Here is a 72,089-nt window from a genome sequence, read left to right as displayed (position 1 = left end):
GAGATTACATACTAATGTACTTTGCAAAGAGAAAAAGCAAATCAGCAAATCAGAAAACCCCCTAAGAGAAACATCTTGCTGAGTAAGGAATAGCTTGGGGATATCAAAAGCCATCCTCTATCAGAGGAATATGTTATCCATCCACAAGGCTTCTTTCATGTGAACCCTAATACGCAAACCCTGTGCTTTCTCACTCTTTTTATTGATAGCATGTATGTTTTGGAAGTGTGTCCTAAGTTTACTGGCGAGGGTGGATGTTAGATAATCTGTTGTAAGTGTTCTTCTTACTTTATTTTCTAAGTTTTTTTTTCTTGAATTATATGTGTTCTCTTCACAAGTTTTGTAAAGTAAATATATTGGTGGGAACTAGGGAATTATAGTTTAGGAATATAGAGTCATAGCATATTTTAAACCTTGTATAGTCTGCCTCAAGGAAACTTGCCTGGTTACTTGCAGGAAGTAGAGTAACCTAAAATACAGTTATATTTATAAAATACATGACTGGTTCATGATGCAATATTAATTTTAGGAAAATCTGTCTGATGTGGATTCATCAACTGGGTCGAAGCAAAATTAACTCAAGATTCAAATACAAGGTAAAAATGAGAAGCTATAAGATAAAATTACAATAGTTCTAACTTGACCAATAAGTCTGAATAAAAACAGAAGTGTTGTGAGGGCTATTCATGTACCCAAGTTTTAATGTTATACAGGCTATAATAAGTGAAAGGGAGTTGGTGAGCCTTTGCAATGTGGACCTCTTGATCCAAGTTATTTTAGACTCCTACTTTTCCTTCCAATAGTCAGGACATAGTAGGATGTTTGAAAATAATAAGGGCCACTTTTGTTTATGGATGAATTTCAGGATTATTATAAGGTAGTGTATACTCTAAAATAGAAGTGTCTCATAGATTTTTTTACTACTATTTCACATTTAGGAAGGCAGCAGTTAGATTAGAATTTCCCATATGTTTGTTTTTAGATATAGAGGATTTTAAAATGAGAAACTTGTGCAAAAGGAAGAACTATATCTGGAACAGAAACAATCCACTGAGAGAAATCTAGGCCCAAGAAATTAGAATTTTCTTGGGATACGATAAACATTATTTCATAATAATTGCAAATGCCAGTGAATCACATTACAATTGAATTATATCTGGTGAGTATAAGTAGATAATAGTGGTATATTGGCCATTGATCACCTGTAGGCCAAAAATGTTTAAAGATATTACAATATCCAGTATAACTAGCAATGGATACGCACTGATTCACAGAGGGAGCATCAAAGCAAATGGATGACCTGAAACAATAAATTCTATTCTGATAATCATAAAAACCCTAAAAGAAACAAAAAGTTTTGTGACACTATCATCTAAATTTTCTATATAAAGTATGAATGCATTTTAATTGTGCTGAAGAGAATATCAACATTGAGGGATTATATACCCATTTTTGAACAGTAGTAAATGTGTGTGTGCATGTATGTTTGTGTGATTGGGGGTGCCCTGAAAATGTAATTTTGTCATTAATTTTTTCAAGTGTTAAATCTCTTCATCAATGCAGTATCACCGGTAGCTTCTATTCTTAATGATTTGACTGAGACATTGAAAAAATTGCAACTTGTAATATAAAATAGATTTAGGACCTGAACCCAGGTTTTTTTTTTTTACTTTAAACCATGCCCTCTACTGCATAAACTACAGGCTTTCACTATATTTTAAAGTAATAAATACAATGGAGTTCAAAGACCAAAAAATATTTTTTATCCCTACAAGGCATTATATCTATATGACAGGTGTTGCATGGAGGACTACAAGTCTCTACAATTATAGAGTAGGTTTACAGATTTAGTTGTTACCTAGGGAAGTCATGGAAAATCTAATCTTGAAGGCAAGTGGGAGGGCAGGAGGAAGAGCATGAGACAAAGGATTTAGCAATGAGTAAAGGTTATATACAGAACAAATAATGGCAACAAGTAGAAAGAAATTCAAGTGGGATTCCCCCAAAAGGAGGGGAAGGCTGGAGAATGTTTATGTGTTGTTATAGAAAACTCCAAGGCCTAAAAAATCTGTAATGACAATATGAGGCAAATGATCTAGTAAGAAAGAGAACACATTGCTATATGCGTTCTATATATTCCATGAAAAGAAGTACACAAATATGTATAAAGAATCCATCAGCTGCCATATCTTACATAATTTGATATGATCCTTAGAATGGCCCTAAGGAGTTGGGAGGGCAGAGTATGAGTTTTCCCAATTTTACAAATGAGGAAACTGAAATTCAGAGGAGTTAAGAAAACTTGCCCGAAATCAGATAGCTAATTAGAAGCAAAATAAAACTTGAATCCAGGTCGTATAACCATAAATTTAAAAAAACTAAACTAAACAAAACAAAACAACAACAACATTCCCCCCCCCCCAACTTTCTTCTTCCATTTTCTTCCTTTTTACATTAAATCATAATTAGGACATTGAGATAGGTTGAAACTAAAACCTAAATCACATAAAAATAACAACTTGTTAAAGAACCTAAGGACCTTCAATGTAACCTATGAGTCTAATTATATTTTGTACCATTTTCTACTCTCCATCATAGGATTCAAGGTATCAAGTTAGAGTGAGTCATTAGCACTGACCTACATCAGTAGTCTTGCAATTGGATCAATTGGGAATGTTTTCTTAATAGAGTCCAACAAAATATTTAGGAGATAAGTATATAAATTGTTTAAAAATCAATATCTTTCCTTAGAGTTTATCCTTTTCATTATGAAAATGCCCCAAATATAATGGCTTCATTTAATTGCACTAACACATTTACCTATTGATAGCCTGCTGGGTGCCTAAATCAAGAACCTGGTCTCAGAAGCAAATCAAAATAACAGTCACTGAATTTTTTTAATTTTATAGTCCCAAATCCTTAAAGAGGCAATAAGCAGGCAATCAATTTTAATTTGAATTGAAACCCAGTGCTATATTTACTGTAGAGAGTCTTTGAGGAAGCTGAATCTAATATGATTTCTTTAATTATCTACTCCTGTTACAGATAGATTACATGTTTTGGCCAGCCTGTTACAAGCTGTAAAAATGGAAAGTTATGTGCATTATGGACAAACCATATAAGTTTCTTTTTGTTTTTCTTTTTTTAATTGTAAAAGTATTTTATTATTTTCCAGTACATGGAGAGATATTTAAATTATTTGTTTTCATAAGATTTCTAGTTTCAATTTTTCTCCTTCCCTCCCTCCCTCCACTTCTGCCCAGACAGCAAGTAATATGATATAGGTTATAAATGTACAATATATTACACATATTTCTGCATTAGTCATGTTATAGAAGAGAAGAATCAGAGAAGAAAAAAAAGGAAAAGCTCAAAAAAGAAAAATAACCACACCCAAAACAAAAGAAATAGTGTAAAGAACTGTTATTTGAGGTTTTTATGCCTCAGTGCACACTGGCCAGGGCTCCACAAACTACACAGTGCTCCACCCACAGGTTGTAGCCGTTGACATGGCACTGCCACCTCATGTCATCACCACTCACCAATGCCTACATGGGCCTGGCAAAATTATAATGATTGGAAGCCTAGTGAGGGCAGTCATGTGACTGTCAGAGCAGACATCCAATTGGCTGTGGGGTTTCTGGGATTGGGGGAGGAGAACTGACCATTCTAGCTGGACACTGGAAGGCAACAGGAGCTCTGCTATGTATTCTCAGCTGATTTCTGGGCAGTGGTATTTCTTCAGGTTGTATAATTTCCCTTTCCCCATTTTAATTCCTTTCCCTTGATCCTACTGATGCTGTTTGTGTGTTGTTGTTTGTGGTTTTTTTTTTAAGTTTGTTCTTGTTAAAATAAATCCTATTCTGTTTTAAGGGAAGCTTCTGGTCTCCTTCCTTGCCCAAATATTGCAGCAAGCCGCTTAGCTCACACTCCCCAATTAAAAATTGGTCCCAACAGTAGTATGGTTCAATATGCATCCATATTCCACAGTTCTTTTTTCTGGATTTGGAGAGCTTTTCCATTATGAGCCCTTGGAACTAACTTCTATCATTGTATTGCATGAGGAGAATCAAATCTATCACAGTTGATCAACACATAATGTTGATTATATTTTGTATAGAGTTCTCCAGGTTCTGTTCATCTCACTTATCATCAGTTCATGCAAGTTCAGGTTTCTCTGAAATCTTCCTGCTCATCATTTCTTATAGAACAATAGAATTCCATTACATTCATATAGAAAACTAGTTCAGACATTCCCAAATTGATGGGCAGGCCCCTCAATTTCCAATTCTTTGCACCACAAAAAAGAGCAGCTATAAATATTTTGTACATGTGGGTCCTTTCCCCTCTTTTATTATTTCTTTGGGAAAAAAAAGACCCAACAGTGATATTGCTGGGTCAAAGGTTATGCACAGCTTTATAGCCTTTTGGGTAAAATTCCAAATTGTTCTCCAGAATGGTTGGATCAGTTCACAGCTCCATCAACAATGCATTAATGTTGAAATTTTTCCACAACTTTTCCAACATTTATTATTTTCCTTTTTTGTCATATAAGCCAATCTGATAGGTTTCATGTGGTAGATCAGAGTTTTTTATTTAATTAGCATTTCTCTAATCAATAGTGATTTAGAGTATTTTTTCATATTGAAATAGATAGCTTTGATTTCTTCATCAGAACTGCCTGTTCATGTCATTTGACGATTTCTCAATTAGGAATGACTTGGATTCTTATAAATTTGACTTGGTTCCTGATATAATTTAGGATACGAGGCCTTTATCAGAAGTACAGACTATAAAATTTGTTTCCCAGCTTTCTGCCTCCCTTCTAATTGTGTATGCATTGGTAATGTTTGTACAAAACCTTTTTAATTTAATGTAATCAAAATCATCAATTTTGCATTTCATAATATTCTCTATCTCTTTTTTGGTCATAAACTGCTCTTCTTTCCATTGATCTGAAAGGTAACACATTCCTTCCTCTCCTAATTTACCTATGGTATCACCTCTTATGTCTAAATCATGTACCCTTTTTGACCTTATTTTAGTATAAGGTGTAAGATATTGATCTATACCAAATTTCTGCCATACTATCCTCCAGTTTTCCCAGCAGTTTTTGCCAAAGACTGGTTCTATCCTAGCAGCTAGAGTCCTTTGGGTTTATCAGACAGTATGTGACTAAAGTCATTTGCTGCTGTGACTACTCTCTGCCTAGCCTATTCCATTGATCCTCCACTCTATTTCTTAGCCAGTATCAAATAGTTTTCATAACTGCCACTTTATAGTACAGCTTCATATTGGGTACAGCTAACCTACCTTCCTATGCATTTTTTTTAATACTTCCCTTGATATTTTTGACATTTTGTTGTTTCAGATGAATTTTGTTATTATTTTATCTAGCTCAATAAAATAATTTTCAGGTGATCTGATTGATATGGCACTGAATAAGTAAATGAATGAAGGTAGAATTGTCATTTTTATTATATTAGCTTGGCCTATCCATGGACAATATATATTTTCTTCCACTTATTTAGATCTGATTTGATTTGTGTGAAAAGTGTTTGGTAATTGTGTTCATAGAGTTCCTGGGTTTGTCTTGGAAAGTAGACTCCCAAGTATTTTTATATTATCTGCCGTTACTTTAAATGGAATTTCTCTTTCTCTCTCTTGCTGCCTGGACTTGTTGGTCACGTATAGAAATGCTGATGATTTATGTGAATTTATTTTATATCCTGCTACTTTGCTAAAGTTGTTAATTGTTTCAAGTAATTTTGAGTTGATTCTCTAGGATTCTCTAAGTACACCATTATATCATCTGCAAAGAGTGATAGTTTTGATTCTTCTATTGCCTATTCTAATTCTTTAATTACTTTTTCTTTCTGATTGCTAAAGCTAACATTTCTAGTACAATATTAATAATAGAGGTGATAATGGACATACCTGTTTCAACCCCTGATCTTATTGGGAAGGCCTTTAACTTCTCTCCATTATATATAATGCTTGCTGATGGTTTTAGGTAGATAGTGCTTACTCTTTTAAGGAAAGCTCCACCTATTCTTAAGCTCTCTAGTGTTTTTATTAGGAATGGGTGCTGTGTTTTGTCAAAAGCTTTCTCTGCATCTATGGAGATAATCATATGATTTGGGTGAGTTTTCTTATTGATGTGGTTGATTATGTTAATAGTTTTCCTAATGTTGAACCATGCTTGCATTCCTGGTATAAATTCCACCTGGTCATAGTGTATCGATCACTTGCTGTAATCTCCTTGCTAATATCTTATTTAAGTTTTTTGAATAAATATACATCAGGGAAATTGGTCTATAATTTTCTTTCTCTGTTTTTGCTCTGCCTGGTTTTGTTAACAAGAAGATATTTGTTTCATAAAAAGAATTTGGTAGAACTCCTTCTTCACCTATTTTTTCCAAATAATTTGTATACTATTGGAATTAATTGTTCTTTAAATGTGTGGTAGAATTCACTTGTAAACACATTTGATCTTGGAGATTTTTTCTAAGGGAGTTTATTAATGGCTTGTTAAATTTCTTTTTCTAATTTGGGCTTATTTAAGGATTTTATTTCCTCTTCAGTTAACCTTGACACGTTGTATTTTTGTAAATATTTGTCCATTATTATTTAGATTGTTGAATTTATTGGCATAAAGTTGGGTAAAATAGCTCCTAATTATTGCTTTAATTTTCACTTCAGTGGTGGTAAAATCACTCCTTTTATTTTTTATACTGGTAATTTGGTTTTCTTCCTTTTTTTTTTAAATCAAATTAACCAATGGTTTATTTATTTTATTGTTTTTTTTCATAAAAGCAGCTCTTTAGAATTATTTATTAATTCCTATAGATTTCCTAGCTTTCAATTTTTAAATTTCTCCTTTAATTTTCAGGATCTCTAATTTAGTATCTAATTGGGGATTTCCATTTTGTTCTTTTTCATAGCTTTTTTAAGTTGCATGCCCCCATTCGTTGAACTCCTCTTTCTCTTTTTGAATGATGTAAGCATTCAGAGATATAAAATTTTCCCCTAAGCACTGCTTTGGCTGCATCCCATTGGTTTTGTTGTATTGTTTCAGTATTGTCATTCTCTTTCATGAAGTTATTGATTGTTTCTATGATTTGTTGTTTGACCCATACTTTCTTTAGAATGAAATTATTTAGTTTCCAATTAATTTTTTCTAACTTTTCCATGGCTTTTTATTACATGCCATTTTTATTGCATCATGGACTGAGAAGGATGCATTTACTATTTCTGCCTTTCTAACATTTGACTATGAGGATTTCTGCCCTAATATGTGGTCATTTTTGAAAATATGCCATGTACTGCTGAGAAAATGGTATATTCCTTTCTATCCCCATTCAATTTTCTCCAGACATCTATCATGTCTAACTTTTCTAACATTCTATTCACCTCTTTAACTTCTTCTTATTTACTTTGTGGCTAGATTTTGTTGATGATGGAGATTATTAGAGACCAGAATATAGGAAGATTTGCAAGAATAATTTGAGGTATATGTCTTGAACAAGGCTGAAAGAGAGAAAAAGAAACATGATAAATGTCTTTAAAATATTCACATGTAGAACAAACTGACAACTTATTCTTTTTGGCCCACAAAGAAAGAACCTTAAATAATGTGTAGAAATTACAGAATATCATTTTTGATGGAATATAAAAATAAGCTCATAACAATTATAATTAAGCAAAAATGGAATGAGATACCACATTTGGCTGTGGTTACACCGATGTTGGAAGTATTCTGATGGAGGCTTGGATAAGTCTTTGTTGTTTATGTTGTGAGGAAAAATTACCATTTACGGTTGAGTTGAACAAGGAGTTTGCTGAGGTCTCTTTAACTTTGAGTTCTTGTGATTCTGTAATAAGAAATAATTTTAATTTCTTCCTCATCAGAGTAATGGATGTATAGTGAAGAATATAGAAAAGATTGCATGGCTTAATGAGTAAAAAACTTAAGCCTCTGAGTTCTAAATTTTGTTCTCTCTTAACTTGCTAGATACATATCTCAAAATTCCTTAGTCTTCACACAAGATCATATTCTCATTGATGTTTTATTGTGACATTTACAAAAAATACCACTCTAATATTTAATGTTGTTGTATATATCCAATTCTTTAAGAGTTTTTTGTTTGATAGTTTTACCAATTATATAAATTTTCAAGAGAAAGAGGGTAATTTAAAATGGCAATATTTTTTACATAAAGATGATTTATATTTACAGTGATAACTTCAATTCAATGAACATTTATAAACTACTATATATTGAAGACTGTAGAATGCCAAATAGATGGCTTTCTTGGGTGGCAAATTCATTTATCCAATCACATGTTTATACACATAGAAGTCAATGCTTTAGAAATAATATTCGAAAACAATGCCAGATGGACAAATATGCAGCATTGTTTATAAGCATATTTGCATATTTAAAAGCTGACTTGGAAAAAAACTGATTAGCTTTGCAGAAATGTAGAAAATGATTAAGAGTCATTCAAATTACTCAAATGGCAGCTCACCTTGAAAGAGTTCTATTAATGATCATCAATAAATAAACAATGTAGCTAATTAAAAGGTTTTATTTAGGACTTGAGAAAGTCACTTTATTATAGGAAGGCAGAAGGAGAAGCCACTAGTGGAACTAGTTACTAATGAATGGTCATTTATTGTATTTTACAATTTAACTGAAATAGAAATCCTTATTATTTGTTATAGTAGTAGTGTAGTAGTAGTGGTGGTGGTGGTAGTAGTAGTAATATAGTAGTAGTGGCAGTGGTGGTGGGAGTAGTAGCATGTGAAGTATAGAGTAAAATATGGAACAGTTATTTTACTTAAAGTAGGAAACTCCATCTTGATTGTAACTCTTTTCTCATTATATAGGCTTAAAAACTTGCCTAAGGTCAATGAGAGCCTAAAAGATCTTCCTGTGCTCACACAACAACTCCATGTCAGAGGCATGAGTCCATTCTTTCAAGATTCTAAGAGCTAACTCTCTTCTCTGTATGTACTATTTGTCAATCCTGGTTTTACATGACTCAAAATGTTTCCCTGAATTGGATGAGTAGAATTGGATGACTGTTTGAGGTTTGTAGGTATTTTGTTTTCAATTACACACTGTTCTTTTTAAAAATATGTAAATATATTTTATTTTCCAGTTATTTGTAAAGACAGATTTCAACCTTTGTTTTTATAAAACTTTGAATTCCCAAATTTTTATTCTTCCTTCTGTTCCCTACCCCTTCCCCAATACAGAAAGCAATCTGATATAGATTATATAGGTGCAATCACATTAAACATATTTCTGCCTTATTCATGTTGTGAAAGAAGAATCAGAATAAAAAGGAAAACAACACAAAAAGTAAAACAAAGAACAAAAAGTAGAAACTGTATGGTCAATCTTCATTCAGAATCCACAATTCTTTTTTTCAGGCGTGGAGAGCATTTTTCGTCAAGAGTCATTTTGAATTGTCTTGAAATCATTGTATTACAAAATTGATCATCACACTATGTTACTGTTACTGTTACTGTTACTGATCATTGTATTACACAATTGATCATTCCACTATGTTACTGTTACTGTGCTTCTCCTCATTTCACTCAGTATACGTCCACATAATTCCAGGATTTTTTTTTTCTGAAATCTGCCTAGTTATCATTCCTTTTGGTGCAATAGTATTTCATTATATTTATATACCACAACTTGTCCATCCATTTCCCAATTGATGGGCATTCCCTCAATTTCCAATTCTTTGCCACAACATTCACCATTTCTAGTAGCACATATTTAGATTTTAATATGGAGAATTGATGTGATATTTGTAAGGGTTATATGAAGAATTGTTTTTTTCTTACACATGAATAGACTAGCAAAGATAATTATAATTAAGTAATCCAGATCTTTGAATAGTCCTCTATCCACAATGCTTCCACTATATATGTGGGAAGAAAAAGAGCTTTGTAGAGTTTTGAATACTATAGTTAATAGGATGTTATTCCACAGCATTGAATAAAACATGTCAGTAACTGAAATTATACAAAAAACAAACAAACAACCAAAAAAACCCATGAGCATTGGTTTCAGATAAAATATGCTACCTTTAATTTAGAAACAACATTTTTGGGCATCATTATGATTCATAATGACTACATATTTTGAAGATTGAACACATTTTTTCAGATGTATAAAAAATAGTGCTGAAATAGAATTTAACAAAACTTTCATTAGGAGTCAGAACAATCTCAGTGTAAGTCCTAGCTCTGTATCAATTTGTGATTCTAGAAATGTCACATAAAATCTCTAAGTCTTAGGTTCCTAGTGTATAAAGGAGGATGACAAGTTTAACTCATAGTGTTAATGTGAATATCAAATCTATCTCAGAAGGCAAGAAATAATGTAAAAAAAAAAAAGAAAAGAACAAGAAACAGTAAAACTTATTGCAAAGTTTTAGGAGAGGATAAGTATTAGAGACATTTGCCATTATAATAGCACAGCAATGAGGTGATAAGAACCTCCACCAAAGTAGTTATAAGGAAATTTATGAAGGTAAAATCTACATGACTTAGAAGATTTGATATGTGAGTTGAGGGAGTGTAAAAAGTTGAGAAAGACACCTAAATTGAACACCTAGATGCCTGGAATGGTTTTGGTACTGATGACAGTATAATAAGAAATTTGGAAAGAAGGGAAGATCTTGGGGGAAATAAATAAAGAGTTAGGCTTTGGGCACATTAAGTTTAAGCTGTCTTTGAGATGTCAATTTGAAGATGCCAAATAAACAATTAAATATGGGAGAATGGAGGTCAGCAGAGAAAGTAGGATTGGATAAGTAAATTACAGAATAATCACCCTAAGCATGATAATTAATCCACTGGATCCCCAAGTGAAATACTATATATAGAGAAATGGTCCACTACAAGATATTATAAGACACTTATAATTATTCAGTGATATTCAAAGGTTAATTATTATAAATTACAAAAAATAGTCATAAATAATGTCTGAAAGTGCTTTGTAAATATTAAACCCCGTATTCTTGCCATATTCATCATCATCAGTAATAATAATATTGTTATTATTATTATAGCAGTTTTAATGGTCTCTATGCTTTAGAGCCACTTCAAATGAAGGTGTCACTTTGAACAAGTCAATGAACTTTTTAGACATTCATTGTAAAATGAATGTCACACAAGAGGGACTCAAAGGAGGTAATATACCTCAGAAAGGTTAAAGTAAATGACTGACCATAAAAAAGGCCAATTGAATTAGGAAGTATATTTCGATGATCTAGACAAGAGACAGTATGCCACTGACACTGTATTTGAATGCAGGAAATCTAGATAATAACCTTCCCTAATATTCTGAATAACTGCATGTATATGGGCAACTCAACCCCTACAGTGTTGTTTGCTTTCTGACAAGATTTGGACATTAATACTTATACTCATTGTTTAAAGGAATATTGTGAGAAAATAACTTTCAAAATAAAAAAAAATATTGAAGAGATATGATTGTATTATGAATATATTGTTGGGTTTTTGTAATGTTTTGCTTCTCAGCTTCAGGTAGATTTTGTTTCTTTGGTTTTGTTTAAAAACTATATGTTCATAATTTTGCTGAAAAGATTTTTCCACCTTCCACTCCCACACATGCACACACATCAAACAAAAATCTCTATTAAACCATAAATATGCCTTGAATAAATATTCAAAAAGAAATAATATTTTTAAAACTTATCCTTAGAGAAAAAATAAGTGAAAGTTAAGGTCTTTTTATATAATTACAATTATGGATGGGAGTTAATAAACTTTGAGCACATCATCCAATAAGTATCACTAGCATCAAGAGCTTTTGAAACTTTGGAGTTATGTGTTATGAATGGGATCCTACCCATAAGAAAGCTGCTCCTACTGTTAACAGAAGCAAAATTCTATAAAAACAGAATTCTAAGATCATAACTGATGAAAGTAAATGCAGACTAGATTTTAATAGAGAGCACAGAGTACATAAACATAAAAAATGAATAAAACTATAAGATTGGTATTAATGTTAGTTGTCATTAAAACAAACAGTTTCTCTTTGAGGAACTGGATATATTGTTATTTTCCCCTGCTATTTTTGTAGATTAAACATTAAACAAGACCTTATCTAACAATTGCAAGAGAAAAATCATCTCTCTTAAGGAAATATACCTATATCTACATAGACATTTGCCTATTTGTGTCTATCTAAATAGGTATCCATTAGAATATAGCTATATAGATATAGATAAATACAGCTGTTGCAAGTTCATGTTATTAAAATTCACCAAGAATAACTCTTAAAATGAAATAAAAGAAAACTAAACAGTTATTTCCTCAAATATTCTTTCTTAGGAGAAAAGAATGAAAAATGAAAAAAAAAAAAGGCAGGCAAAACAATGGAAACTTCACATCAGAAGAGACCAGCACATTACAGAGGCTAGGAAAATATTACAAGTTCCCAGCTGGGGAAATGTGTAATTGCAACCAGCCAGAACATTGATATAGAGATTGCAAAATCACTAACAAGGGAAAAAGAAAATTTAGGAGACAAATAAAGGAAGTGTTTTCATATGTATGACAAGAGCCCTAGTAAATATGACAAAATGCTCCTCAACAGCTGAATGTTGAACTGGTGTGAAGAAAATATAAAAGTGATTACTACAATGACAAGTTATATAGAACACCATAATAACAGAACAGGAACTCATTTCAAATAAAAGTGAAGTAAAATGCTAGCACAAATTAAGGAAAAAATGTGAACTAAACTAAACTTATTGCTTTGGGCAATTTTGTAACCAGAAAGTATAGTCAAAAGCAATCAAGACTAATGGCAACATTATCATAACAAAAGAATACATATGGCTCTAGGGATTTTGTCTATGTACACATCCATACCCACAGCACATGTGACACCAAGACAGAAACAATATACAAGCTAATATCCCATTATAGTAGAATTTGAATAAGGCTATGCCATAAATTCATTTCTGAGCCAAGAAGCAGCTCCATAATTTAGGCATGCTGAAAAAAATAAAAAAGAAGGGGGATGCTATTATGCTCTAGTTCAATTAACCAGATTGCAGTGTTATACATATTGATACAAACTCTAACTTTATTATTGTATTTGGTTATTAAAAATAAATTCTTATTCAAAAGCCATAGGAATCAAAGCATCAGGAAGACCCTTCATTAGCAATGATGATTCATCTTGGAGTTTATCCACTCTAGGAATGCAACATATTTGCCCTCATTGCCCTGAAAAAAAGAAAAAGAAAGAAAATAACTGAGAAGATTTTTTTATGCACATTCATATAGTCTATCATCATCATCTATCATCATCATCATATTCATCAATATTAATGTATTGTTGTTTTCTCCATGTTAGAACCATGCTTACTCATTGAATAAAATGGATTTTATTATAGTTTATATTTTGTATTTTAAAATTGTTTTCTATAACATTTTCCAATAATTTAATATCCCAATAATACTAAATTATAAACAGTTATATTTTTTTTCTTTGATTTTTTTTTTTTACTGATTTAATGCAGGGATATTGGGAGAGTTGCCCAAGGTAAATAGTATCAGAAGCTAAATTGAAACCAAATCTTCTGAATTCAGAGCTTTCTGAATTCTTTCTGTCCCAGCCTGCTGTATTCATTCAGTTTTTGTTTGGGAAATGTGTCTTCACTTTTGCTCACTTAAAAAAATGGAATTGACTAATGGCTTCTCTATTATGTTAATCTCTTAAAAAAATCTTGCACTTTACTTACTTATACTTGTTTTTTAAGGTTTGTTTTTTTAATTTTAATCTTTATTTTCTTTTAATTTAGGTTCATAATTTTTATCATTTTTTGAGATTTGAAAAAAATCTAGCTTTTTTGGTTCTATATTCAATCAACAGATTCTTTTAAAAGCATATGATTAGGGGTGGCTAGGTGGCACAGTGGATAAAGCACCGGCCCTGGATTCAGGAGTTCCTGAGTTCAAATCCCACCTCAGACACTTGACACTTACTAGCTGTCAGCTAGTCACTTAAGTCCTATTGTCCTGCCAAAAAAAACAAAACAAAAAGAAACAAAAAAAAGAAAAGCATATGATTTCTGCATATGTATTTTGTCTGTATATCACAAATTTTGGCATACTGTCTCATTGTCATAATATGTAAAATAGTTTTATGGACTTCTATGAATTATTAACTGATGCAATTATTTAGGGTTTATATATTTAATCTATATTTGCATGAAAATAGTTTTTTCCTATATTCATTATTGATTTTTATACTTTTTCTATCTTGTGGGGACAAGGGATACATTTAATATTTTTGCTTCTCTTCATTTGTTTGTCAAGTTTTTTATGTCCTAGAAGGAGAAAAGAAAGGATTTATGCAATTAAGAAAATGAAAAAAAAAAAAGAGGGAAAATGGTTATACCCATTAAAATACCAATTAAATGATATCTCAATATGTGTCATTTTCTAATGTTTTCTAATATTATGTTTCACATCTTAACTTCATTAAATTTGTCTTTCTGTTAATTTTGTCCAAGTCTGACAAGATATATCAAAGTATCCTACAATTACTGTTTTACTAATGTAAAAAGTATTTTAATTAATTGGGGTCTAACCTGACTGGGGGGCCTATCTAACTGGGGGGTCTAATCTGGGGACTTTTGACTGACTGGCTATCTGACTGGCTATTAATTTTATATGGTGTCATTTAAAATTTCTCCCACTGCAGGGCTCCCAAATTGATAAGTAAAAGATTAAGAAGCCCCCTAATTAAATAATCAAAGCAGTATTTATTTATACAAATCAATATAAATGATAAGGGTTAAGAAATACAAATTATACAACCTGTCTGCTTTTACTATAATAAGGGCCCTTCTGCCTCTTGCCTTAGGATAGCTCCAGTTTCCTCCACTTTTACTGTTTTTCTCCTTCACTCCAACTTTCACTTTATCAACCCCCTTGAAAAGCCCCTTAGTTTCCTCACCTCCATTTGCCAACGCCCTGGCATCATCTAGCATCTCTGTCATCATAGCGCTTTCTCAGACACCATACTGTCTCCTGTTCTCTCTAATCTTCTGGCCTCTCCCACCTCCTTAAGTCTCCTTCCTGTTCTCTCAATCTTCCAGCCACCCCTTTCACTGTCTTCTTCCCCTGTATATATGTTCCTTCTCTATCCTCACTTGTACCGACCCCCTCAGCCTCTCTACTGTCCCTTTTTATTAACTCTTTCAGGTGAAATCAGAGGCTGGCCACCCCCAGGGTCAGCCTAACCTGTGCTCCTGAGAGAATTGGGGGGATGACTAAAGCAAACACTAGCATCTCTGAGGGGTTTTGTGCACCTCCCTGCTGTGCGCAGAGGCAGCTCTGTGGCCTGGGATTTTCCATCCGCACAGCTTAACCAGCTCAGAGTCCCCCCTGCAGCTGAAATGGAGGGGGAGGAGCCCTAGCCACTCTTACACAGAAAAAAAAAAAAAGAACACAAAACTGAGGGCCTAAGGATTTTAAATCTCAGTCCAAAGGCAGGATCCCCAAATCAAAATAAATTCCCACACTATCTTTGTGTGGGCTAGATGGGAATAGGTTAAAAAACTATAGTACGATTACTGTACTTGAGCAACAGCCCCTATGTCATCAGCTAGAAGACCAGCAACATGACCTAAGGGCTGTAGCCAAGATACAAAAGTACAAGAGATCAAGAACAAGATACAAACTAGATTAGATAGAATGTACTGTGGTAAAAAATTAGAAAGTTTTTAACAGTCGGTTAGGATAACTGAAAGACACCAGTTTTTGAAGGACCACCCTTTTGGGGAGGACACCAACAGCATGAGCTAGGCACGCCAGTCTGCCTGCTGCGCACGTCAGACTGCCTGCTATGCACTCGACTTCCGGGATGCGAGCTTAAAAGACAAGGAGAGAACAGAAGTGGGGCCTTTTCCTGCTCTGCTGGTCTCCTGACTGTGCTGCACAGACAGTCTCTCTCTCTCTAAAGGTGGCCTTTGGTTTTGGTGAGTTTTTATAAGGAGTATAGACTAAGCTTAGATTTAAAGAGACGATTTGTATTGTGTTTCTACTTTCCTATCCTTCTAATCAACATCACCTTGTGACTACCATAACAATAAAAGGTCTATCTAGAAAACCAAAAGCTTCTTCCATTTACTAGTCTGGGAGATAAATTAAGGGAAAAGTTAAGTAGGGGAGATTTATGATCTAATATCCAATTTTAAATCTCACAGTTCTAACAGAGTATTTCAGTCATATTAGATGAAAAACATCCCATTCCTGACATTCATCATTGTGAAAATTCTAATGTTACATTGCTTAGGTTTGGTCCACTGACATAGGTACATGGACCAGCCTTCTGATATGTTTTGTATATACGCTCAACATTCTGTGATTAAATTTTGTCTCTTGTGGATGGCTTCAGACCCCTGTTCTTCTCATTTGTGACCCCAGCATTTCTAGATATTTTTGTCATTTAGTAAACATTACCTTGACTTAGAAATTTTGAAATTTGGTCTATATATAATGAATATTATTAATTATCTAATGTGACTTTAAAAATAATGCAAATTTCTTGCTTATATCTCTTAAGACCTCATTGACCTTTATAGATGTTAGTATTTCCAAGAACCAGTATTCTCCTGTCCCGTTTTCAAAAATGTATATAACAATGATAGTTTTAAGTCACTTGACTTACCTGTCAGGTACTACTAGGTTCACATTTCCAACATATATCTGCTAGTAAATAATCACATTTGAGAATAAATTATTATTCAATGGGAGCCTCTACTTATGCTTTCTAATATATCATATTATTAAGCTTTTCTCTTGCATTTTAGATATGCAGTTTTGTGTGATTATGCTCTAGGCTCCTTGGTTTGAAATCTGACCTTTCCTAGGTATTTTCAATTTTTTTTCTTTGACCTTAGCAATCATATGGTCTGGATGTGCTTAATTTTAAATTTCTTTCTGGTAATAAATCTGAGACTCTATTTCTTTTTGTCCTCTGGTTTCAATATTTTAGGAAAAAGGGGCAGATTCAAGATGGTTGGGGAAACGCAGTAAACATTCAGACTTCCTGACAAAATTATTAAAAACAAAAACAAAAAAACCCCACAAAACTCCAAACAGAGCCAGAAAACAATTCTTGGAGCAGCAGAGCCCACAAAAAGACAGTCTGAAATTATTTTCCATCCAAAGACAGCTTGGAAGTTTGGTAGGAGAGGTAACTAGGCTGAAACTAGAGTTCAGCCCCACAATCATGCCAACACAGATACAGCCCACAGGCAGGCTGCATGGGAGAACCTTACCCATGAGCCTCTGAATCAGCTGCAGTGTTGGTGTCCTCTGGAACTAAGCTCATGGTCTGGTGTGAAAGATGATTATCTGGCCAGGGGTGGGGTCTATGTGGGTGTATGAAGAGCTAAAGGGGGATTTGGGAATGTCCCTCCTAGCCTAGGAACCAGGAAGAAACCTTGAGCTGTGGTGGCCCAGGTGGAGAAGGGGTGCAGACTCATTGGAACTAACAACCAATAGCACAAAAAGTGGGGTTATATATTGATCAGAGAAAAGCCAAGGAAGTGAAAAAACTACCCCTCATATAAATCATAATACCTGGGACACCCTTGAACCTTGGGACAGTATAACCTGGAAGAAGGACTCCACACTAAGAAGGAGTTAAAAGTCTAGTAAAACATATGCAAGATGAGAAAGCAGGAAACATTGTGAATCATATAAAGCTTCTTTAGTGACAGGAAATATCAAGGTACACCCTAGAAGAGGATATCAATATCAGGACCCCTACATCTAAAGCTTCCAAAAAAATATGAATTAGTCTCAGGCCATAGAGGTGCTCAAAAAGGATTTTGAAGATAAAGTTAAAGAGGTAGAGGAAAAAAATAGAAAGATAAATGAGGGTGATACAGGAAGTCATGAGGAAAAAAATTCAACAGCTTGAAAAGGCAATACAAAAGCTTCTGATGAAAATAATTGCCTAAGAATTAGGATTGAGCAAATGGAAGCTAGTGATTTTATGAGAAACCAAAACACAATAAAGCAAATCCAAATGAATAAAAGAATAGAGGCCAATGTGAAATATCATCGTGGAAAAACTAATTGACCAGGAAAATGCATCCAGGAGAGATAATTTGATAATTATTGATATACCTGAAAATCCATGATCAAAATGTGAGCTTAGACATAATCTTACAAGAGCTTGTCAGGAAAAATAGCCCTGATAGTATAGAAACAGAAGATAAAATAGAATTTTAAATAATCCACCAATCATCTCCTGAAAGAGCTCCAAAAGGAAAACTTCAGGAATATTATCGCCAAATTCCAGAGCTCCAGGTCAAGGAAAAAATTTTGTAAGCAGCAAGAAAAAAAGCAATTCAAATACTGTGGGGCCATGGTAAAGATAGCACAGGTTCTAGCAGCCTCTACATTAAAGGATTGGAGGGCATGGATATGATATCTGTAAGGCAAAGGAATTGGTTTATAACCAAAACACACCTGCCCAGCAAAACATATAATCTTTCAGGGGAAAAAAATAGACTTCAAGGAAAGGAGGACTGTCATGTGTTTGTGATGAAAAGACCTGAACTGAAATAGAAACTTTGATTTTCAAATGCAAGACCCTAGAGAAACAAAAAACAAAACAAAACAAAACAAAACAAAAAACCATAAACAGGAAAAAGAAATCATGAAAGATGTAAAAGGTTAAAACTGTTTACATTCCTACATGGAAAGATGATATGTCTAAATCATAAGAGCTTTCTGAGTATTAGGGCAAATGGTATGAATAAATTTAGACAGAGCAACACAGGTAGTAATTGATTATGAAGGATGATACCTGTAAAGCATTTATTTTTGTTTCTCTTTTTTTTTTCTTGGGGGGAGGGGGTTGGGGAGGTAGTGGTCAGGGTTGATGAATATCTTGCATCTGAGGCTGGATATGGGATTGTGTCCTCTTGTGTCCAGGACAGGTGCATTGTCCACTATGTCACCTAGATTCCCATGATGACATCTTTGGGGTAAAATTGATTGGAGAGGAAAGGTATAAGGAGTGGGGGGAAATATGGGGGAGGAGCGGGGAAGTGAAGGATCCTTATACACATCAGAATTAGCTCAAACCTTACCAACATCAGAGTTGGCTCAAGGAGGGAATAACATACACACCCAATTGGTGGAGTAATCTATCTAACCATGCATGAAAGTAGGTGGGGAAGGGATAAGGAGGGAAGGGTGAAAGAAGGAAGGGCAGAATGGGGGAGGTGGTATTCAGAAGCAAAACACTTTTGAGGAGGAATAGGGTACATAGGCAAAGTTTTGCTTCATTTTCACCTAGCCTTAAATTGTTCAATAGGTGTTGTTCCAGACAAACTGAGACCTAGGACAGACTTTAACTTAAAAAGACCAAGGTATACTATTACATTCGGGTTCATCTCCAGTTGTTTTTGACATTAAGACTTGGCACTGGAATCAGATTACTCTGGAGGAGAGAGTGAAAGTAGATTATATTACGCAGCCAAGACCTCACCTAAATCCAATTCTCTTGCAAGTTAAGACATCATTCGCTCCTGATGCCATTGGTTTTTCTTCAAGAACGTAGGTCAAACATTTTTTGTGAAGGTTCTCTTCTTTCATCCCAGATACCACTATCTATTCCCACCAGACTTTGTACAGTCTCTCATTGCTCTGAAAGCTGGCATGGTACCCTTTTCCTCCTCCTCACTTTGACCCCTCACATTTCTTTTTTTAGTCCACTCTTCTAGAACTCTATTATTTTGGGGATTCTCTTGAGCCATAGATATTTTTTCATTGATTTAGGAAATTTATTATGTTTGCTCATTTCTTCAATTTCTCTAAGAGATTCCTACCTTCTTTAGATCAAAACAACAACAACAATAGCTAACAAATAATTTTAAGTTTTTTTAAAATGCTTTATACTTTTTATTTTCAATCAATCTTTATTAATTTTTTGTTAGATGTCATTTTAGATTTCCATTTATTATATAGAAAAACTGGTACTTAAAGATGGAGCAATTGTCCAGGGTTACACGGCTTGTAATATATCCGAGGCAGGACTTGAAGTCAGATCTTCTTGAATTCAAGTTCAGGGTCCTACTCACAATGTCATTTAGCTGATGAACTTCTGAACTTTGTTTTAGATTTTTCCTCTTTTGAAATTCATTGACACATTTGTGAGGCATTGATAAAAAGGACTAGATTTTAAAAGAGCATTTTGCCTTTTTCAATCTGCCTTCTTAAGAGAAGCAAGCCAAGAATAATTCACGGCCATCAGTTTTCATCGCCTGGGACAGTGAATAGTGAGGATGAATGCAGTTATTATCCTTCTTGTATCTTCTACATCAATGATTTATGAAATATGAGGTGATGACCCTACGATATGGATAAATCAACCTATTGCTATGATCTGTGTTGAGGTAGGAGGGTAAGAAATATGGTCAAAATTTGGCTAGGATATTATCTGTATGGAGCTGGGGAAAAGAGAAGGAAAGAGGAGTACAATAGAGACCAAAAGAAGGTAAATGATATAGTAGATAGGGTGCTAAACCTTGAGTTATGAAAACTTTAATTATAATTCAGTTTTTGATACCTCCCAGATATGATATTGGGAAAGTCACATAATCACAGTGTTTCCACATTATCTCAGTTTTCAAATAGAGATGATAATAGCATTTACCATTATGACTTTTATGAGGTAAAATGAGATATTTGTATGGTACTTAGCAAAGTTTGTAGCACACAGTCTATTGTAAATAAACATCATCCCAGAGGCATCTAAGTTTGGGAATTTATCAAATCTAAGCAATCTGTTCTTGTTTTAATTTGGATGTTGTTGTTGTTGTCGTTGTCTTGGATGAGATTCACGCTGTTAGATATAGAAAGGAAATGAGGGTAAGAATAGGCTTAGAATATCCGACATGTAGGGTTTACCAATTACAATCCTAAGGTGAAGGGACCGTCTATGATACGATAGGACTACACTGGAGGAAAAGAGCTAGGATCTAGATTGCTGGGAGGTATCTCTTTATATCAAATTTGCATCACTCACATAGTTCTGATCATGTTCCAAAGAGGAAATTTAATGTATTATCCAAGTAGTCAAGGAAATGGCCTGTAATGTACATGCATGGTCTGTAAAACGTTTCATGAAAAACTTACAATAAAAAAATCAAGAAAGCTATACAACCAAAGGATTTACCTATGATATGCTTTAGGCATAACATAGGAATTTTAACCAATTAACCAAAAATGTTTTCATAAGTCTCCTGCATTGTGGGATCTGAGAAAGATAATGTTAGTACTTCTAATTAACTGAACTGAGCTAGGACAGACCACATCATTTCATCCCATTTACTAATTTTTACCACAAGAACTTATAGGAGTCAGACTTTAAAATCAGAAAACAGAGCTTCATGAAAACTTAGTGAACAATAATTATTGTTTTCAACCTTCATATTTATAAGAATAAGTATTAATTTGCAATGTGGTCTTATAGTAGTTCAAAGCAGGATAATCCCCCTGTGTTCTAATGGAAAAAAGCTACAGGCTGGTGTTTCTACTAAGGCCTCCTACATGACTAAAGAAATGTGTCCTTTAATTTGGGAAGCTGACTAATTACAGTGCCTATTGCTTTAAACCATTGACTACAAAGATTGAATGAGTGAAAAGAAAAAAAAGAAACATCTGAGTTGGGAAATCACTCATCACTTGATGTTCCTACTCTGCTTTCCAGAACAGTGAGGTCTGGTTATGCCTAATAACATTTGGATCCAGTTAGAATAATTCCTTTAAACAATTTGACAGCTCAGAATATTTGTAGGCACTCCACCTGCTTCCCCTATTTCTCCCCTCCTCCACTTATCTAAATCTATTGAAATCTGTATCCTTCTTCTTACCTAATAGTTGAGAAAATTAATGTCAGTTTCCCCAGAATCATTCCTGGAAAAATTTTGAAGCAGCAATTGTAATAGCCATAGGCCCTTCATTGGTCGACCTCTGAATTATTGCCCATTTTCTATCCATGCCATTATGTTTCCTTTCTTTCTTAATCTCAGTCTAAGTAAAGTCAAAAGGTTCTTGATCTTAATGATTCAGCCACATAATAGCAATTACTCCTCAAGTCCCCTTGAAGTCTATGTATGTTACACTGATTGGGTGTGAATGATTTTAGAATTTCTATTTGGTCTGGATAAATTACTTTGTGCCATTCAATTGGCAAAACCAGTTCTTACAGAAAGTAGGCTGTAGCTCTAAGGAAAGCATGAGTACTGGAATAAAAGATCTCTAAGGTCTCTTTTAGATCCAAATCATATCTTTCTGTAGAACTTACCTGTCAATACTATATTAGTTTTAATGATAAAATGCAGCAAAAAAAAAGTAGTGTCTTTAATACTGTCACACAGATAACATTGTATTTAATTATTATTGTTTGAATTTTTGCATTTAATTTGTTTTAACTGACATGGGATTTCATCTCTTAGGGAGATCCTGGTAAAATTTGTATCAGGGGCCCTGGGAATTTAAGTGACATGCTTAGAGTCATACTGTCAATATGTGCTAGTGTGGCAAGTTTTGAACACAATTCTTGAGTTTGAGACCATTTCTTCCTATCCATTGAACCATTCAGACTTTATAACATTATGGAATCAACAACCAACAACTTTTAGTTTAAGGAAGTTTTGTAATTTAAAGGCATTGAAATGCATGATGTTCTAGATGTACATGTATTTGCATTTTGCTAATATTTCTTTTGCACTCAATATTATGAATTTTGCAGGACTGATAACTCCTTAAGTAATTTTCATACATACAGTTTTCGTAACTCATTGCAGATTTTTTCAGCTCACCTGTGTTTTTTAGTTCTTTACTATTACTTTAATTGACTTTGACACTGGTGTCATTGTTATTCTTGATGATTAAAATGTCTTTATTATCTAAAGAAAAGAATGAGTCAAAGAAGAGCCATGAAAATAGTCTTCCCCAAAAACAAAATACAAATTTCTGAATAGATGCGATGGAGTTGTAGCACCTAAGTATTTAGAAAATCATGTTTGCCTGTTTCCTATAGTTAATATAGTGTCAAATTACTTCTTAGTGTGAGACTGAAGAACTTCCTTTCATCTTTTCATCATTATCTACTGACTGCTTGTCTCTGGACTAATTAGATTGAAACCGAATTTTTATTTTAGTAGTTGAGACCTATGGTACTGCAGAATGGATTTGAGGTTTTGCAACTCTAACGCCAAAATTTCCAACTCAGGACTTTTGACTGTATGTCTGATTTCAGCAAAAGTCTATTCTATTTTCTTTTACGAGCATTGGAAATGGTTCAGGTCTTACTACCTCATAAACTCTCCTCCCAACCCCAGACAATAATGAAAAATACAACAGTTTTTCACTGGCCTCCATCATAATTGATTCTCCAGGGTACCTTTACACTACCTCATTGAAGTGGTGTTGCTGCTGTGATGATATTCCCCAGCAGGGGAGTTCTAAATAACAGATTAATATGAAAAGCAGTAAAAATGTAACTTTTGCTGTTAATTTGACTGGTGTGCTAGACTCCAAAGATGCTGAAAAGACTTTTTTCTAGCCTATCTTTTCTGTAATATAGGGATCTGTTGGTTTAATAGACCAAGTGGCTTATGCAAATTGAAACCACAGCAAGGCATAATCATTGATAATGCTTTCAGAATTCTGGAGCCAATTGGAGTCCAGATATATACTTGGTTAGGAATCTAATACAAACTTTGCATTGTCTTAATTTCTTTTTTTCCTATAATGTAAAAGTAAAATATCTGCCACTAGTTATATTTTATTTTACAGTTCTATTTATAGACACTCTTCAGCTTTCTAGACATACTAAGCATGATGATAATCTGGCTCCAGATTTTATTCTAACATCCTGTTCACCCTTTAAAGGGTGAAAAAAATCCATTACTTTTTTTTCCCTAATCCTTTCTCCATTCTGTCCCCCTTTAATTTCCAATATCCTGATTTGAAGATGATCAGATGGACAAAATTGAATTGAAAGAAGAGTCTATAATGACTGCTGACACTTTTTAGAGCCTAGATGCTTTCTATTACAGTAGAGGTTTTCCACATCATAGCAAACCCTGGCTAGGTAAATGCACTCAGGGGTGAAGCCAGCAGCTTTTTCAGCCAGTTACTGGGGTATGCTGCAGACAACCTAACTAGAGAAAAGTATACATATGCTATTGAGGTTTGATCAATAAGTGTGCACCAAATCAGAGGAGGTTTTCAGTTCACTGATTTCTCCCTGGGTATCTACATCTTGGCAATCTGAACGGATGGCCCACATGGTGATAAAGCTGCTTCTGGCAGAAATTCTCTCACTAATGGAAATGGGATTTTGCATTAGTGGCATAGTCAGGGTCTGGAAACAGAATTATTCCAAAGGCTCTCACCCAAGGGACAACTGATGACAGCATCACTCTAGAGATCACCCAAATTCTAGTTAAATGTCATCCTTCTCTCTGTATCAGAGTTAATGTTTTCATAGGCTGATGACCCTGGCAATTTCCTATTCAAGTTAGTGGTTCTGCCTGAGATGCATAAATTGCTTTGTATATGTATATAAAGAATAGAGACATATATTAGGATGTGCTAACTTCTGGTGTACCACAGTACACCAGAAAAAATAAAAAGTGTGTATATTTCCTTTTCATAAATGAAAGTGACAACTAATTTATAGATTAAAAAAAGACTGAGACATAGGGCTCTACATTTAAAATGAATAAATAAATACACCCACGAACCTCATTTATATGTATATACACACACATATATAGTACATATATATGTACACATATATTTATATGAATATGTTGAAATAAAATAAGAATAGTAACCCATTTTGCTTATGTGAAAACAAAAGTGTACTTTCTATCAGGAAACTATTCAAACTGGTAAACTATGAGATTTGAATAAAGTTATTTCATCTAATTACTTGCAGTTCTTTTGACACTTTCATACTGAAGTGCATTGTTCTCTCCACTTCCTATGCTACTTACATATGTCTATGTTGAATGAAAGTAGAGATATCTGGTTTATCTGAAGGAAAGCATTTTGAAACCATCTCTTATGTTCAGTTGAAATAAGCCCTGCAATTCCAACAGTATCAAAAGTACCTAAGAAAAACTATGGAAGAGAAAAATTTTTGCTGCACTGAGTGTCATTAAGAAACAGAAATCTTTTAAAATCGATAAAATGTAGCATTTTTAATCAAATCACTGCAAATAGTAGCAATTTTTCATTCTCAACAATATTTGTGGTAAATAAACATTTCTTCATTTTCACCACACTTAAAAACATATTGAATTTTGTAACCCTAGAAAACTTAGAACAAATATTTCCGGTAACACCTTCTCATGAATTAGTAGTAACATGAAACACATTCTTTTTGAAGATTGGAGATGACGATTTTTGCTGCTTTTTTTGTTTGTTTTATTTTGTTTTATTTAAATAGTTGTGCATATGTGAAAGAGACAAATATTTCTGAGAAAGATGGAAGAAGCAGAATCTATTAAGGTGTGTGTGTGTGTGTGTGTGTGTGTGTGTATGTGTATGTGTTTGACAGGCAGAGAAAGAGGGATAGAGAGGGAGAGAGAGAGAGAGAGAGAGAGAGAGCTGTCTGCTGCTATTTTACAAGGAAATCTACCAGCTCTCAATAATGTGAAAATCTTCTTGAGAGGAGCAGTGCCACAGCAAGTCACTGAACCAGAGAAATTCAATTTGCCTACTGTAAAGTATGTTTTGTCTGTCTCAGAAAGCTCTAATTCAATCCAAAATTACTTTCTAGATATAGCTGCTATAGCCAGGCATGGGTGTCCAGTGTCTAGCACAGGACAGAGAACATTAGGCATAAATTACCTGAAGTACTTGATCCTTTTTGTTTTTGTTTTGCTTATTGTTGTTACTGATTCTGTTGTTTTCTAGAATCTGGAATCTGTTTTCATTTTCTCATGAAAGGCAGGAAGTTTATAAAATAACGTTTGCTGTAGAACTTGATGCTTATTAAATTATGCTTTGTATATCTAAGATTGCAAAACCATAACTAGAAGTTATGCTTCTTAGAGAGTATTCTCAAATAATCTGTGAAAAATACAATTAGGCTAAATAGTATGTATTTGGATGAATAAACTCACAGATTATGGCAAGATAAACTAATAAGTTTTTTGTTTACTTCATTGTTGATGGTTTAAAGAGGATGCTCATGTAGGGAATCTATTTTTTATTTTGTACAAGAGAAAAAATAAGTTCATGAAATAATTTAATTAAATATTTATTTTTGTCATTAACATAGCACCCTCCCTGGGCTCATTCCTCAGCTGTCACTTGGGCAGGGAAAGGTTGGGTCCATAAAGGAATGTGAATTGCTATTCCCCTAAGGACCCTAGGGGTTGTGACTATAGCTTCAGATCCTCCACAGGAACTCATTACTGAATCAATCATAATCAGTTGAACTCCATTAGCTTTTACAGAAGGGATTTACTGAGAAAGAATAGTAACAGAAGTACTTACAAAAATATTTTCCCCCCCAACATGTGGGACAGACTCTACTGTTACACAAATGATAACCCCAGAAAGTATTGGTGAAAACTTAAAATACAATGTTAGTGAGTTAGGATTGTGGTGTATATGTGCAGCTGAGGGTATTCAGACCACCGAACCTTAAATTTTCTTTTTTCTTTCAAAGCCTCTCTAGAGGTAAAAGGTCATACAGTAGATAAAGGCTGGGCCTGGAGTTAGGAGGACCTGAGTTCAAATCCAGCCGTAACAAATATTAGATTTCAGATCCTGACCCAGGTATTTAACCTCTGCCTTTTTCAGTTTCCTTCAATGATAAAATGTAAACTTAGCAACTCACATCAAGGGTGGTTTTGAGATTCAAGTGTAATAATATTTGTAAAATAACACAGTAAATTTACTGCAGAAGGTATTTAATTAATGCTTTTCCCCCCTCCTTCCTCTTATATACAATTTAGTGCTGGACTACAACTGTGAATACTTTTCTAAGGTCTATAGTTGGTCTTTTTGTTGTCATTTTTCAAGGATTAACTCCTTTAAGTTGTTGCTATCTGTGGTGGATTGACTTTCCATATTTTTTTGTAATTGATTCCTTTAACATTGGCAAATAGTACTAAAGTTGCTCTGCTACAACCTGTAACTCTTATTAATTATGATTGTGAGATTACTGATGGCTTATTGGAACCCCTACTATTACCTGGTTATTTTTTTGGAATACTCTTTCATCAATCAGGAAAGGATAAATACAATAGAAACAAAGGCATGATATGCTGACCAACACATGCTATACAGGCAGAAGCTAGGGCACCTAACCCTTTGGCATTTCCTTTGTACATAAAATGTGTTCAGGTTCAGTACTTCCTGAGTCAATTGTACTTTGTTTCCCACAGCAAATCATAGAACACTAACATTTTAATCACACTTGGCAAGAAATCTCTCTCTCTCTCTCTCTCTCTCTCTCTCTCTCTCTCTCTCTCTCTCTCTCTCTCTCTCTCTCTCTCTCCCCGTCTCTCTCATTGCTTAGACTGGAACCAAACATTGGAAATATCTGTGCTCAATAACTTCTCCCTCTCTCATTGTTCAGTCCCTGCTTTATATTATGAAATGCAATTTTTATGTTAACATTTTCCTAAAGGCCTGTTGATGAGAATTAAGATTCTAGAAGGTTGGTTATTAGCACGTGCTTTCAGTCAAATACTATATTTGTCTCCATCTATGTCTAGAAGCCAAGATACAAAAGCAACTACAGAAATGATGCTTTAACAAGGATCAAATTCTCAAGAAGTATTGGAATTTTTGGAGTCACATATCAGAAGAAAAATAGTCATGTGCCACATTTTATGCAAGAACTGAGGTAAATTTGCTAGTAGTTTAGGTTTCTGTCATTGAAATCAGACTCTGGTAAGCTTCCACATTATGTTTTGGGATGTATGCAACTTTAGAGACAGATAAGAATTTTCACAAAATTTTTGTGTGCATATGTGTATTTCTGTGTGTTCATGTGTTCATGTGTGTGTGTGTGTGTGTGTGTGTGTGTGTGTTTGGTTCAGCTTGGTTACTTATTCATGGTATGGCCCCCCCACGTCAGTTTAGAATCCTAAAAAAAATAAAGGAAGAGTGTAAAGGGATGTTTTCTATAAGAATTCGATAAAAAATATATTCCAATTAAGATTCTTTGTTTCATATTAACTTTCAATAAAATATCTCCTGAAAATGTCTTGATCCTTGACTATTCTACACTTAAAACATTTAGGCCATGACTGGGGAGGAAGGGGAAAAAAAAGGCTGAATACCTTATAATGTTTTAAAGCATTTTCTACTTTAGCATTTCAGAAAAGTGAACTAAAATGAGAGATAAGATTTTATTATTTTGATCTCTATGCCTAAATCATTTATTTTATCATTACTTTGTGTTTTGATTCATTTTGTCTATTTTCAAGTGGGATCTTTGTGTTACATACAGATGCAACTCTCCCATTCTTTTTCCATGGTAAAAAAATCTGAAAGTAATCAATAGTCTAAACATTCTATTTTTCCATGGTGAATATAAAGGATAAGAATTACAACTTTTGAATAGCAGAGATTACAAATGATGTAGTATTTAAGTTTATTCTAACCCACAATCAAATACTGTACTAATATAACATTAACCACAGAATAAGTCAATATCCCTTTATGGAAAAGACAATGAAACCTCTTTGTGCTCATGTGATAATGGCTCATTCTGTGGCAGAAGAACCTAAAGGTTTTCTTACTGTGATGTGTACTCACATTGCCATGTGAAATCTTGCACAAGTCACCAATAATTGAGTTTGTTCTTCCCAATGGTTCTTTTTTGGTCTAAATTAATCACACCCATCATTTAGTTCTACAGCAGGAAAGTGTACAAATCATTAAAATCTTAAAAGCTATCTGGAGTCCAACAATGCCATTTTTTGTCCTTCTAAAAAGCAATAGACATGTTTTCCAGATTAAACAAATATTTCATACTCTAACAGTAGTTTCTCTAAATCACAATTGAGGTACATTCTTGGAATTAGCATGTGAAATATGAATGGAAATATATTATCTACCCACTGGCTTTCTCTAGTTGATAGTCACACAAGGAAATGGGGAAAAATGCTTTATAGCACATATTGTTCAAGTGACATTTCTCAAGTAATCAATTAAATCAAAAATAGAAATGAGATTTCTTAATTTGCACTAAACCATGATGGTTCCCTATTATTTGTGTTTGTACTAAATCCATCCAAATAGACAAGGAAAATATGAGAAAAAAGGAGGGTGACATCATTCAATTAATATGTGTGATATCCATCATTTTTATCACACTCCACCTTTTCAAAATCAAGGCCTGTGGTTAGAATTGTCAATATGGCTGAACTACTGGGCATAAAACAAATTAAACTAATAATAGCCTAAGTTCAAGGTCATGCCAGCCAACCTATCAAGAAGTGTTTATTTTTCTGTGATGTTTAGCTTCTGTTCTCCATTGTCATGAATTTCATAAGGCCCCTTACATTTCCCTAGAAGTACAGAGCAGTGCCACTTTGGATCTTCCCTCTGTAGACTACTTTTGAAGGCTATATTTGTTCAAAATACACTGATCTTTAGTTTTTGTTTTTGTTTTTTTTTCAGTCTGGGATTTGGAAGGTAGATTTTGTCTTTCAGTTTACTGTAGTCAACTTCTTCATGAAAACATATCTTCCTCAGTGTTTTTTGGCTATATCCTTGATCTATTCCTGTCCTGATCATTTGGCTTGCTTTCATTTTCACAAAACAAAACAAACTCAGAAAAACAGCTCAACTAAAGCACAATAGTATCTCCCCATATAGGAAGGAGCCCAGAACTTCAAAGAAATGGTGCAAAGTACAGGGGACTTTTAGCTGTAAATAAAAGAAAAAAAGCACTAATACTAGTTTAATTTAATATAATGTTAGATAAGAGAGTGAAAAAGGCTTATTTGGTTTCCACAATATAAAGATAGGTACTGGGCCTATAATTTCACTGGTAAAAGGATTGTGTTGATGATGAAACTCCATATAAGAATGTAGATTCATTGGGGGCAGCTAGGTGGTGCAGTGGATAAAGCACCAGCCCGGGATTCAGGAGGACCTGAGTTCAAACCTGAACTCAGACACTTGACACTTAATAGCTGTGTGACCCTGGGAAAGACACAACCCTCATTGCCTTCAAAAAAAAAGATATCCCTTCATATTCAACTCAAATTTATGCCCTCTAAGTATAATGAGATGTTTCTTATGAATTAGAAGTACCATCTTCCCATGTAGGGAATGTAAACAGTTTAACCTTTTAATATCCTTCATGATTTCTTTTTTCCTATTTACCTTTTTTATGCTTATTTAGAGTCTTATATTTGAAAGTCAAATTTTCTATGAAGTTCAGATCTTTTCATCATGAATGCCTAAAATTCCTCTCTTTCATTAAATTCCCATCTTTTTCCCTGAAGGATTAAACTCACTTTTTCTGGGTAGGTGATTCTTGGATGCAATCCCAGTTCCTTTTCCCACTGGAATATCATATTCCAAGGCCTCTGATTCTTTAACGTAGAAGCTTCTAGATCTTGTGTTATCCTGACCATGGTTCCACAGTATTTGAATTATTTCTTTCTGGCTGCTTGCAATATTTACTCCTTAATCTGAGAGCTCATGGATTTGGCTATAACATTCAGAAGTTTTTTTTTTTTTTTATTTGGGGGTCTCTTTCAGGAGGTTATTGGTGGAGTCTTTCAATTTTTTTAAATTTTACCTTCTGTTTTTAGAATATCAGTTGAATTTTCCCTGACAATTTTTTGAAAGATGAAATGCAAGCTCTTATTTTGATCATGGTTTTCATGTAGTACAATAATTCTCAAGTTATCTTTCCTGCATATATTTTCCAGTTCAGTTGTTTTTCCAAGGAGATATTTCACATTACCCTCTATTTTTTCATTCATTTGGGTTTGCTTTATTGTGTCTTGATTTATTATAAAGCCATTACCTTCTATTTGCTCAATCCTAATTCTTAATTATTTTCTTCAGAGAGCATTAGTATCTCCTTTTCCATTTGGCTTTTCTATCTGTTGACCTTTTTTCATGACTTTCCTGCATCACTCTTATTTCTCCTTCCATTTTTTCTTCTATCTCTCTTACCTTACCTTCAAAGTCCTTTTTGAGCACTTCTATAGCCTGAGACCAATTCATAATTTTTGTTGGAAGCTTTGGATGTAGGAGCTTTGACGAATGGTATCCATCACCAAAGAAAGAACTGATGGTGTCTGGATTCAGATTGGAAAAAAGTTTTATTTACTTTATATTTTTCTTGAGGCTTTTTTGCTTTCTTTTACAACACCACTAATATGGAAATGTCTTAGGTAATGACAGATGTATAACATATATGCATCAATTTTCTTGCCTTCTCATTTGGGGGGTGAGACATGAGGAGAGAAGAAGGGAGAAAATTTAGAACTCAAAGTTTTAAAAATGAATGGTCAACTTACTAGCTGTGTGACCCTGGGCAAGTCACTTAACCCTCATTGCCCTGCAAAAAAAAAAATTAAAAAAAATGAATGGTCAAATTTGTTTTTACATGTAATTGGTGAAACATAAAATACTAAATTTAAAAAATGGCAAAAAGGATCCTCAAATAGATCACCTAATAATTTATATTTATTTCAGTGGAAAATGAACATGAAGCTCTAAAAGGAGAATCTGGTTAGGATATTTCCTATCTCAAACCAAGCATAAAACCTGTATCTCTATTTTTTAACTTCTCAATCCAATACAAGAAAGGAAGTTAACAAAATGTGAAGTAAACCTAAACTTCAAGTGAATTTTCCTAGGTTCCCAGAGTGGAATTGGAAAAGACAAAAAAAAAATGAGAAAGGGCCTCACCCTCAGAGGTCAGGTTCTCCAAAATTGTATTCTGTGCCTGCATGTGCTCAGACCTGAGGTAAGGCATGGTTTTAACTCCCCTTATGCATCACTGCTTTATTATTAAAAAGACATTCTATTCATTCAGTCACAAAATCACAAACTCTAAGACTTAGAATAGGTCTTAGAACATAGTAAAAGTAGATAGCAAAGATGCATGATTTTTATGTCCCAATGAGAAAATCAAAGTAATAAATTTGGTTGAATTATATCCTCTTTTCATTCCTACTAGAAAGATACCATGCTTAAGATAGAATAATTCAAAATATTACTAATTAATAAAATTATCAAATTTTCAGTTGAAAAACACTGAGGCAATCCCTACTCTGGATGGCATTCTGATTTCTATTCAGAGAATACCTAAAGGTCAGTTGAGACCAAGGGGTCCTTTATCTCTCTTTCCCTTTCAACTTACCATTAACACTGATTAAGGTCCTTTACCTAGCTCTCACACTACTTTTTAAAAAATTTCCATTTCTCCAGGGGACAAAAAAAATCTTCTTGCAGTTATTTCTGAAATGAAATTCTGACCTTAGATTCTCAAATACAGCACCCACTCACTTTAAGAGTGACTTCAATGGAACCTGCTTGTGAACTTCTAAGGGCAGAATCTGGCCAGGAGGTTTCCTATTAATAACTGAGTGCAAAATCTGACCCTCTGGTTTTTTGAACTCTCAATCAAAAGTAAGAAAGGAAAAAGAGGAAAATTTGAACATTGTTAACAGCTTCCTACTTCAGTAAACCTAACTCCATTTTTCTCTTCCAAAGCCTCTCATCCTAGTAATAGTCCTTTAGAAAATCTTTCATCTTCAAAACTAAACTGAAAGCAAAATAGTAATGATTTGATAACTTCATCTGAATATATTTTGTTATCTCTATCTATAGTATAGCATAGGATTCCCCTCACCATTCTCCACTACCCACAATCTTTTCATCTTGATTTCCTGAAACATCCCATTACTATATATCTGAACAATTGACTATGATTGCTACTTTGTTGGAAAGCATATTTTTGATATTTCTTCATTTTACTGCCTCCTAGGTAAAGACTTCTGGCTTAGGAATTTAGAATGACAGAATGCAATGGTACATATGATCTACAAAATCATTTAAAACAAAATCTCAGGGTGCAGCTAGGTGGTACAATGGACAAAGCACTGGCCCAGGATTCAGGAGGACCTGAATTGAAATCTGGCCTCAGACACTTGATATGTACTAGCTGTGTGACCCTGGGTAAGTCACATAACCCTCATTGTCCCAGAAAAAAATATCTCTGCGTGCTAATTTGCAAGGGAGTTAATTCTCTGCTGTTTAAACCATTACAAATTGTCAAGCCAGCAATACTTTTAAAAAATTCCTCACCAAAAATGGCCACCTCAATCACAAAACACAACCTTCTGTTTTACCATCAGGTTTGTCTTTCCTGTTATTCTATGTCAGTCACATGAAAACGTTTTTCCACCACTATTTTTTCCTCAAACATATTAGACACCTGCATTCTATTCTTCTACTTTTTTTCCGTTTATCCCAATGGACCCCTGGAGCTGCTACCTATTCCTACTTACATAAGGATGTCAAAATATTTTACAGTTAACCATATATGCATACATTCACTCCTCCTAGTGATCAATTTTTTGTAACACCATAACAAAAGACAATTCCACCAGCAGGGACTGCCATTAACCATTATGCAAATAGCAGCCACTGGATTTTTATTTTTAATGGTTTGGTCTTATTGTCTGCTCAAGTCCATGCATTCTGAAAAATAGAGAGAACACCTTGAAGGGGGAAAGCAAAGAGCCCTGAGCAATCATTATCTTGTCTGCAAAATTATCTCTGTGAAGCCTTTTCCTGGAGTAGAACTTAAAAGAAAAAAAAATAACACTTTTTTTATCAGTCCAATACACTAGGTAATACTTTTTTATCTTTATATTGAAAGGTAATAATATTATGTGACAGGTATAACATAAATCCATTTCTGCTATAAGAATCACTTCTGTGGAAAGGCAGCGTTTAGCAGCTGTATTTATGTCAGAGCTATAAGCCATTTGAAAGCCTTTGATTATTCATTTTCACAACTTTTCTTTATGGTTGGTGAAGGAGTGCACTATGAGTCCATTGTCTTGGAAAACTGGTATAGTGTTGTCAGATTCACAGGCTATATTTCAAATTGATACTGTAACTGCCATTATCTCTACTGCTCTCTATGCATCTGAAGAAACCACAGGAATGAGTATTTCTCATTTTTTTCAAAGGAATATCCTCTGTTTTAATCTATATTGGTATAGAACAATGCAAGAAACTTATTACTGTAGAACTCTATGTCATTCCTTAATGAGTGTTTTACTTTACTAATTAAACTAACATTCAGTTAAGTGTAGTTTCATGTAACTAAAGTTTGCTTTTTTCAATGAATTTATAGTTCCAGAAACAGGAATTTATTATATATGTTTATGTCTTTATGCTTAGCAGTCAGTTCTGGAAAAAGTTATAGATTAATTGCTATTCTGAATTGGTCAAGGGATTTTACACATTGAGAATTCTCCAAAACCAATAAAATCATAGTTATTATTTTTTAAAAAGAGAAGTATATATAGACAATACTAACCCACCCCACTTGACTCAATGCCTGACTTGAAGTTTTCCATCTGATCAGCTTCTTTCACTTCTCCAATCCCCTACTTAACCTCGGAATACTAAGAATTCCATTTCTTCTTAATTGCTGTTACTTTTAATTGTTTTCCTCTTTCCTTTTATTTATTTTTTTTTGTTTTCTTTTCGACAGGTACAGCTAAGTTATTCAGTGGATAGAATCCTAAGCCTGGCATCAGGGAGACCTGAGTTTTAATTTGAATTCCAACACTTAGTAGTTATGTGACTTTTGACAAGTCACATAACTTCTGTCTGCATCAGTTTTCTCAACTGTAAAATAAAGATTACAACAGCAGTAATAGATTATGAGGATAAAAACTAAGTATATTTGTGAAGCACTTATTAGGATAGTGCTTGGCAAGTAGTCAGTCTCTACGTTAATATTTATCCTCTACCTCCCTCTCTCCTACTACTGCTGCCCTACAACCATCCTCTCCTTTCCAGTCCTTTATGTTCACTTCAACTCAAGTTTGGGGGAGGTGAGTTAAGATATAGTTAAGGCCTGTAGCAGTCTCAATAAAAACAAGCTAAGTGGGGGCAGTGAGCTGGCACTGTGAATACAGCACGGCCCTGGCTTCAGGAGGACCTGAGTTCAAATCTGGCCTCAGACACTTAATAATTTACTAGCCTGTGTGACCCTGGGCAAGTCACTTAACCCCAATTGTCTCACAAGAAACAAACAAGCGAACAAACAAAAAAAAAAACCAGCAACAACCTAAGCAGGGAAAGGTAAACTCTTCTGTTTTATGTTATATTTTGTTTGTTTGATTGATTTTGGTAATACCCCTATAATTTTCCTGCTACATTGTTATTGAATGGTTAGAAGATGCTTTTCTTCTAAAATGTGAATAAATTCTAAATCAGTCTTAATAAAGTCTTAATCAAAGACTTAATTAAAATAAGCTTTTACATACTTTACTATAAGTGTTTAGAAAGACATCTGAATGTCGCCACAGAGGGCCTGGCTTTGAGATACTCAAAGTACTATGTGACCTTTATTAAGCCATATAGTCTCTTTGGATCTCAACTTATTCACCACTATAATGGTAAGAATCAAAGGTTCTTAAGCTGTGATCCATGGATTTGTATACATAGATATTTTTGCCTGTAGAGATTACATTTAAATTAATAAGTATATTTAAGTATTTCCATTATAATCTTATGTTTTTATTTTATGTATTTAAAAAGATTTGAGAAGGAATGAATAGACTTCACCAGACAGTTATGGCACAAACACAGCAAGAACCCTTTCAGTTTTCAATATTTGTTCCTATGATTAATGAACAAAGGTTACTGACCTTAGAAAATACTGCAAAATTTCTGTTTAAGACTTGCCTCTCCACTTATATTTAGTTGTTCACTTTTGGTTACTATCTGCCAGGTTCTTGGGTGCATATTCTTGGCAACTAAATGACTTGATGAATTAATATATTATTATGTTAATTAATTAATGGATGATATTATACTAATTTGGTTTTGTTCTCCCTTTGTTTGTTTGTTTGGTTGGTTTTTTTGGTTACTTGTTTTCTGAATCTGATCAGTTCAGGGAAGTTTGGAACTTTCTTCAATTAAGCCAAGATTCAGAAATGCTTCTAAAATTATAGTTTTAGAAATGCCTGGAACATCAAGAGGAGAATGTAACTCACCCAAAAAGCACATGGATTATTTGAATGAGAGCTAAGATTTTAACTCATTTCCTTGACTCCAATATTAGCCCTCCATAACCTCTTCCAACGTAGTGACTCTAATAGTATACATTTTTAGTTTGAGAACAATGGGTGGGGGAGTGGGATGGGAGTAGGGATTTAATTTTTCCTTCAATTATTTTTCTTCTATTTGAAAGTCTTGACCCTACTTTTGAGTTGACTTATGTAGTTATGAATTTATCTAAATAAATGAGAGCAATTTAGACAGTTAATATAATCCATATAGCCAATTCTATAGATTAAAACCCATAAATACAAGTATTTAAATCCTATGTTTTCTACATGCAACAATGTTCAATGTCTATGAGGTTCATCCCCATATGTGGCATGGGGTTCCAAAAATAGGCAGAAAAAGAAATTTCTTGACACTTCTCCTTCCATTTTCTCCAGGAGATACTTTCTTCCCCTACCAGAAGGAGAGTCCTTGTGTTTCTTAACAGATGAGATCATAGGGAAGGAGAATAGTAAAAAACCACCTCTCCTTAAATCCATTCACCTTGAAGAACTGAAAACTACAGACCCCTAGAAATATCTCAGAATACAACTGTACAAAAACCTTTAAGCATGAAACAGTGTGCCTTCCACTGTGGAAGATGTTCCCAAATTTAACAAAGAGTTAAAAGTCAAGAAATAGACTTAAAATGACAAAATAAACAGAAAAAAATTCTTACTGCAGACAATTACTGTAGTGAAAGGAGAAATGAAAAATAAAACTAATTCGGGATACTATTTCCCACCTATCACATGGCTAAAATGACATAAAATGAAAATAACAAATGTTGGGAGGGGGTGTAGGGAAGACACTAATAATGCATTTTTGGGAGTTGTAAATTGATTCAACCCATTTTCTAGAGTCATATATAACTATGCCCAAAAGGGTATAAAACATGCATATTCTTTGACTGAGCGATAACAATATTAATGTCTGCATTCCAGACAGATTAAGAAAAGGAAAATTACCTACATGTACAAAATATACTTCTGGTTAGCAAGAATTAGCAAATTAGGGGATGTAACCTCAATTGGGAAATAACTGAACAAGTTGTAGATGATTATGATGATGGAATACTATTTTCCCTATAAGAAATGATGAATAGGGTGTTCTCAAAAAAAACCTGGAAAGACTTATGTGAATTAATGAAAGTGAAATGATCACAACCAGAAACTAAGCAGGACTCAGTTATGTTTGTAAGATGATCAACTGTGAATGACAGATATTCCTGAGCAATACAATGATCCCGGACAACTCTGAATAAAAATGCCATCCATCCCCAAAGAAAGAACTGATGGAGCTGAATATAGAATAAAGAATTGCATTTTTAATTTTATTTTTATTTATTTTTTTCTTTGATTTTGATTGGTTTCTTTTGTTTATATGGTTTCTTTCACATTACTAATATGGAAATATGATTTACATGCTTATTATATTATATGTATAACATATGTCAAATCAACTTCTCAATGAAGGAGAGGATACCAGACGGGACGAGAATTTAAAATCAAAATGTAAAAAAAATGTTTAAATGGTTTTACATGTAATTGGGAGAGATAAAATATTAAATATTTTTAAAAGAAACCCATTTTTCCAAATCAGTAGCCAAACAAAATTCTGGAGCATGCAACTATAGGATATTGTTCTCCAGACAGTATAGAGTGAAAGAGCTGGTCCACTGGAAACAAGGTAACTCAATTCAAGCTAAAGAAAGTGAGCCCTAGATATCACCCAAGGAAAAGTTCTGAAATCTCTACTGTATCAATCTAGGGATAGTGGTGTGCTGGAGATTGTCAGTTCATTGTAAATATTTACCCAGAGTCTTTTCCCTTCAGCAATCTGAAATGACATTGTCCCTCCCTCCAGCTTCCTCTTGAAGCAGGAAGCCAGAAATGTTTGAAGCCCAAAGAGACTAAATGATTCAAAGAAAGTTTAAAGAAGACTAAAGAAAATCAAAAAACTATCTTAAAAAAAACCCTGAAAGGCTCTCTTTTATCCTACTCTTTTCCAACTCTGCTCAAACCACTCACATATGTTTGGGGCATGATCTCTTTTATTTAGGAGGGAGCCCTCCTACCAATATTCTTTGGGACTGCGGTTCCACCTATATGGACCATGTAAAAAATCATTTAATTTCAGCTTTTTTAGACAACTTTATGCTTATAGAAATGGACCAAACCTATATGGGTTGAGGAAGATTTTTCATTCAGAAGTTCCCTATATTAATGAAAGCATGGGTCAAAATCATAAAAATTTTTTAACAAGATCTTCAATGGAATTTTTGTAAGCCAATTAATCTAAATAGAGAATGGTTACATTATTACTGAATTTGCATATTCACAGGATCTCACAATTTTAAAATCTATATTTCTAATAATTTTCTTCTTGACAAATCAAAGAAAATTAAAAAAAACAAAGTATTATCACATTCTTCAAAAGGCTATACAAAAGTTCTCTTCATTTTTTTTGTATATTGAAACTATTTTTAATATAATACTTAGCCAAATTCAAATCAGAGAATATCCTGAAAACCTTTAATAATGGGGAAAGGTCATCAGTAGAATGTTCACATATTGCTATGAACATTCTGTACAAATCAGTCTAGAAAGGTAGAAAGCCCCTTTCCTAAAAAGAAACACTTGTTATCCTCACCCTTTTCCATCATCACTGACCACACAGTTCAGTGCAGAGTAATGAGTATATATTGAATGGGATGATATTGAAGATGCATACACATTCTTGTTTAAAATCTATTCCTGGATTTCAAAACTAAAGATGAGGGGGCAGCTAGGTGGCGCAGTGGATAAAGCATCGGCCCTGGATTCAGGAGTACCTGAGTTCAAATCTGGCCTCAGGACAACTTGACACTTACTGCTGTGTGGACCCTGGGCAAGTCACTTAACCCCCATTGCCCCGCAAAAAAAAAAAAAAAAAAAAAACTAAAGATGAGAAAAGACATTTGCCTGTGACATTAATTTTCCTTCTCCAGAGTATTCAGATGATGAAGCAGGAAGCCGGCTGCTGTCTTCCTAAAAGATCATTCATACAACTTTGAAAGCAGTGTGGACTCCAAAGTAGGAAAAAGCAAATAAGTTCTTCTTTTTTTTTTTTTTTTTTTTTTAGTGAGGCAATTGGGGTTAAGTGACTTGCCCCAGGGTCAAACAGCTAGTAAGTGTTAAGTGTCTGAGGCCAGATTTGAACTCAGGTACTCCTGACTCCAGGGTCGGTGATCTATCCACTGCGCTACCCTACCTGCCCAATAAGTTCCATTTTTGTCATTGTTGCCACATTTTACAAGGTGCATGTATGTCAACAACCAGACCTTGTGAGGCCTATAAAAGCAGGAAGAAAATTGTATGGTCTTTCCATGAACCTATATAATGAGGCAAAATTTTAGCAGATGGCCTTTAATTCAAACCAAGGGACCTCCACATAGATAATGAAAACACAGCATAATAAGAGCTTAATAAACAAGGACTAGCGTGCAACACCAAAACAAATCATTTTGATTTGTCCTAAAAATATATGAGTCTTCTTCCAGTATCATCAAGGAATAAGTCATTTGGTGTTTCATGTTCATACATCAATGTTCTTGCTGTCAATTTGAAAAATAGGTCTTTCTGTGTACTTAAGAATTTGAAATGTCATGATTTGGTCCTTGAAAATGAGGCGGGGAAAAAATGAATGTCCTAATGTTTGTGAAAATGGGGTTTTTGATTCGAGCAAGTAAAGAGAGCTCATCTACACCAGAAAAAGGAGAATGATTACTGTTTACACTGGAAGGAACATAACAATGGGTAGGTCACTAGGGATAACGGGAGCAAAAACACCTAGGGAGATGATGACAACAGGAGCCAAGAATAAGGTACAGTGGGTAGCTGCCCACCTCTTTATTCCCTATACACACATAATGTATAAATGCATAGTGAAATGACTCATTTTTCTGGCACTGAGAGATTCCCCAGTCAGGAATGCATTGTTAATAATAAAATTCCCCTTCTGGTATGTGAATAATACTTCTTGTTCATACTTTATATAGTTGATCATAATAATAAATGAACATTATGATTGTAGGAGGTATTAACTTATGAAAAATAATAATTTTTCTGGCATCTCATTTTCTTAATATTATGGAAAATATATTCAATTTGTAGTAAACTGGTTGATAAAGTAATAATTATAAACAGTCAGTAATAAAGCAATTAGCACTTTGTATATATTGAAACTACTTAGAAAAAAAATAACATGGATATTTATCTATTAAGTTGGAAAACTATTTTGCCACTGTCTATAGGAGACACTTTTAGATATATCAATACTCCCCAATTTTTCACAATTAGAAGTATAAAACTTTTTAAATAGGGTCAATTGTTCATATAGGCGCTGAAATAAAAAGAAGAAAACATTTTAATCTTGATTCCATTTCCAATATGTTCCATTCTTTAGGTGACACATTAATTGGCTGAGAATCTATTATTGGAACGTGGTTTGTACTTGTTCCCACCCATGAAGATAACAGTCCCACAATGCTTTCTTACCCTTTGTGGCTGTTTCTGCATCTTCAAATATGCAGCCAATTTGCATTTCCCATATGCAGCAGATATATTGGAAATTTTCCTCTGGCTTTCATAGCATTTCATTCATACCAGTGCCAGTACAGTTATCTCTTAATCCTTTTAGATTAAAACATAAATGTTCTCTTTCTTTCTCTTTTTTTGTCTTGTTATAGTTTCTGCCTCTGAGTCTCCCTGTGTGTATCTCCATGCCTCCAAGCTGTCTGCCCCTGTTTTCTCTCTCTTTCTCAAACACACTACAGAAATGCAGTTTACACTGACTATCAAATTGGGAAAATATATAATTTCAAATTTGGGCAGCTAGCTAGTGCGTGGATAGCATGCTACTCCTGGAAGACTTATATCCCTGAGTTCAAATTCGAACTCTAAACACTAATTAGCTATATCACTCTGGGCAAATCATAGAATCTGTTTGCCTTACTTTCCTCATCTATAAAATAATCTGGTAAAGGAAATAGCAAACTACTTCAGTCTCTATGCAAGAAAACCCCAAATGGGATCACAAGGAGTCAGCTATGACTGAGAAATGATTGAACAGGGGCAGCTAGGTGGCGCAGTGGATAGAGCACCAGCCCTGGAGTCAGGAGTACCTGAGTTCAAATATGGCCCCAGACATTTAATACTTACTAGCTGTGTGACCCTGGGCAAGTCACTTAACCCCAATTGCCTCACTAAAAAAAAAAGAGAGAGAGAAATGATTGAACAGCAACAGTTTACATTTTACCTTATAGAACATAGGAGGAGGGGAGGGACCAGGGCAATTTGAATCAGACTTTATTTTGAACTCAGACCTGGGTGGGAACCTCAACTTCTAGAGGATTAAAGACTTCAAGAGAAGCATCCAGGCATGCAAAATTAGAGCAAGAGTTCGTGTTAGAACTTGGAAAATCTGCAGGAATCAGAGGTTTCTCTGAAAAAGCATGGTTGGGAGAGAGGGGGATATTTATATTCCCTTGTGTGAGCACCTTGCTGGCTCTTCTAACAAAAATTAAAAGAGAAAATCCACAAAAACAAGGCATTAACATGATCTTATCCCTCACTTGTCTAGTTAAACAGAGTAAAATTAGAAATAGGGTATTTAGGGAGTTGAAAAAACCCATTTGAAACTTAAAGAGGAAAAACAGCCAGTACTTAGCCGTTTAAAGTGACAGGGTAGGGAAAATTTCTTACCCACACCAGAAGCTCAGAAGACTGAGGTTCAGCCTTCCTCTTCCTGGTCAGCCATATGTAAGGGGCTAAAATTCTAGCTCTACTATCTAAATCTAATGAGTGGTCACCCAATAAATTATAAGCTTTAGCAAGAGTATTTAAAATGTTTAAGTATTTATTAAAGAGCCATTAGAATCAGAGAGAAAGGTAAAAATCTAACTATTTCTACGAGACCCTATCATTCGACCCAACCATGGCGAGGTCCAGGAACCAAGAGTGAAGAAACTCCTACCCCAGCATCCACTTCCTACTACGTGTCCTCCTCCCAGAAAAATGGGAGGCTCCTCAAGTTGATTGGCTGGTAGCCTTGATAGACGTACCCACGAGCAAACATCACTTCCTGACACTAAGGACCTTGACCACATGGCTTGCCCTCAGAGGCCTTCACCTCATGGTAGAGCTTTTCTACAGTAAGTCTCCAGCAGGTGATGTCATTCCAATTCATCAAAGAAAGACATGAATCAGGTAGGCAGGAAAAACAGATCCTAGACAAACTTGTGAGATTTAGAGGTAGAAAGGACTTAGAAATTTAAAAACATTTAGTTCAAACATTTCATTTTACAGATGAGGACAATGAAGTCCACAGAAGTAAGTTAGCTTAAGCAGTCATTCAATTAGTAAATGCTGGGGGAGCATTTGATTCTTTCTTCAAATACAGCGTCTCTTTCCACTATATGAAGCAGGTTCTTATTTTGAGAGTTTATTTAGCAAATTATTTTGGAGGAGAACTTGGAGGATGGAAAGACCAATAAAATATCTAGGCGGGGAATAAAGTAGAGAGACTATTTGATACATTAAATCATCTAGCCTCTGCAGATTTTTAAGGAGTCAGAAGCAACTCCCATAATCATGGGCATTTCACTTTGGGATAATCTTAATTCCTAGTGAGAATCCTAAAAAGAATAAAAAAAACCCTGAAAATGTTTCCAGTAATTGTAGTAGAAGGACAAAAGAAGTTGGCAATGGTTTGCAATGAGTATTTGATATTTCGTCAACTAATTAATTATGCAAAAACAATAAAATTATTGCCTTCCTAGAGAAGTAAAAGGATTCAGGAAGGGACTTTCCATAATTCAGGTTATAAAAGATAATACAGAGATTCTTTAACAAATGTGCAAGAAGGACAGAGACTTCCAGAACAGAGCCAAGATGGTGGAGAAAAGGCAGTGAGCTCTTGAACTCATGCCACAATTGCTCCAAAAAAACATCCAAAATAATCCCACAGTACAATTCCTAGAGCAGCAAAACCCATAGAAGAATGTGCTGAAATCATCTTCTAACCAAGGACAGCTTGAAAGGTTGGAAGGAGGGAGCTTCTGTGCTGAGACAAGAGTGGAGCTCAACCCCACAGTCACCCTGACACAGATCTAGTCCCAGGAAGGCCTCTCCAGAGAAAGAGACCCCCCAGAACCTCTGAATCAGCTACAGTGCCAGTGTCATCTGGAATTAAACTCACAGTCTCATGAGAGGGCTGAGCCCTTTGCAGGGGGGAGACTACAGAGGTGTATGCTGGTGCCAAGGCAGAACTTGGGTTTTTTGCCCCTGCTGGAAACCAGGAGGGAGGCTTTGTTAGCAGTGGCCCAGGTAGAGGAAGGGTACCGGCTCATTGGAGCTGACAACCACAACACACAAAGCTGATTGATTAGCAAGTTGGTCTGGGGTCATCTACTGACCAGAGGAGAGGCCAGTTGAGTCAAGAACCTTATCCTCCTTAAATCATACCACCTGAGACTTCTACAGCTTGAGATACTGCAGCCTGGAAACAGTGCTCCAAGTTAAGGAGCTAAAAGTCAAGTATAAGAAAGGCAAGATGAGTAGACAGAGAAAGGTGAAGACCATAGAAAGATTCTTTAATGACAAGGAAGATCGAGGTGCACCCTGAGAGGAAGATGTCAATGTCAGGGCTAAAGTTTTCAAGAAAAATATGAATTGGTCTCAAGCCATAGAAATACTCAAAAAGGACTTTGAAGATAAAGTTATAGAGGTAGAAGAAAAAATGGAAAGAGAAATAAGGGTGATGCAGGAAAGACATGAGAAAAAAGTCAACAGGTTGAAAAGCCAAATTTGCCAAATGGAAAAGGAGGTACAAAAGCTCTCTGACAAAAATAATTGCCTATGAATTAGGATTGAAGAAATGGAAGCTAGTGACTTTGTGAGAAACTAAGACCCAATAAAGTAAATTGAAATGAATTAAATAAATAGAGGATAATGTGAAATAACTTCTAGGAAAAAAACAAAAACAAAAACAACAACAAAAAAAAAAACAACTGTTGACTTAGAAAATAGGTCCAGGAGAGATCATTTGAAAATTATTGGTCTACCTGAAAATCATGAACAAGGAAAAGGCTTAGACATCATCTCCCAAGAAATTGTATAGGAAAATTGCCCTGATATTCTACATGCAGAAGGTAAAATAGAAATTGAAAAAATCCACCAATCACCTCCTTTAAGAGATCCCAAAAGGAAAAGTCCCAGGAATATTGTACCCAAATTCCAGAGCTCTCAGGTCAAGGAGAAAATATTCCCAGCTGTCAAAAAGAAAGAATTCAAGTACTGTGGAGCCCCAGTCAGGATAGCACAAGATCTAGCAGCTTCTTCATTAAAGTACTGGAGGGCATGGGATATGATATTCCAGAGGGCAAAGGAATTGAGATTACAACCAAAAACCACATATCCAGCAAAACTGATCATAATCTTTCAGAGGAAAAAATGGAACTTCAATGAAAAAGAGGACTTTCAGGTATTCATGATGAAAAGACCTAAACTGAATGGCAAATTTGACTTTCAAATAAATACAAGACCCTAGAGCACCATAAAAAATTGGAGTTGGGGGACATACCTGGGGTCATGCAGTGAGGGACTGTCTTTTGTCTCAGCCTGGGTTTTGGCTGGGATCCCTTGGGTACAGGGTGGATGCTGTGTCCACTGTGTCACCTAGCTTGCCCATGATTATATCTTTAGTGTTAAATTGAAGGGTGAGGGGAATGCACTGGGGGAGGGGGAAGGGCAGAGGTACCATGGGGTAAAATCCTACATGAAAGAAACAAGAAAGGGCTTATGGAGTGGGGGAAGAGATGGTGGAGGAGCAGGGCAGTAAATGAATTTTACACTCATCAGTAAAAGCTCAAAGACCTTAAACTCATCAGAGTTGCCTCAAGGAGGGATGAACACACACACACACACACACACACACACACACACACACACACACACACACACAATTGGGTGGAGTAATCTACTTAATCTTGGCAATAAATTAGCCTAACACTCATCAGAATTGGCTCAAAGACCTCATTCTCATCAGAATTGGCTCAAGGAGGGAAGAACATACACACTCAGTTGGGTGGAGTAATCTATCTTACCCTGCAGGAAAATGGGAGGGGAAGGGGATAAAGAGAGAGGGGCAATAGAAGGAAGGGCAGATTGGCAGATGGGACAGACAGAAGCAAATTCCCTTTGAAGAGGGATAGGATGAAAGAAGATAGATGATAAAGTAAATATCATGGAGAAGGGAATAGGATGGAGGGAAACAGTTACCAATAGTAATCATTAAAAAGAGTAAAGGGGGAAAATTGTACAAAAATATTTATAGCAACTCTTTGTGGTGGCTAAGAATTGAGAATCAAGGGAATGTCTATCAATTGAGGTATGACTGAATAAGCTGTGGTATATTGTTTTAGTGGAATGGTATTGTGCTGTAGGAAATGACAAACAGGATGATTCCAGAAAAACCTGGAAACACTTATATGAACTGATGTATAGTGAAGTGAGCAGAACTGGGAGGACATTGTGCATTGTGATAGCAGTATTGTTCTATGAGTAATTGTGAATGACTTAACAACTCTCAACAACACAATGATGCAAGACAATCCCAAAGGGACTAATGATGAAGCATACTATCCACCCCCATAGAAAGAACTGATAAAAGGAGCACTTGTGTATTGTACATATATAACCTGCTTGCTGTCTTGTGGAGGGGGGAGGAAAGGGAGGGAGGGAGAAAAATTTGCAACTCTAAATCTTATGAAAATGAATGTTGAAAACTACCCTAACATATAACTATAAAAAATAAAATAAATATTTGGTGCAAAACAAATATACAAGAAGCATTTCAATATGTGTTGAATATTATAATACAGTTTTTGTATTGGACTTTCTCCTACAAACAGATCAGAGCAATAATGTTTAAAATTAATAAACAGATCAGAGAAATTACAACATCTTATGTCTCCTACCAAAAAAAAAAAATAAAAATAAAAACAGATTGGAGACATGTCTCCTACAGAACGAAACCAGATGAGAGACAAACAGAAATAAAACATAATATCAATTTAATATTTTTCCCAAGATGAAAGATAATGCAACTTGGTCATGTGGAGACTTCCCTCCTAAGAGGGAAGCTTGGGGGACTCCCCATTTCTGAGGGTATATATGGTTTTAGTCAACTGATTACAGGGCATTGTCAGTTTCAATAGTATGATACAGAAATCAACCCATAAACAAAAAGCAGTTTAACAATTTCACTTATAACAAGTATAGAGGGAATACAGAAGTATCATGATAAGACTACAGGATTCCAAGAAAGGGTTTGGCAAGGATAAGATGTCCGGATGTTACCATATATAGGGACTTACTATCCTGAGGGAAAAGAAGTCACTAGGTAGGTATTTGATCTGCTAGCTATCTGGGTTGATTTTGGTAGTTCAGTTGAAGGAAATTTTGCTCATATGAATCTGTAATCCGGGGTTTCATAAAACTCCCTTTGGATAATAAGGTGCTTTCATCAAATCCAGGTGATCCATATATTCATATTAACATATCAAAGAAAGAAAAAAAAATGAGGACAAAAATTTGAGATTTGGAAGGCTCCTCTGTGGCAGCTAGTCCATTCTCACACAAAAGAAATACTTTGCAAAAAAAATGAAAAGAAATGAATACTTTCTATCATATATCTAAAATGTGCTTATCCTGTCACTATCTCAAGTCCACCCAAGAGTGAGAACTACTATTGAGGAAGCTCTAATTCTATATTTGCTTTAGATTCCACTTTTTTGATGACTAAAATTGTCAGAAAGTTTATGCCAATATCAAGTATAAATTTTCTCTTTGCAACTTCCACTTAGTATTCACTGGAGATAAAATGGTACAAGTCTTATCTCTACTCCTCATAACAGCTTGAAAATAGTACCCATGGGTCCCCTGAGTATCCTTTTCTCCAGGCTTAATATTCCCAGTTTCTTCAACCAATATATTAAATGACATAGACACAAGGCCCTTTCCTCAGCCTTAAAGGCTTCCTCTAAATACTCACTAGCTTAATAATGTCTTTAGACTATGATTTCCAGAATGGAGTACAATTGCTCTGATAAGATTTGAGAACAATGGGGGCATAACTTTCTATAGTAAGTAAACATTTAAGTGCCTACTATATACCAAACACTGTGCAAAGCCTTGGGGATACAAATAAAAGCAAATTATTGAACTGATATTATATCTAGATCTTATTCTAATGCACCCAAATAAAACATTAGTTTTTTGGCTGCCTCTGTTACACTATTGAGTCACTGAGATTGTATTCTACTAAAACACAGATCTTTTTTTTTTTTCCCAAACAACTGCAGTTTTATCTCAACCACCTTATACTTCTGAAGTGGATTTTTAGTACACAAGTAAAATTCTTTACCTTTATGACTATTGAATTTTGATTAAGTCTTGTTAAATTTTGTCCAATGATCTCTCTAATAATGATTAATCCACTGCGTTATCTATCCCTTCCTACCAGCGTTATGTTATATACAAATTTTATGGCCACACTATGCCTTTAACTCAATCATTGATAAAAATGTAAACAAGCAACCAACAAACTAAAATCCTATGAAACTGAAAATCCTATGAAAACAAATGTTGAAACCTATCCTTATACATAACAGGAAAACAATAAAATACTTTAATTTATATTTTTAAATAAAGCAACCAACAACAATACCAAGAGTAAAAAGCACATATCCTTGGACTACTCCACTGGAACCTCATAACATAAGGACATTAAACAATTTAATACTAGTCTTTGAGTCTTTTCAGCCAAATAATTCTGAATAGACATCATCTTATTATTGCCTATTCCATGTCCCTTCATATTCTCACTAGAATAGCATAGAACAGCTAGATAGTGCAGTGGATAGAGCACTGACCATGAATTTGGGAGGACATGAATTCAAATTTGACCTCAGATACTTGGTAGCTATATGAATCTCGGCAAGTTGCTTAACCCAAATTACATTAAATATACCGGGTCATCTCCAGTCATATATTTCCATGCAATATATATTGCCACTGGACCTACATAATTCTGAAGGAGTGAGTGACATTGGTAACCTTGCAGAGCCCTCCCTCAATGCAAGTCATGACATGATCCCAATGTCATGGGCCTCTTCATGAATGAAGGACAAACAATAGAATAGCATGTGACACTTAAAAAATATTTCACTAAAATCCAGATAAACAACATGACTAAAATGGAAATAAGTTTCACATCACTGCACATGTATAATCTATATGAAATTTCTTACCTGCTCAATGGGGTAGAGGGAAAGAAATTAGGAAACAAAATTCTAAGATGGATGTTCATAATTATTTTAACATGTGATTAAGTAAAATAAAATACTAAATAAATATTTTTTAAAAATGAAATTTCAGTAAACTACATTCCTCTGCTAGTTTAGTATTACTATCAATAATGAAATCATATTAATTTGTCATGATCCATTCTTGATCAAATCATGTATGGTACTTGTAATTATCACTTGACTGTGTAGATCAATAAACCATGAATAAAAGAAGATAAAGAAAATCTAAGATACAATGACCATTATCTCAGATGGGTGAAGAGAAACGAAGGTAGAAGAGTAGTATTACAACCCTTAATTATATATTTATAGTGATATTCTCATTCCATTTTAATCTAGATTATAAAGAATTCTTTATAAAATGAGAGAGAACACTGAAAGAGAAAAAAGATGAAGAAAAAAGGCAAATAATATTTTAACAATAAATGTGAATGGGAGTAACTCATCTATAAAATAGAAAGTAACAAAATAAAATAGAATGATGACTTCAATTATAACTCAGTTATTTTTATTTTTAATCATAAAAGTATTTTATTAATTTTCAGTTACATGTACAAATAGTTTTCAACATTTGTTTTCATAGAATTTTTGGTTCCAGATTTTTCTCCCTCCCTCCTCTCCCTCTACTGCCCTGAAGACAGAAAGCAATCTGATATAGGTTATATATGCACAATAATATTAAACATATTTTTGCATTGGTTGTATTGTGGAAGTAGAAGGAGAACACAAGGGAAAAAAAAACAGATAAAAGAGAAAAAAAAACAGCCAAGAAGTAGAGACAGTATGGTTCAATCTGCATTCAAAATCCACATTTATTTTTTTCTGGATGTGGAGAATATTTTCTATCATGAGTTCTTTGAAATTGTTTTGGAACATTGCACTGCTGAGAAGAGGCAAATCTATCACAGTTGATCCTCACACAATATTGCTGTTTCTGTGTACAATGCTCTCCTGGTTCTAGTCATCTTGCTCAGCATCAGTTCATGTTAGTCCTTCCAAGTTTCTTTGAAGTTCTCCTGCTCATCATTTCTTACAGCACAATATTATTCCATTACATTCATATACCACAACTTATTTAGCCATTCCCCTATTGATAGGCATTCCCTTGACTTCCAATTTTTGCCACCAAAAAGAACACTGTTATAAATATTTTTGTACATGCAGGTCTGTTTCCCTCTTCTATGCTCTCTTTAGGATACAGATTAAGTATTGGTATTACTGGGTCAAGGGGTATGTACAGTATCATAGCCCTTTGGGAATAGTTCCAAAGTGTTCCCCAGAATGGTTGCATCAGAATTATAACATGTATTTAAAAAGAAACATAAAGATTCATCACATATAATATAGAATTATACTGGAGCTTTCCTAAAAATAATAAGCAGTATCTACCTAAAACTGTCAGCAAGCATTATATGTAATGGTGATAAGTTAGAGGAATTCCCAATAAGATAAAGGGTGTAATGGGGATGTCCATTATCACCTCTATTATTTAATATTGTACTAGAAATGTTAACTTTAGTAATCAGAGAAGGAAAAGGAATTAAAGGAATTAGAATAGGCAAGGAGGAAACAAAACTATCACTCTTTGCAGATGATATGATGCTATCCCTGGAGAATCCTAGAGATTCAAATCCAAAATTACTTGAAACAATTAATAACTTTAGCAAAGTAGCAGGACATAAAATAAATCCACATAAATCATTAGCATTTCTATACATGACCAAAAAATCCAGGAGCAAGGGACAGGAAGAGAAATTCCATTTAAAGTAATGGTAGACAATGTAAAATACTTGGGAGTTTACTTTTTATATTTTATTCATGTAACTACTTAGAGATAAAAATTTTTCCCTAAGTTCTGTTCTTCTTTTCCACCCAAGTGAGACAGACCTTTCCTGAATTCCCTCTATGTTACCTTGAACTGGAAAATTGTTTCATTCCATCATTTTGTTGGTTTTGTCATGTAAGAATCCATTTAGTGGCATGCATTACCATTGTTTTTGAGGGAAACTGGAGAGAGCTTAGGCAATTTCCTTGTCTTTCTCTACCACCTTGGCTTCATCCCACTCTAACATTTTTTACACAAGAATTTCCTTCACTTGAGTGGCAAGTATTGATAACATTCTTAAGACTACATTAGTCAACTTTAGCAAACGATAAGAAAAATTAACAATCTATTACAGGAATAACCAAAGTATTGATTGTATTTTTGTGGAGAAAATGACCATGACCTAAAATTATATATTTTATGCTAAAAACTCAGAGCTTATGAGAAATATGATATAAAAGTTAGGACATGGATTATATTTGTTTTAAATGATTATCTGTGGTTTAATTTACTTGGTTTCTTCTATAAATCAAGAAGTGCTCCATCAGAAAGTCATTACTCAGTTACCAAAGTCAATATGATTGCAACAAGCAAAAATAGCATGTGCTTTCCACACATTTCAAGTTTCATTAAGATATTATTTAGGGGGGCATCTAGGTGGTGCAGGAGATAAAGCACCAGGTCTGGATTCAGGAGGACTTGAGTTCAAATCCAGCCTCAGACACTTGACACTTACTGGCTTGTGACCCTGGGCTGGGCAAGTCACTTAACTCCCATTGCCCCGCAAAAAAAAAAAAAAAAAAAAAGGAAACATTATTTAGCCCACCATACAACTTTGATGTTCTGATCTTATGATGAGTTTCTTTATATTAAAGGTTTATTATACAATCCAAAGTATGATGAAAAATTTTAATAAGAATTATTGTGGAATATCTCACTATTCAGATTTAGCTTTCATCTCTTCACATGACAAAATGGCAATGGACTTTTTTATGGATAAAAGGATTTTGAAGGTCTGGGAAGTCAGAGTTGTGATTTCCACCAATGGACATTGACAATTCCTGTGTTGCTTTGAAGGTGCTGAGTGGTTAACTTTTCCACAGACATGGAGTGATTATTTGTCAGAGGCAGGACCACTTACCCCAAGTCTTACTTATTCCAAGACCAGGATTATAACTATCATAACAAGTTTCTTCTAAAATATATGATTACTTCAAGATATTGATAAGAAACATATAAAATAGAGCCCAAGATTATTGGTGCAAAAAATTAGAGAGAGGTAATTAGAAAGGAAAGAAGGAAGAGTGAAAGGGAGGAAAGGAGGAATGAAGAAAGGGAGGAAGGAAAGAAGGAAGGAAGGAAGGAAGGAAGGAAGGAAGGAAAAAAGAGAAAGAAAGGAAAAGAAAGGAAAGAAAAGAAATTCAATTGGCCCTCTGTAAATCAGCATGGGCCAAAAATGGGATATTCTAGTCAGTTAATCATCCACGTTAAAAAATTATTTCTAGGACCTAGTAGAAATTGTAACAATTTTCTTAAAAATATATTATTATAATGATGCAAAATGATGCTGAATATAATTGAAAATTTGTTGTAACTTTTCTGAACTCTTGGAAATGACATGAATTCCCTGTGCCAGAGATTTTTCCGTATCTAAAATGAGTAGTTGGGATCAAATGATCTGTAAGATTCTCTTCTCAGTCTAAGTACTATAAGCCTATGATCTCCTAGTGCTTCAATAAATTCATTGTGAATATCAATTCTCAGGATAAAGATAGGGGATGGGAATGCTGAAGGTAAATCTGAGGATTTGACCTTTTAGAAATGTTTGCATTCTTAATAAGTACAAGTTTATTTTTCCCCTCAAAACAAGAAGCCAATATTTTGCTTCTAAATACATTCAATACATTCAGGAAAAAAAAACTGCTTAATGAGTTAGCATTGCCTAATTTAAGGTTATATGCAATCAGAATGTTGTACACAAAGTCTTTAACAGCATAAGTGCTTCATAAGAAATTATTGAGAAATTTTACATGCCAGAGATAACAACAAAAATTTAGTAAATCATTTTCTGCCTTTATTATCATGCAACATTATACTCCAAAGAAGATATTTGGTGGCAGATATGAATAAAAATTTTATCACTAAAATGTGTTCTGAGTCACAAATATCAATTCATAAAAATCACCATATCATGAAGCATTACCCTCAAAAGTACTGACCAAGGTCATTGTGCAGTCAGTGGGAGAAGAGAAGCAAATAATTGCCAAATGTATTTTTTCAATGATTATGAGGAAGTACCAAGAATGGCAGGCAGGGTGTTTATGCAGTGTTTCACTTGCATGTGTTGTTGTTTCCCTGGCATTGTATCTTTTAGTATGCAATAAAATCTTTAATTAACCAACACAGTATTAGGCTGTATATGAAGTACAAAATATTATGCCATAAAACTAATGCAAATACAAATTTGAGTGTGTCTTCAGGAAGGACATGATGTTTGGAAAATAAATCTTGAGCTTCACCTTCAGAAGCAAGGATTAAATGTCACTGACTGATACTGATTTGATAGGATTCATTTCTGAACTCATGAGAAATATGATTGTGGGAGAGGTAGTCATTAAGAACAAAAGCCCAGTAGTTATATTTTAGTCTCGAAAATCAGACAGCTAGTGGAGAAAGCTTTCATCAATATGGGTTTTATAATTCAAATATATGAACAGTGAATATGTGCAGTGGAATCTCAGAGGTAGAACACCTGGACTCAGAAACTGATTAGCTATAACTATCAGCTCTGGCTGCCTCATCTGTAAAATGGACATAATAATCCCTGACCTACTGCCTCACAAGTTGGTTATCAAGATTAAATGAGACTAGGGATGTTTGCAGACTTTAATATGCTATAATATAAACTCCCACTTTTATGTAAATGCAAGCTATTAAGAATATGATTAATAGTAATGATAATCAGTGTTGAAATGCCATGTGTCTCATGCATTAACATGACAGGTGTTCTATGCCAAGTCTTATAAGAAATGACTGAATAAAGTAACAAAATCCCTGTAAGTTATCAGGTACTTTTAAAGAAAACTACATGCCATGCAATTGAGAAAGTAATTGCTAGGAATCACTATATTCAGTTATTTTGTTCCAGCAAAGAGTATCACCTAAGGACTTATGTCATTGTTTTCCTTGTTAACCTATTTTGTACTGCAAATCTCATGTTAACTCTGAATGCAGGTACATTTTCTCCCCTTAAGGTTTGTAAGTTTATACAATGAATTATAATTCAAGCTGTTTAACATATTCTGAATGCTTGCAATTTCAGAAATTCAACATCTCCCAAAATACATTTCTGCCTTGTTTATATCCATTTTTATGAAAACAAATAAGCCTGTGGACTTACACAGCATTATCAAATTTAGACAATTTGTCATCAAAACAAGCACTTCTATTGTCAGTGAATTGGCATTATGTGTGGAAAAGATGGCTTTCTCTATCAGCAGGTCTAGCCCAAGCATCCCAATTTGATGTTAAAATGCTGTGGTTCCAGGAAAACAAACAAACAAACAACAAAAACATCAACAACAACAACAACAGAACAGATAACATTATTCATTTAGGTTTTTATAATTGAGCCTTGCTTTTTCCTTCAGAAATCAGAAAAATATGCATTAAGAAGCTCTTGAACACAGCAGGATGAATCTTCATTATTATTTTTAGTAGTAGTAGTACTCATAGTAGTCGTAGTAATCATAATAGTTGTAGTGTTATTCCTTTTTTTACTATTGTCATCATAATCATTATTATCATTATTATTAATACAATGAGATCTTTGGCAAAAAAAACCCCTGTATTTTAAATGAATTAGGAAATAATTCTTTCAAACACTGGCCTTTTTCACTGAAACTTTGGAATCTTTAAGTCCACAAAAATAGTAGATTCCGAGGCTGTTAGTAATAATAAAAATAATTTATATTTTCTCATATGCAAGCTGATCAATCAGAGATCTTATTTCTTATGGTTATACTACAGGTAAGAGACTTTGAATATCTTTAGTTTGTATGTGCTTAGAGATACTACTTAATCCAAATCTAATCACCCAAGAAGAAATTAACTTCCCAACATCTGATCTGAAAACATTTTGTAGCCTTTATCTATTAACATATAATTTATTCTAAGTTGTATTATAGTTTATATGTATACTGGTACAATCCACAAAGTATTTATAAAATAAAGGGGACACAGTTATTTTATAACTTAGCTAGCACAGTATATTGGATAAAATAGGCTTGAAATAATGTCTGGTGAATGAATGAATGAATGAATGAATGAATGAATGAATGAATGAATGAATGAATGAATGAATGCAGATACCAAATCTGAAGCTATACTATGAAGCATCATTCATCAGAACTATGGTACTGACTAAGAAATAGAGTGATTGATCAATGGAAAAGGTTAGGCACAGGAGACATAGTAAATGACTATAGTAATATACTGTTTTATAAACCCAAGGACTCCACCTTCTGGAATAAGAACTCAGTATTTGTCAAAAACTGCTGGGAAAACTGGATGATTGTAAGGCATAAACCAAGCATAGACCAACATTTTACACTGTATACCAAACTAAGATCAAAGTTGGTACATGATTTAGACATAAAGGGTGCTACCATAGGTAAATTAGCAAAGGAAGGAATAGTTTATCTCACAAATATATGGAGAGGAGAAGAATTTATGACCAAACAAGTGATAGAGAATATAATGAAATGCCAAATAGATGATTTTGATTATATTAAATAAAATAGTTTTTGTACAAACAGAAATGATGCAGCCAAAATTAGAATGGAACAGAAAGCTGGGAAACAATTTTTTCAAGAATTGTTTCTTATAAAGGCCTCACTTCTAAAGTGTAGAGGGAAGTAAAGCAAATTTATAAGAATGCAAGCCATTCCTCAATTGACAAATGGTCAAAGGATATGAACAGGCAGTACTCAGATGAAGAAATCATAGCTATCATTTGCCATATGAAAAAATGCTCTAAATCACTATTGATTAGAGAAATGCACATTAAAACAACTCTGAGGTACCACCTCATACCTATCAAATTGACTAATGTGACAAAAAAGGAAAATGTCAAATTATTAGGAAACTGTGGGAAAATTGAAACACTACATTTGTTGGTGGAATTGTGAAGTGATCCAACCATTCTGGACAGTAATTTAGAACTATGTCCAAGGGGCTTGGGACTATGCATATGCTTTAATTGAGCAATACCACTGCTCAGTCTGTATCCCAAAGAGATAATAAAAAAAGGGAAAGGATCCACATGTACAAAAATATTTATAACAGCTATCTTTGTGGTGGCAAAGCCTTGGAGATTGAGGGAATGCCCATCAATTGGGGAATGGCTGAACAAGCTGTGATAGATGAATGCAATGTAAATGATGAGCAGGCAGATTTCAGAAAAAAAATCTTGAAATGCTTAAGTGGACTACTGCTGAGTGATGTGAGCAGAACCAGGAGAACATAGTACACAATAACATCAACATTATGTGATTATCAATTGTGATAGACTTAACTCTTCTCAACAATATCATAATCTGAGACAGTTCTGAATGAACCATTATGAAAAATGTTCTCAACATCCAGAAAAAAGAACTGTGGATTCTAAATGCAGATTGAACCACACTGTTTCTAGTCTTTTATTTTTTGCATTTTTCCCTTTTGTTCTGATTCTTCTTTCACAAAATCACTGATGCAGAAATATCTTTAATGTGGGGCAGATAGGTGGCAGAGTGGATAAAGCACCAGCCCTGGATTCAGGAGGACCTGAGTTCAAATCCAGCCTCAGACACTTGACATTTAATAGCTGTGTGACTCTGGGCAAGTCACTTAACCCTCATTGCCCCACCAAAAAAAAATTTAATGTGATGTTACATATATAATTTATATCAGATTGCTTTCTGCCTTGGGGAGTGGGGAGAAAAGGGAAGGAGGGAGAAAAATTTGAAACTAAAAATCTTATGAAAATAAATGTGGAAAACTAATTTTATATGTAACTGCAAAATAATAAAATACCTTTATGTTAAAAAATAAAGTGTTAAATACCTCCCTGAAACAAGAAGAAAACAATAAGAAATTTTGGACAGAGCAGAACCAACCAAATGATGAGATGAATATACATATTGAAGAGAGCCTAAATGATAGTGGTTGCAGTGGAAATAGAGACAGTGAGTATAAATGGTTTTCTGAAGAAGTTTAGCCATGAATGAGATTACAAAAAGCTGAGGAATGGAGAGTGGAAAAGAAAAGAAAGTGAATATAATCTACTATTTTTGAAAATTTTGGCAGTGAAAGGCAGGGAAGGACTGGAGAGTACTTTGGGTTAAAGGAGCAAGAAAATTGATTAAAACATTTAAGGTATGGGGAGACCTATGGTACACAAAAAAGAATGAAATTAATCTGGAATCAAAAAATCTGGCTTCAAGTCTCAGTTCTCCTATTATACAATGTGCACACGGTAGTATATTAAGTGCAAGTTGCTAACCACTCTGTTTTTAATTTTCTTTATCTTCAAAAATAATGTTTTTTTTTCTATATGACCTCTCATCTTCTTCTAGCTCTAAATCTAAGATCCTATGTTTGTAAGACAATGAGATTGATGAATTAGAAACAGAATTAGAAACAATTAGAAACAGAATGTATGTAAGAGAAGGGATGATAGAATAGCATGAGGAAATATAATCAAGGGCATATTTAAGATGGTCAACTTTGGCAAGGAATTGAGCCATCTTCACCTCTGAGACAAGAGTTGTAGAAGATAGTATTAGTGAAGAGTACAGATTACAGAGTAGCACTGAGAACTCAGGTAAGCTTAGATAGAAGATAGATTCTATTTGAGGTTCCAAAATGTTCTCTATCAATATTTAGACATGTCAAAGAGGAGTAGGGAAATTGGAAGGCATGTGTTAGGAGGGTTCAGAATTATGGACAGGGATTTTGAAAAAGAATTAAAAATTATGGTGAATAAATCCCTGAAATTGGTAACTTTTGGGTACTGGTTGAGTAGGTAGATCTGAATCAATAAAGAAAGTAATTGGAGGATAGGGAGTGGCCTAAAGAAAAATGATATTATTATAACAGAATTTCACAGTTCTGGTGTTTCAAAGTTGAGTTAAAGATGATGATAAGGACTAAAGTGTAGACACTTTAGTGACACATGTGGATTGGAGATGGAAGTCATTAGATTGCAGTATAGTTAGCAAGCATGAAATTAAGCTTTTAGAATCATTAATAACATTCATAATGTGGTCATCAAACCTGAGAATGTGGTTTGGGGTCGGGTGGGGAAAGAAACTTTGTCATTTCTTTTCTAGCATTCAGATTTTCTGTTATGCCAAAGATATTTGATTTGAGATGTTTTATTTTACTATGTTATGTGAATCAAATATAAGCTTTATTTTTTAAACAAAAAATTAGAGAGGCAACTACCAGGAAATTATTTATACAAGTGATAATAATGGAATCAGCATTCTAAATTCAACAACACGTGGAAGGGAAGTATTTAAATATGTTCTGTCACCCCTTTCAATCCTGCTTCATCTACATTTGATGTCCATTGAAATCTTAACATTCAAAGAAAAAAAGATTAAATCCAACGGGGAAAACAAAATAACATCTTTGGTTTTTTGTTTGTTTTTGTAGGCTATTTGTAATACAAAAATTACTATTGAATTGATGCATTAAAAAGTGAATCTAACTCTAAGATAACAATGTCACAGTTGGAATTCAGTTAATGGGAAAAGGATACAGGGTAAAAGGGAAGAAGAAAAAGGATTATAGTACTATCCACCAATTATGAGTAAGGCATTCTCAATTCAGGAATGGTAAAATGTGTAGAGAAGGCCAAGAAAGGAGTAATAAAAAAAAATTGATGAAGCATGACCATTCTAAGAAGTAAAGCAATTATATGAGTCTTTGGTGGATCTAAAGTTGCTCTTGAGTCATTTCAGTTGTGTCGGACTCTCTGTGACCACTTTTTTTTAAAAAAGATAACTGGAGTGATTTGCTATTTCCTCCACCAGCTCATTTTGAAGATAAGGACAGTGAAGCAGAGTTAAGTGAGTTGTCCAAGGCCACATGGCTAGTAATTGTCTGAGGCAGTATTTGAACACATGTCCTCCTGACTAAAGCTGACAGTCAATCTACTGCCCCTCCTGGCTGACTGAATCTAAACAGCTAAGGCCATAATAATGCCTTGTATACTTAATGAGTACTTTGAGCATTCTACATCAGGGCTTCTTAATTTTTTTCCACTCAAGACCCGCTTTTACCCAAGAAAATGTTTTCACATTTTTTTCATTTATTTAATTTTATTTTTCCTAACATTACATGTAAAAACAATTTTACATCCATTTTCAAAACTTTATGGTCCAAATTATCTTTCCCCTCCCTCCCTACTCCTCATAAGAATGCAAGCATTTAAACATGTTCTACATATGTAGTCATGCAAAACACACCAAGACATTTTTATACAACTCTATGTATAGGTATATAAAATGTGTATACATAACCATTTACTGATGCCAAAATTTTCACAACCCCACTTTCAGTTATGCAACCTTATATGTGGTCACAACCCTCAATTTAAAAAACTTTGGTTTGTATGATGTGGACCCACAAATAGGTCTCAATTGGGGACTGACAATAATTTCTAGGGGATCCCACTGAAGCTCATGTACTGCAACTATGAAATTAATAGTGATGACAGATATGGACCAATGTAGATTAATAATATTTCAAATGCACTCTCAAGTATATTTTTCAGGTTATTTCCACTTTCATCTAAGAGGTGCTAGACAATTCTCTACATAATCATGAGGAATCAAGCATCTCCTAGACAGTGAACGCTCTGAATGAATTGAGGTACTCTTTAACTATACAAAATAGTGCAACATGATTTAAAAAACAGAGAAACATAAAGTTCTGATTATGCAGATAAAGTTGATGACTTAAATGATTATAAATGGTCTAATGACTATATATATCAACTTTAGTAAGGCCAAATATCTTGAATCAAAAGTCAAATGTAGCCTCTACTTGGTAAGGTTACTCTAAGTGTTTGGGTGTGGTTTCAGACCTGCTTATAAATAGCATTGGTGAGGTGAAGACTGCCTTGTTAGATTTTCCAGACTGAGACCAAGGCAAGGCTCCTTTCTTATCACCATCACAAGAACACAAAACATAATTCTCAAGGGTTTAGTGAAATAATTCTCTTCCATTGCTCAATTTTGGGGAAGGGCAAAATGTGGTGATAATCACAGGATGAGACTGAATGTCCTTGGCCAATCCAAGTAAACTTCTTGTGTAACATTAATCCAATTTATCAAGTACTTATTTGTACTTGGTCTAAAGACTATGTTTGATGGATTCAAAAGAGAATAAATCATCTCTAGTTAAGGTGGTAAGGCAGTGCTTACCACCCTGACACTATTCTGAAATGGGGTAGGGTAACTTGATTGATTTGCTCAACCAAAGTGAACCCAAGGGGCACCAGGAGCTCATCAAGGCATCTGGAAATATATGGAAAGTAACTATATTCACTTATTTAAATTAATTTACTTCTTTGTTATTTCATCATGTGTATAGGCATATTAAAATGCAAAAATTATCTTCTTTCATACTAAATAAGTGCTACCAGAAGATTTACTGTAGTTCAAGGAATAAAGGGTTGGCAATACCCTAAGTTGGTATAAAATAGATATTTCCAATGTCACGGCTGCCCCATGTATACACTTGGATGTAATGTATAGGGTCAGGATAATAAGCCGGGCTAAATTTGATTAAGTTGTAAATCTCCCTAGATTTCTCCACCTGATTCTATGTGTCTGAGGTCTTTGGTCAGTAGTTTTGGTCTCCCAGAACATTTGTGAAAACTGAGTAATCACGGCATAACTGGAGCTACTGATTTGTGTGTGCTATTATCAATGTAATATAAAAATATCAAAACTTCAGCAGTGCAATTATGAATAATTATAAATAATTAATTTTTTTAAATTCCATTATTGAGTTTTGATGGCAATTAATTCTCTGAGAGCCTGAATTTTGAATCAGGTACTTGATTTAAGCCTTTGGTCACACTACAAATATACAAATATAGGGACAATGTGGAAGGAAGTTTTCTATTACCTAAAAATATCTTCAAGGTCTGGGACACTGGGATAAGAGGTAGAAATAAATGCAGCTCTAAAATTGCTACCAGTGATGGGAATGTAAAAAGGCAATTATTTATCAGTTATTTTGCTGAGTTTTAGAAGTAAATTGAAGGAAAATGGTCCAGTATCTCATTTTGTGTGCAGGTCATTCTATATTGACAACCTGACTACCTAATCCAGGCCAATACCAACAATTGGAGAAAGCCTATGACATTTTGCAACAAAATTTCTATATAGTTGCCCATCTGATTTAATGGTGGACCAATAACTTGGAATGTAACAGCTGACAGCTGATATTTCCCACTATTAGCTGAACCCTAGAAATCAATTCCATTAGATTGATGTGGAGTCCAAGAAAAAGTCTGAATCTCCATAGTCCACAACAACCCTGATCTAATAGATGTAGTAGTGTAGGACCCCTGGTGTTATTGGCAAAAATAAGTCTCTTATATTTTACAGAAGGGAGGAATAGAGTTTTGGTGAAGGGGAAGTAAAGAGAGGAAAGGAGATGAAAAAAAAATTTGCAGGAGGTACTTTAATATTACAGAGCTAGAGCCAACCCTTCCTTATTTATCATCGTTGTCTCACAACATGGGTCTAGGGCCCCAACTTTCAAAAGAAACACATATGGAAGCTAAAGAGGACTTTTCCCCAGTAACAAGTTTGTAATTTATCCTCAAGTACAAAGTTCTGCGATATGAGAGCTGATAGGAAGGGAGCCATTTAACCCTGGCAATTTTATCTTTGTAAGGTTCTCCTTAAATCCTTTTTAAATTGACCTATGATATATCACCTTCTGGGTAATATTCTTCCTCAGCATCAGAAGTCACTAATACTCCTTTACTAAACTCCTCTACTACTACCCTGTCTTCTGCATCCTTCTACATTTGTTGTCAAATTCATTGATTTCCAGTCTTGGGAAGTCTTACATGTTTTTTTTTTTAATCTCTTCTATACTTTTGCCATAATTCCTTCAGCATTTTGTGGAGAGTGGATAGAGGGTAGTGTTTCCAGTATTGCAGATTAGTGGCCATTTCATCCAGACAATACCTGGAAAAGAATCCACACAAAAACATATCTGACAAGTCAGTCTTTGCTCAAAGACATTCAAAAAAGAGTCAACAATTAACACACACACACACACACACACACACACACACACACGTGTGTGCACATGTGGTCCAAGGATTCCATTTCATTATTTAATTATAAGAACATTTTCCCTTACACCAAATAAAACTTTTTTTTCTCAGTAACTTTGGCCCATTGCTCCTAAATCAATTTTCTTTCATCACATATAATAAGTCTAAACTCTCTTTTTGTGATATGCCACATGATGCCCAGAACATCATAGTGGGACAGGGGACTGTTGATAAATGTTTAATAACCAGTTCTCCAAAAGAAACACTTTTTCCACTTTATTCTGAACAATAAACATTTCTCCTTATCATTATCATTTTCTTAGGTCGAGACAACCAATGAAACAATGAAGCCCTGATTTGGAATTTGCTAATATTTTCTGATTTCTAAAGCTTACACTGAAAACTTAACAATTTGCTCTCACTAAACAGTACAAGTAGGCTCCGGCATATCCTTGGAAGTCTCGGGGACCAAATTACTATCAGGAATTCTAATTCCTAGTGTAGTCATTAATTAATTTTTTTTTCTTTTTTCTTTCTTTCTTTTTTTTTTTTGGTGAGGCAATTGGGGTTGTGACTTGCCCAGGGTCACACAGCTAGTAAATGTCAAATGTCTGAGGCTGAATTTGAACTCAGCTCCTCCTGAATACAGGGCTGGTGCTCTATCCACTGTGCCACCTAGCTGCCCATAATCGTTAATTTTCAATTCTCCCTAAAGATTTCTCAGGGAAGCCCAACAAGAAAAGTTGGGGCTGTGGATAATCAGGGACTGTAGTCTTCGCCTGTTCTTCTGATCTCCCAGGAATACAACTGTAACTCATCTATTTCCTTTATAATAGAAGCCTACTATCTCTCTACTTTCAAAGGTTCCTCACTGTGTTAGAAGCCATATTTCGTATGCCAGTATTTAGGGGATGAGAAGTTTCATTGATTTTACTTTGGGAAAGGGATGCAAAGAAAAGGGAAGGGAAGTATTAACCATTCAAAATGCCATGGCTTAAAATCAGTTTTTGATAATGGGGAATGGAGGAAAAACAGGGACAAAGAACAGAACATTCTTCAATAGCAATTTCAGAAAATGGGGGAAAAATGAGAAGTGCTTAGCAAAAAATTATCAGGGATAAAAAAAAAAAATGATTAGGGGCAGCTAGGTGGTGCAGTGGATAAAGCACTGGCCCTGGATTCAGGAGTTCCTGAGTTCAAATCCGGCCTCAGACACTTGACACTTACTAGCTGTGTAACCCTGGTCAAGTCATTTAACCCCCATTGCCCCGCAAAAAAAAAAAAAAAAAAAAGATTAAACAAGTAAAACCTGAATAAAGGAATTCAATGATTCTCATGTGGGAACCAAGGAGCAGAAGCTATAATGATTCTTTGCTCACTTCCTGAATGCTATTGAAGGCAGTTTCACCTACTCAAAGTCTGCCAATCAGTTTCAACTGGGTACTAACATTAAAGAACAGTTCAATTCAATTAAAGTAAAAAACCATCACATTTAGTAAATGCATAGAAGAAAATCCAGGAGAAAATAGGCCATGTACTTATATATCGTTGTACATACATTTGTTGGCTATTTATTATGTTTATATAACATGAATTGGACCACAAAGTGATGTAATGACTAAAAAATAAAGCTACATATCCTATTTTCTTTAAAATATTAATTATAAAATATGATAGGAAAATATAATTTGGATAAATTCAGCTTTTCAATCTTTAAATCCTTATCCTTAACAATACAATTATTTTTGTATAAGTAGTATGATAAAATGTTTTATATTGAATGAAAAGTATATTTTTCTGGGAAAAAGGAAAGCAATTTATAAAAAAGAATATTACAATTGAAAGATTTTTCTGTCCCCAAACTTCAAAGTGATTTTCAAATTAATCTTATTATAAATCATATTCTTATTTGAACAAAATAAAGAAAAAAATATTCCATAAGGATTATATTAGTTATGTATCTATTCTATAAATTAGATCATTGTTATTATTGATTCTTTATCATTGAAGAGAGGAAGTAAAGCCACAAAATTGAGCGAATCCCTCTATCTCTTTCTATTTATGTTCCTTGCCTCTGAAGCTTTTCTTGAGAAAGCAACCAAATGTGCCTTTACTGCATTATAAAATAAGCTGCATAGTGTGGAGGTGAAAGAACTAGACTGAGAATGAAGTGCCAGGTCTCCACTCCACTAATCACCAACTGTGTGACCTTACTGAAATTGTTCACTATCTAGGAACTTCTGTTTCCTCATTTGGAAAATGAGAGATTAGACTACAGGTAATATGCTATAGTAGATAAATACATATTCTCCCAATCTTGAAGTCAAGGGTTCAAGTAAACTGACTAATATCTAATCTAAACTAATCAAATCTAATTAAATCTTATCTAATCTAATAGCTAATTAGTTATTGTGTTTAAAGGTGTGTCAGAGCCCACTAGTATAGAAGGATCACAATAACCAACTCTCAAATTTGCAGTGTTAGCATTTGTACTTAGGAAATTGTCAAAAACTCACCATTATAATTATAATTTACTTAATAAAACTGAGTAAAATCTCAGGGGTGGGGGTGTGGGGGGGATGGAATGGATGTTTAATGAAATCCATGACTCCTAGGTACTTTTTTTCTTTAAAAAACATTTTTATTTAAATGCAATTAACTTGATACAAATAATCCAAAATATATCTTTAACCAGATGTTTTCCCCTTTGTTGCCTCTATAATTTTGCTTGAGTTCAAAACTAATTGTGGGTAAATTCTAATATTCTTCAAGCTTATGTCTTTCACAGAAATTGCATATGTTGACTGCTTTTTAAAACATTATAATCAGTTCCTAAAGTAATTGAAGTTTAATTCAATTCATAATTTTCTCCTTTCCTCCCTCCCTAAGGAATGAAGTAATTCAATGTAAGTCATACATGTGCAGTTATGCCAAACATCTTCACATTAGTCACGTTGTGAAAGAAAATAGACAGAATAACTTTAGAAAGAGGAGCTAACAAATAAATTGTACTTTAATCTGTATTCAAATATCTTCAGTTCTCCCTCTGTATACGGTTTACATTTGTCATATGTCTTTCTGATAGCATCCTTCTCATTCTTTCTTTCACAGTTACTATTGCTAACTGTATTACCATCTATCCTATTCCCTTCTCTTGATATTTACTCTATTTTCTATCTTCCTTCACCCTATCCTTCCTTGAAAGTATTTTGCTTTTTACTTCCCCTTCTCCCAATCTGCCCTCCCTTCTTTTGCCTCACCCCTCCATCTCTTTCCCATCCTACTTTCCCTCAGGGCACAATATATTACTATACCCACTTGAGTGTGTATTTTATTCCCTCTTTCAGCCAATTCTGATGAGAGTAAAGTTCATTCATTACCCTGCTCCTTCCACATCTCCCCTACACTCCATAAGCTTTTTCTTGTTTCTTTTATGTGAACTACTTTACAACCTTCCACCTCCCCCTTCCCCTTTCTTCCAGTGCATTCCTCTTACCCTTTATCTTTATTTTTAATATGTTATCATGGATCAGCTAGGTGACACAGTGGACAAAGCACTGGCCCTGGACCCTGGAGGCCCCAAGCCCAACGCCAGCCCCAGACGTAGGCCTCCCCACCCTGCCTGCCCCACAAAAAGCATCGGTAAATGTTTTACAGATATTAACCCTTCATATTCAATTCATACCTGTGCCCTCTGTCTAAGAATATTCCTTTCAGCTGCCCTAATACTAAGACATTTCTTATGTGTTAAAAGTATTATGTTCCCGTGTAATTATGTAAACAGTTTAAACTTTTAATGTCCATCATGATTTCTTTTTCCTGTTTACCTTTTTATGTTTCTTTTAGGTCTTGCATTTGAAAGTCAAATTTTCTGTTCAGTTCAGCTCTTTTAATCACAAAGGCCTGAAAGTCCTCTTTTTCATCGAAGTCCCATTTTTCCCCTGAAAATTTATACACAGTTTTGCTTGGTAAGTGATTTCAGGTTGTAGACAAGGTTCCTTTGCCCTCTGGAATGTCATATTCCATGCCCTCTTGTCCTTTAATGTAGATACTCTTTAGATCTTGTGTTATCCTGACTTCGGCTGCACAGTATTTGAATTCCTTGTTTCTATTTGCTTGCAATATTTTCTCCTTGACCTGTGATCTCTGGAATTTGGCTATAATATTCCTGGAACTTTTCCTTTTGGGATCTCATTCAGTAGGTGATTGATTGATTCTTTCAATTTCTATTTTAACTTCTGCTTCTAGAATATCAGGTAATTTTGATTGACCATAGTTAAATAGAAACTTTTTTTTTCAGTTGTGTCCAAATGTTCATTACTCCCACTTTAATTTTTTTTGTTTTGTTTTGTTCTTCAAGGATACTGGAGTGGTTTGCCATTTCTTATTCTATCTTATTTTACAGATGAAAAATCTGAGGCAAATAGGTTAATGACTTGCCTTGGTTCAGCCACTATTAATAGTCTGCGGCTAGATTTGAACTAAGGAAGATAAGTCTTCCTGATTCCAGGCCCTCTACCTAGTGTATCTCCTAGCTGTCCAAAAATGTAAATATGAGTGAGTACTTGGGAGAGGTAAGGATGAGATGTCAGCATTATAATAAAGGGAGATGATGCAAGTGCCTCTTTAGAAGCCTAAAGTATCTAAAGATCATACATGGGGAGTTAAATAAAGGTATAAGAAGATTTTTTTTTGTTATGCTTTAATGAAGAAAAGGGTGGGCAAAAGGAATAGACTATTGAAGAAGGAAGGGGGGAATTGTGTTATTTAACTGTTGTTCACTAATACAAGATCATATAAAGAAGGAAAGAGTAAGCAGAGCAGATGGCACTTTTACCTGAACTGATAAAAGAGATGTAGAATACATAGAGAGAATTAGGTAACTCAAAAGATAAATTAAGGAATTATCAAAATGATAGAAAAGTAGGATAAGTTCAAGAAAATATTAGTCATAAGCACAACAAATTTTGACCTTGAAAGATACATCCCAAAGAGAGACTTAAAGAGAAAGAAAGGGTAAAAACCTGTGATTGGGTTTTTGATGAGGTCAGGAGGAAAGGAACAGTGAAGAAAAATGAAAATGAATGAAGCATAGAGCACATTCATATCTTGCCACTTTTTTTTTTTCTAAAGAATGAGTAGGAAGTAAGAAGAGAAAAAATCGAAGTGAACTTAATAGAAGGAAATTGTTGTTGTTTGTCCTTCATTCTCAAAGTGCAACATGCCATTGGGTGATGTCATGACTGGAAGTGAATTAATGAGTGCATTTAAGTCTGCAGGGTTACCAGTCTCACTCTCTTCTCCAGAGTTTTCTGTGTCCCTTGGAAAGATATCTATCAGGATGAGTAGAGATGTTCCAAAATGTTTAAGGCAACTGGGCTTAAGTAACTTGTGCAGGGTCACATAGCTAGTGTCTGAAGGGAGATTTGAATTCATGTCCTTCCAAGTTCAGAAACAGTGCTCTATCCATTACTTTACCTAGCTGCCTTGAATAGAAGGAAATACATGATTAAAAATCATAACTGGGAATGTGAATAGGATGGATTCAATCATAAAATGAAAGATGATAACAAAATAATAGGAGTGTTATCTAATAATTTGTTGTTTCCAAGAAATGCACTAAAAACCATTCAGATGAAAATTAGGGCCAAAATAAAATTAACTATATATCAACTAAATCTATAAAAGTAAGATTTGATATCATACTTTCCAATGAGAAAGCATTAAAGTAGATACTTTATAGAGGAAGATAAAGGAAAACTACATTATATTTAAAAGCACCATAGATTACAAAATCATATCAGCATTATGTATATATACATATATATATATATATACACATATGTGTGTGTGTATATACATATATAATTTGTGCAAAGATAAATCATCAGAAATTGATAGTGGGGATCTGTTTGGATAATTTTAAGGTGTATTCAGTAATATTTTCAATATATACTTTGAAAAACAACAAACAACTTTAGTATTCAACATGTAATTGCTTCAGTACCCCAGATTTTAGTTATGATCAAAGATCATTCTTTTCCACCTCTCTTAGTAGTTGAATTCTTTAACTAGACAATTTTTGTGACTCTACTATCCCATAAAGATAACAGAAAAGCTGATTCCTTCTCAAAATAAACAGCTTCTCCTTAAGAAATTATGGAAAATTGACTTTTAAACCCACTTATATTTTATATAATATTTTACTACCTTTTCTCCTTGATATTCTGCCATTTCTACCTTCTAAAGAGAAGATTTTCCCTCTAGCAACACACCTCTCAGTCCCTGTTGAAGCCCCCAAATAATTATTTTTTGTTTCTTTGTTTTTTTGGGGAAATGAGGGTTAAGTGACTTGTCCAAAGTCACACAGCTAGTAAGTGTCAAGTGTCTAAGGCCAGATTTGAACTCAGGTCCTCCTGAATCCAGGGCCAGTGCTTTATCCACAGTGCCACCCAACTGCCCCATCTGAATTAATTATTTAAGTAATAACCCAGCACCTCTGAAATTCTGGAATGTGGAGAGATATTCCTTTAGTTTAGAGGTTGTTTTTTTTTTTACTTGGGGTTCATAGATGCCTTAATTATAGACAGTCTATAAATTTGGATTAGAAAATATACACCTTTATTTTCATTAACTCCTAAGTGAATTTTAGGATATCTATGAATTACTTAAAATATTATTGAGAAAAGGAGTCGATAGGATTTGCCAGACTGCCAAAGAGGTCCATGAAAGAAATGCACACATACATATATCACACATCAAATCAAAACAAAGCAATAATGACTTTTTAAAAATCTGTTCCATTCTTTCACTTCTCTTTAGCCTCCTAAAATGATAATCTATACTTGAAACATAAATGACAATCATACTTATGAACTTTTCATATTCTGTGTCCCAGACAGAAGACAAAAATTAAGGTTGAATATATGTCAGCTTGTGTAAAAAGAATGCTTTTAGGGAGATGAGAGGGTAAAAAATAACTCAAAAAATGTAGGTACCTAACCAGTGTTGAAGACCTGAACTAACTGGATTGTATGAATGTCATATACTTAGGGTAAAGCTACAGTTAAAAATGATTAATATTACAAATTCAATAAACTTGAGAAGTTTGGATGAATTGACACAGGGAGAAATAAGTAAAAAAAAAAAACAGATGAAGAATATACCCAAAGACTACAACAATGAAAACAAAAAAATATCCCTAAAAGGCAGTGTAATTCTATGTTACTGACAAACCAAACCAAACACAACAAGTTCAGAGACTAATAACCAAACCTTTTTTTTTTTAAACTAATCTCAGTAGAGATCTAGGGAATCTACTACAGAATGTTGGTAACATTGTTAAAAGTGCTTTGATTTGCTTATTTTTAAGAGAAAGTTTGATTAATAGAGAAAATGAGTATTTCCATATTCAACTCAGATATAAATAAAACAGGAATTAATAAAACTGCTTTTTAAATTAGTTTTTGGAGAAAATAACAAAGTAGGTCTTGAATAAAGGTTTTCAAATTTTTAAAATTAAAAAAGATACATCCTTTCCCTTATACATGGGTAGATGGCAAAACTAGAATATAGCCTGTAAGTCAAAAGTAAAACATTTAATATTTCATTTAATTTTTTGCAGGAAATTATTTTAGTGATTAGGATAGGTTGGCTGAGTTTTTGTTGAATAGTACCAATTATGTCAAAAAATATATCAATGAAATGTTTATAGAATAGATATTTTAAAGAAATCATTGAGTCATTAAGGATTTATGAAGGTACCAATAAAATAAAATGCATTTATTAAGTGTATACTATATGCTAAATACCAGGTAAACAAAACAAAGAAAATCTATGTCCTTAAACAAAGGTGAGAGCTGGAATTGATGGAGTTATATATTTAGCAGTGTGACCATGCAGTGCTATTTTGGCTTCAAAAGTTACAGGGTTGGAATTTTGGGGCATAGCCAAGATGGCAGAAGAAAGGCAGTAAATATTCAGACTTCCTAACATAATTACTCTCAAAAAAAAAAAAAAAACCTCCAAACACAGCCAGAACACAACTCCTAGAGCAGCAGAACTCACCAAAAGATAGCTAAGATTATTTTCCAGCCAAAGACACCTTGGAAATTCAGCAGAAGTGGGAGCCAAGTTGGGAGTGGAGTCCAGGCCTAAGATCTGCCAACAGAAATACAGCCTCAGATAGGCTGCCCCAGAGAAAATGACCCCCAAGCTTCTGAATCAGCTGAAGTACCAGAGTCTTCTGGAACTGAGCTCAAGGTGAGAGAGCTGAGAAGCTGGCTGGGGGTTAGGGAGTGGGGAGGGAGTCTACATGGATGTATGCCAGAGCTAAGGGGGGATTTGCATGTCCTACCCCAGGGGGGAACCAGGAAGAAACCTGGAGCAGTGGTTATCCAGGAGGAGGACGGGTACAGGCCAGTTGGAGATAGCCACCATGACACACAAAGTTTTGCTGGCTAGTTGATTGGCAAGTTGGCCTGGGGTTATATAAGGACCAGAGAAAGGGGCAGGTGAGTGAAGAAACTACCCCTCATTAAATCATAACACCAGAGACCCTGTGATGTTTAAAATCTAATGTGTGTCCTTACCTGCACCGCACCCCCCCCCCAGTTGGTGGGGGAGGACTAGCTAAAATTTACTGATAAATTCAGCAACAGTTTGGGCTTCTAAGCATTTATTAAATTATATTAGGGGTTAACAATGAGAGAGAGAGAGAGAGAGAGAGAGAGAGAGAGAGAGAGAGAGAGAGAGAGAGAATTAACTTCACCTAGCTATCCAAGAGGGAACACATGAAGTTCTGAAAGTTAGGAAACCTGTCTACTCTGCTTCTTCTGCCACCACAAGCTTGTTCCCAAACCAATGAGCCAGGGAGCCAACTTCACTTTCATACTTCCTGTATCCCTCCCTGGAAGGGGAGGTCTTTCAGACTGATTTGTTGCAGGGGGTCTCCTGTTGATGTCACAGTCCACAGCCTCTGAGAACAACATCCCACTCAGGGTGAACCTGGTATGGTCTTGATTTAATCAACCTTAAGTAGGTTCTCAGTCAGTCTCTCAGTCTCATCCAATTCAATCAATTCCAAATCAATCTTCAGGTGGGGCATCTGACAAATCCCATTACTTTCTCAAAAACCCTGAAGTTTGGGACAATATATGCTGGAAACAGGACCTCACACTAAGAAGGAGTTAAAAGTCAAGTAAAAGACAGGCAGAATGAGCAGGCAGAGAATGTTGTGAAGCATAGAAAGATTCTTTAGTGACAAGGAAGATTGAGATGCACCCTCAGAATCAGATAGCAACATCAGGGCCCCTATATCTAAAGCCTCCAAGAAAAATATGAATAGGTCTCAGGCCATAGAGGCACTCAAAAAAAAAGACTTTGAAGATAAAGTTAGAGAGGTAGAGGAAAAATGGAAAGAAAAATGAAGGTAATACAGGAAAGGCATGTGAAAAAAGTCAATAGCTTGAAAAGCCAAATGGAAATGGAGATACAAAAACTCTCTGATGAAAATAATTGCCTAAGAATTAGGATTGAACAAATGGAAGCTAGTAACCTTATGAGAAACCAAGGCACGATAAAGCAAATTCAAATGAATAACAAAAAAGAGGGCAATGTTTAGTGTCCTCTTGGAAAAACTGCTGACCTGGAAAATAGATCCAGGAGAGGTAATTTGAAAATTGTCAGTATACCTGAAAGTCATGATCAAAATAAGAGCTTAGGCATCATCCTCCAAGTGATTGTCTGGGAAAATTGCCCTGATATTCTAGAAGCAGAAGGTAAAATAGAAATTAAATGAATCCACCAATCATCTCCTGAAAGAGATCCCAAAAGGAAGACTTCCAGGATTATTATATCCAAATTCCAGAGCTCCTAGGTCAAGGAGGAAATATTGCAAGCAGCCAGAAAAAAGCAATTCTAATACCATGAAGCCATGGTAAGGATAGCACAGGATCTATCAGCTACTACATTAAAGGATTGGAGGGCATGGGATATGATATTCCAGAGGGCAAAGGAATTGGGTTTACAACAAAAATAAAAGTTCAAACTGCTTACATTCCTATATGGGAAGTTGGTATGTCTAGCTTATAAGAGCC

This window comes from Dromiciops gliroides, chromosome 1 (genome assembly GCF_019393635.1).
Source record: "Dromiciops gliroides isolate mDroGli1 chromosome 1, mDroGli1.pri, whole genome shotgun sequence".
Lineage (NCBI taxonomy): Eukaryota > Metazoa > Chordata > Mammalia > Microbiotheria > Microbiotheriidae > Dromiciops > Dromiciops gliroides.
The sequence above is the reverse complement of the archived record's forward strand: the minus strand, read 5'-3'. Positions refer to the sequence as shown.